General features: G+C 42.5%; 1 protein-coding gene and 1 long non-coding RNA gene across 5 annotated transcripts; one reads left to right on the top strand and one right to left on the bottom strand.

Moving 5' to 3' along the window:
• Positions 1–11,471: 11,471 nt before the first annotated feature.
• On the bottom strand, positions 11,472–33,630 carry KBTBD8 (kelch repeat and BTB domain containing 8). Of its 4 annotated transcripts, none has more exons than XR_014560573.1 (5): positions 33,424–33,624; positions 26,013–26,223; positions 22,628–23,742; positions 14,024–16,128; positions 11,472–13,828 (listed from the first exon to the last, which is right to left on the bottom strand). XR_014560573.1 is itself a non-coding variant. In XM_083724273.1 (5 exons), exons 3-5 carry the CDS (start codon positions 26,159–26,161, stop codon positions 15,665–15,667), a joined length of 1,728 nt encoding a protein of 575 aa, XP_083580399.1. In that variant the 5' UTR covers positions 26,162–26,223; positions 32,165–32,210; positions 33,295–33,539; the 3' UTR covers positions 11,472–15,664. The 4 variants fall into 4 exon arrangements, 3 of the variants coding, with proteins under 3 accessions (XP_083580399.1, XP_083580398.1, XP_083580397.1); XM_083724273.1 differs by adding an exon at positions 32,165–32,210 and having other exon boundaries at positions 11,472–16,128; positions 33,295–33,539; XM_083724272.1 differs by adding an exon at positions 32,165–32,210 and having other exon boundaries at positions 11,472–16,128; positions 33,424–33,534.
• A 75-nt stretch (positions 33,631–33,705) lies between these two features.
• On the top strand, positions 33,706–58,537 carry LOC310838138. Its single transcript, XR_014560717.1, has 5 exons — positions 33,706–33,845; positions 38,516–38,608; positions 47,989–48,091; positions 58,122–58,234; positions 58,427–58,537. It is a non-coding gene; the product is annotated as an uncharacterized lncRNA (long non-coding RNA).
• The last annotated feature ends 13,552 nt before the right edge of the window (positions 58,538–72,089 follow it).

Below are 72,089 nucleotides of genomic sequence, written 5' to 3' on the forward strand. Positions count from 1 at the left end.
GTAGACCTGTTGAAATTTATGAACCCGAGATAGCCATGCCCATTAACTTCAATGGGCCTACTCTAGGGAGAACTAACATGGGCTACAACCCATAGATACGAAGGAGGGAATTTTGGCAGCTATGATTTGTCATGCAGGGGTGAACCGGCTGAAATTTCTTTTTCTGCACTGTGATTCAGAGTAAACAACTCTACCCTCTTCTCATCCAGCCCTCCTCCTTTCTCTCTCTCTGGGTTTTTCACCTTCCCGTTTTTGTCTCATTAATTAACCACTACTAGGGTAGTCTAACCTATGGTCCCTAACCAATAAGAATGCAATTGTTATTAGTGATGGTGGTGGTACTAGCATTCACATTCATATCTCAATATCTTGTGGCACAAGCAGGTGAGGGTTATCCCACTCTACCCTCAAATCAACCTTGGCAGGTTAGGCTTAGACAGAACAACTGGCTGAAGATCACCCAATGATCTCCATGGCTGAGTGATCTCTCAAGACAAAGAACAGTAATCTACTGCCATACTGCACTAGCTTCCTGTACCAATGCCCTAAAACACATGGGGGGGGTGAGAGAGAGAGACTCAGACAAACTCACTACAGAACTTTAAGAATTCTAAACTACTTCCGTGCTACATATTAAAAAGAAATAGTACCTACCTTCTTGCAGCAGCGGCACCCCCCTTTTTTTCAGGCTAGAAAAGAGGGGCTCCTTGGGATTTAATGGCTTGGAGGTTATGGAGCTCAGAGCCCAAGTGATAAGCATATGGAATCGCATCTTGTTGTTCTTACAGGAACTTCACCAACTTTCTCTTACCTTCAAATCCTGTTCCAAACAGTTGTCCTGGTGATGGCTGTTTCTTTGTCCTTAAGAGAGATTAAACCTGACCCCCTTTTTAGGACTAATGCTTCGTCATCGTGCTATTTTCTGAAAGGCTGGTTAAAAACTGAACAAATCTCTGGTTCCCATATGATCCCTGCTTACAAGAATAAGCCCATTGCATAAGCAACAGGTGACTTCTTGTTCAGCGTCTTGATCGCAGAAGTGTGGGCTATTAAAATTTTACGGCAAAGGAAAGTGGAGGATTCCAGAAACAACCAGCTCAAAGCCCCCAAAACGTTTATGAGAAGCTAATTCAAGAGTTCCTCTAAGGTTTGGAAGCAGTCTGTGCATCCTTGTACCAGGTCCTCATATTTGATCCAGAAGCAGCAGGGGCTATTGCATCACTAGCATTCTTACAATTTTCTTGAAACGTTAAAGGCAAGAACACGGGCCAATAAAAAATTACCTTCTTAGGAGCAAGGCCAAGTCCCTCCTCTCTCAAGATGAAAAATCAAATTCATGGCAAAGTCTGTTTCCAAAGGAGGGGGTTGCCGGGAGGAGAGAAGCAAGCTAAGAGTGACTAGCAATTCGCACACTGTAAAAGAACACTGTTTCTCTGCATGACTACACAAAGATACCATGACATGGGCAAAGGATGTTCAAACACCTGTGCAAAACCCTTTAAGCAAGCCCTCACCGCATAGTGGGCAGGGGAAAGATGGTGCAGTGGAGAAGGTAGGGAAGGAACAGGGAAGAGCCAAGATTTTGGCTCATACCTTTGGCTGTGTGCGCATGAAGTTTACCCATGATGGAGTTACAATTCCTAGTTCCCCTAGCAAACTACAGCTGCAATGATTCTTGTGAGAAGTCATGTGCTTTAACTATGTGGTATATACACAGCAGGGACGCAGGTGGCGCTGTGGGTTAAAGCCTCAGCGCCTAGGACTTGCCGATTGAAAGGTCGGCGGTTCGAATCCCTGCGGCGCGGTGCGCTCCCGCTGCTCGGTCCCAGCGCCTGCCAACCTAGCAGTTCGAAAGCACCTCCGGGTGCAAGTAGATAAATAGGGACCGCTTACCAGCGGGAAGGTAAACGGCGTTTCCGTGTGCAGCTCTGGCTTGCCAGATGCAGCTTTGTCACGCTGGCCACGTGACCCGGAAGTGTCTCCGGACAGCGCTGGCCCCTGGCCTCTTAAGTGAGATGGGCGCACAACCCCAGAGTCTGTCAAGACTGGCCCGTACGGGCAGGGGTACCTTTACCTTTACTATATACACAGCATTTGTTGGCCTTTTCACTAGTCCAGTTCTGTGTTTTCAGCAGCAACCTGACACAGGTAAGCTGTTCCCCAGAATAAGGGTGTGCAGAAGGAGGAGTTTTGCTGTTTAATTTATGAACCTGCCTTTGAAAATATTATACCTGGCATATCTAACTACAAAATGTGGTGCTAGGAGAGGTGTTTGTGTGTTTCTGGGATTGATTTCTCCCCACCTTTTGATACACTAGCCCCCACCTCCACCCCACAAGGCAGCTTACAAAAATACAATGACAAGGGGGCTGGTTCTATCCCCTCCAGCACATAGCATTATTTTAGGAAGCTTCCCTTCCAGTGTTAAGGGATGTTTATCTGCTTTCATCTCCTATCTGCTCAGGAGTTCGAGTTTCTTCCTTTATCCATGATCCAACAGCCTTCCCAGTAGTGATGTATGGAAGTGAGAGCTGAACCATAAAGAAGGCTGATCGCCGAAGAATTGATTCTTTTGAATTACGGTGTTGGAGGAGACACCTGAGAGTCCCATGGACTGCAAGAAGATCAAACCTTTCCATTCTTAAGCAAATCAGCCCTGAGTACTCACTGGAAGGACAGATCCTGAAGCTGAGGCTCCAATATTTTGGCCACCTCATGAGAAGAGAAGACTCCCTGGAAAAGACCCTGATGCTGGGAAAGATGGAGGGCACAAGGAGAAGGGGACGACAGAGGACGAGATGGTTGGACAGTGTTCTCGAAGCTACCAGCATGCGTTTGACCGAACTGCGGGAGGCAGTGGAAGACAGGAGTGCCTGGCGTGCTCTGGTCCATGAGGTCATAAAGAGTTGGACACGACTAAACGACTAAACAACAACAACAGCCTTCTGAGATGAGAAATGGCCCCAATTGTGGTTTGTAAATTGTCTTCAAATTCAGACAAAAGAGCAAACCACCAATTGTAGCTTCAGATCCTGGTTTGTCAGGCTCTTAAATACTACAGGTTGTACACAGTCAAGATACTAAAACAAACCATGGTTTTATGGTTTGAGTTGACAATAACAGAAGGGAAAATTTCCGAGGGGAAATTGGGTGGTAGGTTGAGGGATTATTTTGTTGAGAACCAGTGGTGTGCTTAAATAGTTCTGTTTACGAAGTAGTTCCAGCCAATCTCTCTTCCCCACGCATACCCTGAGCCCTTCCCAAATTTGATCCAGAGGGTTGGGGGGAACCAGAATAGATTGGGAGTATGGGGGATACAAGAGAGGCAGGGGAACTTCCATTGCTCAGCCAGGAGGCCTTGCGCTTACAGAACTGCTTCATTGGATACCGCCCAAATTTTTTGGCTCTATTTACTAAACACAAGTGAAGTAAGCATGATAAATTTGACCACTCTTTTGGGGCATCAGAAAACTTTCCGATCTAAACTACATGACACAAATTGTTCAAAATTTCCAGAAAACCCACATTACTGGAGAGAAAGGGAATGATTAAATAGCGGAGAAGAGATATATTCGCAGGAGGAGAGGTGGCATCCAGAATCTGGAAGGTACAGGATGAAGGGAAAATGTTTAGACAAGGATAACAGAGCAGTCAACTCATCAAGTTATAGCTGAAATGTGGAAAGGGAGAATTTAGGCAAGGGGAGAGACTGGCAAGCTTGTGTGAAGTGAGACATTATGGGTGGGTTTGTATTCCATACTGTTGTAGTATATAAACATTTAGGTCCAAGGCCAATTGAACACCACAATGGGTGTAAACTGACTCGTAAGACAGGTCAATATACTAGCATAAAACAATAACTTAAAATGTGTTATAAAAGACTGTAAAGTGTCTCTCTCAGCCGCAAGAGTATATTTATATATGCTTTCTAACACCTAGGAATGCACTATTTACATGAACTTTGGCTTGCTAAGATTAAATCTTTGACGTTGGTAATCAAGAGTTTGCAAAGGAGAATAGTGGAGTAAAGGAGCTCACATAGCAATTCCTTGTATAGCAATCCTTACTTCATTCATCCGCCGCTCATGTGCTGGAAAAGCACAAACTACATTACTCTCAGGAATGAAAGTGAACAGGAATAGTGTGAATCGTTGTTCCTGCATAAAATGGGTTTTAGATCACAGGTCTACTAGAACAAAATTTGTGAAAAGCTGGCTATCCAATAATTCACCATGCCACCTGTCTGTAGCAAAGGAAGAAATAAAAAGAGAGGCCCACTACATAGGCTCTCCTGACCTAACCACTCCATTTGGCTCCTCCTTTCCTTGAATTGTTTCCATGCAACAAGCTTTGTGAGTCCACATCTAGAGTACAGTGGTACCTCGGGTTACATACGCTTCAGGTTACATATGCTTCAGATTACAGACCCCGCTAACCCAGAAATAGTACATTGGGTTAAGAACTTTACCTCAAGATGAGAACAGAAATCGCACAGTGGCAGCGTGGCGGCAGTGGAAGGCCCCATTAGCTAAAGTGGTGCTTCAGGTTAAGAACAGTTTCAGGTTAAGAACGGACCTCCGGAACGAATTAAGTACTTAATCCGAGGTACCACTGTACTGGGTCCAATTTTGGATTTTGCATTGTAAGAATGGCATTGGCAAATTCACTGGAGTGTGTCCGGAGGAGCACATACAAGATGATGAGGGTTCTGGAAACCAAAGTTCTAGGATGAACAATGGCAAATCACACAGATAATTTTAGTTACTGGGCAGTCAAGAAATGAAGCAATAAATAAAGAACCCCTAGAGAACTCTACTGCTGATCAATATTGAGCTAGATGGGCCTAGGGCCCGATTCAGTACAAGGAAAGTTCCTATGTTCCTGATTCATAATCCTAATATGGGACCAGACTTGGCTTAGACCCTGAACCCTAAAAAAAATCCTATTGGAGAGCCATCGTGGTACACTGGTTAGAGCAGAGCTTTCCAAACTGTGTCACAACACGCTAATGTGTTGGCTGCAGTGTGCAGGTGTGTTGCGTGAGAACTCCCAGTGCAGTGCTCCTTCTGAGGCTGGAAAGGGGTTAGTTTAATCTCTGGTTTGATAGTAAAACTGAATTACTGTGTCATGGAAATGATGCATGTCGAAAAAGTGTGTCACCAACATGAAAAGTTGAGAAAGCTCTGAGTTAGAGTTTCACACTAGGGCTAATGAGACCTTGATTTAAATCAACACTCTGTCACAGAAGCATATATTAAACAATTATATAAGAACAGTTAAAACAATAGCATATATAAAAAACATTTCTTTAAAAACAGTATCGGTTTAGAAAAACAGCATAATAGGTAAAATCAAATCCATTGAGTTTGTAGTGCTGCAAAATCTTGGGTTTTGTACTTTTAAGTTACCTTCTATCTTTTTCTGTTAAAAAAAAGGCAAACAAGTGAATAGAAGTTTTCCCACAGTAATTATATTCACACTCTTTCTGTCTGACCCTCTCATAAAAATGCACAGTTACTTTAGACCTAACTGCACTGTTAAACCGAAATTAGATTTTACTGCTGCTAGTTCAGTCACCTAGCAGAATTATACAGCTATAAAACATATGCAAGCCTAACAACCATATCATTGTTTCCCAAACATTCAACCCAACTGATGTTGTAATGCTATCAACTCTTAGTGGGAGTAAGCCCCATTAAACTCAGTGGGTTTACTTCTGAGCAGACATAAATAAAAATGTATTTCTGTGTTTGTATGTTGTTTTAAACATAATGCTGTGTTTTATTTGTTGTAACCCGCCCTGGTACCTTGGAGAGATGAGTGAGTAAATAATAATACAACTAAGTATGTTTCCGGGGCCCACTGACAATATGAGATCCACCAAAGGACCATTTTGCTGGAGTCAGAAGAGGCAAATGCATACTGTTTGGCCATGTAAACAGGGGTAGGGAACCTCAAGCCTGGGGCCAAATGCTATCTGGCCCCCGGGACTCTCCATAGGCGGCTGGCCCCACTCTGCACCTTCCTTGTGTATTTTTGTCTGGCTGGAATGTGTCCTTGGATTCTGATTAAACTTCTTGCTTGCCTTAATGGAGAATAGACAAGACCGTATGAGGATACGTAGAAACTAGCCTATAGAATCATAGAATCATAGAGTTGGAAGAGACCACAAGGGCCATCGAGTCCAACCCCCTGCCAAGCAGGAAACACCATCAGAGCACTCCTGACATATGGTTGTCAAGCCTCTGCTTAAAGACCTCCAAAGAAGGAGACTCCACCGCACTCCTTGGCAGCAAATTCCACTGTCGAACAGCTCTTACTGTCTGGAAGTTCTTCCTAATGTTTAGGTCGAATCTTCTTTCTTGTAGTTTGGATCCATTGCTCCGTGTCCGCTTCTCTGGAGCAGCAGAAAACAACCTTTCTCCCTCCTCTATGTGACATCCTTTTATATATTTGAACATGGCTATCATATCACCCCTTAACCTCCTCTTCTCCAGGCTAAACATGCCCAGCTCCCTTAGCCGTATAGAACAAAGGTAACAGCAGCAGTGATTGCTGTGCCTGCTTTTGCCACAGTGACATTACAGCTCTGAAAAGGTTGCCAAGAAGGGAATGTGGAGGCAAAAGATTCCCCACGCCAGGTATGAACCAAGAAAGCTCAACTCAAAATAAGTGGGCTTGCCATTCTTCATTAAACCCAAACTCTTGTCTCGCTCTCTGGAACATCTGCCTCATCCTCATGCTCAATGGGAGCAGTCAGAAAACACAAATAAGTTGTCCCTTTTTATTTTGAAGCCAGCAAGAAGAGAGGTTTTATCCTGGATTAAATCACAAACCAACGTTGACTATTTTGTGAATAATATTGGGTAATGGATCTGTTTATGTTAAATACACCTTCCCCAAAATTTAGCTTAATAGGTCCATTTCCATACGACGCACATTTGGATTGAAAGCTATCAAGAGGGATTTAAAAGATTTCCCTCCAAGGTTTTCAATGCAGCCTCTGCAGGGGGTACTTATTGTTCTGGAAACAAGTAGCACAGCTGAGTAAATCTACAGGAGCCTGCTTGTGGAGCCTACAGGAGCCAGTGTGATGTAGTGGTTAAGAGCAGTAGTCTTGTAATCTGGTGAACCAGGTTCGCTTCCCCGCTCCTCCACATGCAGCTGCTGGGTGACCTTGGGCTAGTCACACTTCTCTGAAGTCTCTCAGCCTCTGTCAGCCTCTGTGACAGAAGAATTTAAAATTGAGAAAGGGACACGACAAGGCTGCCCAATTTCCCCATTGCTTTTTATTTCGGTCCTGGAGGTTTTACTAAATATGATTAGAAGGGACCAGCTGATTCAGGGAATTCAGGTCGGAGCTAAACAATACAAACTTAAAGCTTTCACAGATGATCTTGTTTTGACATTACAAGAGCCAGTACCTAGTACCAAGAGGGCTCTAGAATTAATCCAGGAGTTTGGTCAAGTGGCAGGCTTTAAGTTAAATAAGTTAAAAACTAAGGTTTTGGAGAAAAATCTAACGCCGATGGAGAGAGAGGGGTTTCAGAAAGAGACAGATCTAACACTAGTAAAGAAGGTAAAATACTTGGGGGTGAATTTGTCTGCTAAGAATGTAAATTTATTTAAAGATAATTATGAGAAATGTTGGTCAGAAGTCAAGAAAGATCTTGAGATTTGGTCAAATTTGAAGCTTTCCTTGCTTGGTCGAATAGCTGTTATTAAGATGAATGTACTGCCGAAAATGTTGTTTTTGTTCCAATCATTGCAAATCATTGACAAGATGGACTGTTTCAAGAGGTGGCAAAGAGATATATCTAGATTTGTCTGGCAGGGCAAAAAGCCCAGAATAAAATTTAAGATACTTACTGATGCTGAAGACAGAAGGGGGTTTGCTCTGCCGGACTTTAAACTATATTATGAATCAGCAGCTTTTTGCTGGTTGAAGGAATGGCTACTTCTTGAGAACACCGACATCTTAGATCTTGAAGGCTATGATAATGTATTCGGGTGGCATGCATATTTGTGGTATGACAAAGTTAAAGCGCATAAAGCATTTAAAAACCATATTGTCAGGAAAGCACTATTTAATGTTTGGATTAGATATAAAGATTTTTTGGAGAATAAAACTCTAAGGTGGTTATCATCTATGGAAGCAAAAGCTATGAAAAAACTCAATATGGAAGCAAAATGGCCAAAATATTGTGAGATTTTGGAACAGGAAAGTGACAAGCTGAAATTGCAGAGTTATGAGAAGCTTAAAGGGAAGGTGCGAGACTGGTTACATTATTTTCAAATAAGAGAGGTTTACAACCAAGATAAAAAAATCGGTTTCCAGGTGGAAAAATCAAAGTTGGAAACAGAATTGTTAGAACCCAACGCTAAGATACTATCAAGAATGTATAACCTGCTGTTGAAATGGAGTACTGAAGAAGAGACGGTAAAATCTGCCATGATTAAATGGGCACAGGATATAGGACACAATATTATGTTTGCTGACTGGGAGCAGTTGTGGACCACCGGGATCAAATTTACGGCATGTAATGCCCTAAGAGAGAATATTATGAAAATGATATATAGGTGGTACATGACCCCAGTCAAGCTTGCAAAAATTTATCATTTGCCCGATAATAAATGTTGGAAATGTAAAGAAATTGAAGGTACATTCTTTCACCTTTGGTGGACGTGCCCGAGGATTAAGGCCTTCTGGGAGATGATTTACAATGAAATGAAAAAGGTACTCAAATATACTTTTGTGAAGAAACCAGAGGCTTTTCTCCTGGGCATAGTCCGCCAATTGGTGCCAAAAAGATAGAACTTTCTTTATGTATGCTACAGCAGCAGCAAGAATACTCATTGCAAAGCATTGGAAAACACAAGATTTACCCACCTTGGAAGAATGGCAGACACAAGTAATCGACTATATGGAAATGGCTGAAATGACTGGCAGAATCCGAGATCAGGGAGAAGAGTTGGTGGAAGAAGATTGGAGGAAATTTAAAATTTATTTACAGAAGCATTGTAAAATGTATGAATGTTGATGACATTAAAATAATATGAAGGGGTTCTGGTGACAAGAGAAATTTGAGTTTATAAAATTGGGAGGTAAAATATTTAAGGGTAAAGTAGCTGGGTTTGAATTTGCTGAATTAATTGTCAAATTGTTTTTTCTTTTTGTGTATTTTCTGTTGGTTTTTTTTTGTTGTATGTGTATCTTTTTTCTTTTTCTTTTGTATGTTGTTATCTTTAAAAAAAACTTAATAAAATATTATATTAAAAAAAAAAGAAGTCTCTCAGCCTCACTCACCTCACAGAGTGTTTATTGTGGGGGAGGAAGGGAAAGGAGATTGTTAGCCACTTTGAGACTCCTTAAGGGGAGTGAAAGGTGGAATATCAAGTCCAAACTCCTCCTCTTCTTCTTCTTATGGTAAGTTGGTATAAGATCAATTGAGGAAAGCTTGAGCAAGCATCTGAAATGTTAAGAAGGGAGGGGGCTTTTTTGCGGATTTTGAAAACTATGGAGTAAAGCACAGGTGTGCACCTCATAAACATGCTGAATACATCATCATTGAGCCTGGTAAATGACAATCAGCAGATGGACGCCACATCCCCAAACCTGCCCAAGGTGAACATAAGATCAGCCTGCTGTTATCAATCAAGCTAATCAGAAGCGGCTGGTGGGGCAGCAGAGATGGGACACTGCTGCTCTCCCAGCTTCCATACACAGTTTGTTGCTGGTACTTACTGCAAGGAGGGGGGCAAGGCATGGAGAACTTGGCATTGTGCACAGAGCCATGCACCCCACAGCTTTCCCCTCTTCCTCCAGTAAGCGCCAATGACACACTGTGTCTGGACGCTTGAGAGCAATGGTGCCCCGCCTCCACCCCACTCCCACCGGCTGCTACCGAGGCCAGTGGCCCGTCTATTCCAGCATCCTGTTCTCAGTGGCCAGCAGTTTGAAAGCACATCAAAGTGCAAGTAGATAAATAGGTACCACTCCGGCGGGAAGGTAAACGGCATTTCTGTGTGATGTTTTGGCTCGCCAGAAGCGGCTTAGTCATGCTGGCCACATGACCCTGAAGCTGTCTGCAGACCAATGTCGGCTCCCTTGGTCAGTAAAGCGAGAAGAGTGCCGCAACCCCAGTCGTCCGCGACTGGACTTAGCGGTCAGGGGTTCCTTTACCTTTACCCTAGTGTTATCTTTAATACTATTCAGAGGCTGGGACATGCAGAGCTCTTTTCAGCAATAACATGCAGATATCAACCCTTATCCTTTCTTCCATCAGTCTAGTGCTAACAATCTCCCGATGCTGCTTAAGCTATTATTATTATTATTATTATTATTATTATTATTATTATTATTATTATACTTATACTTATTAGACCCTGACTTTTCCCAAACTGGGGCTCAGGGTGCTAAGGCTTGTTAAGACATATCATGAGTATATAGAACATTGCTGCTTGAGAATGAGAAGAAAGGATTTGACTTCCTAGAAGCGATGCAGAATGTTCCTATTTGGGCAAATATTTAGAATCAAACTGCATATGATCCAAAGTCAGATGGATATGTTATTTATAAGAAAGAAGCTATGGGAAGCTTTAACGTGGAGCTCAGGGCTGTTTTTTCAGGGGCGAATTCTGTATGGTATATTTTACCTATTGAAGCTGGTATCAGCAGCCTGGAGCAAATACAGCTTTCTGAACCTAGGAGGATGGAGTGGGATGGGGTGGGGTGGGGAAGAGATTACAGAAAACCAAGCAGTTTGACCCTGAAGTACACAGGCTGGTTCACGAGTGATTACTCCTGAGCAGAACTGTGCTGGCATCAAGCAAGTTATCTAAATCTTTCTGCTTAGCGCAGCAGTGGCAATCCTTTATATAACTAATATAACTTAGGGTTGCTGTCATTATTAGGCTTGTGAAGATGATTTCAAACATTAGAATGGAAAGAGGGTGGGGAAGGGCACAATGCAGCTTGCAGGAACCAAACTATGGGATGCCACAAAGCAGTTACATTGGTGCTAGGATACCTGGCTGCAAAATGGAATTAGGTACCTCTCCTTGCCTTCCACCCTTGGCTCCAGAGTGTTGGGGAAACCCCAGAACAAATTTAGGGGGCACAGGGAATCTGTGTTGCACAGTCATTGTGCTAACAGAGGGGTGCCCAAACTTTTTTCAAAGAGGTCCAGATTTGATGAAGTGAACGTGTGTGAGGGCCAACCAAACTGAGCTTTTTTAAGGATTTTACCCCAGGACATATACTGTCACGGGGGCCAGATTAAATCAACCAGTGGGCCAGATTAGGCCCCCCGAAACAGACTTTGGACATACCTGTGCTAACAGAATTTTGTTGAGTACCACCCACATGTGAATGCTCAGTTTTAATACCAGACCACAGCCTTCCAGAAATGTGCTATGAACTTAAGACAATATTCATGCAAAACAATAAAAAAAAACACCGGAACCGGTCCTATTTGAACAGGTTTATTATAAGAAAAATTAACATGACATTAAGTAAAAATGCAAAAATTGTGCAATTATGGCAAAATGTTTAAAAAATCCACACATTTGCCCTCAGAGGACTACAGTACTTCTTACTAACATACCTGAGCACTGAACTTCTGATGTCAATTCTAAACAGGTTTTGGAACACAAGGAGTTTTGATATTATGCAAACTACATGCACTGCACACACAACAAAGCCAGCTGTAGTTGGGTAGAGGGGCAGCCCATCAGGCACACCACCACACAGCACCGCTTTTATTTCTGTGAGGCAAAGCAGTGGAGAATGCACTTGGCGGAGTGTTTCTTCAAATCAAAAAGTTTTGGAATAAAACTTGGATAGTTTTTCCAGCCTGTTTTCCAAAAAAAAAAAAAGCATTTAAAATGGAAAAGTAATGTCTCAAGAAGCTAAGCTAGAAGAACAATAAAAAGGGCAGATAGATCAAACATAGCCCTGCAGAGTTTAGCACAATTACAGTTTTGCCGTCTGTTCTCATGCTGTGCAGGGTTCGTTTTAAAATCAGATTTTTAAAAAGCAAGTTTTATACTGGCAATTTTCACTAGATAATTTAGAAGCATGTAAACAACTAAAATGTCTTGGTTAATATTAACTGCTTAAATTATTCATGCATAAGACTCAGTGTATTTCACCCCCATGGCAAAAAATTCAAGAGTTAGCTTTCAAGCACGCTACGACCAACCCCCCAACCCCCCAGTGTGAATGGTTAGACAAAAAAGATCTTTGTATTTAGTGCAGATAAAAATGAAAATTAAGAACAAACCTACTGTAGAATTAACCACAGCATATTCTATACATCACATGACAGGGTCATTTGCTAACTTAAACTATTTTTTAAAAATTTCAAGTCAGATTGACATTTCTACTAAATAAATACAGGAGATTGTCAAAAAGCAGCAACAAGTCTTGTAAAGATTTTCAACAGAACTTTGTTTTTTTTTGAAAGACACATAACACCTTCTTTGTAAAAAATAAAATACTAACAACTTTTATGGGAGGGTGCTTCAGAAAGTTTGCAGCTAAGAGGCTTACAACAGCGCAAATATAGCCAACTAAGGATTAAGAAAAGTTAAATATGTGAAAGCAACTGGATATGTGTGAACAGTATCCCCACCGTTAACTTATTTCAGAATTTAGTCACAGCAACTATGCTTTAGACATCGAAGCCTTAGCCTTTTAGAGAAGCACTTGAACTCGCATCTAAGGCATTACACTGACTGCACCTTAACATTTGAAGCATTGGGTTCATGTTCAACTATCAAGGGAACATTTCACTGTCCTTCATTCTTTTTCCATCGCTATTTCTTAATAGGATGGGCACACAAGACAGCCTTGTCATGCTGAATGGAAACTGATGAGCCATTCAGACACACTGCAGCACCAATTCACATCTCCAGTTGGCTACACAGAGACTAAGGTGCAGATTAGATGCTGTAGGCATACAGACTATTTTGCATGCAATTCTGCAGCACTGCTACTCCACGGATTAAGCATCATTGTGGCAATGTAGAGTTATGAACTTTTGCGAAGAAAAGTGAAGAAAAGCATTAGTTTTTTAGTTACCCAGCCTATATCGTTTACTAGCCTGACATCTCAATGCTGTTAAGAGAGACAATGAGGGGAAAAAATATAAACACATCATGACAGATGCGCACATTTTGTCTCTTATGTTCAGGTCACCGTACCTCGAGCACGGTACATAAAGAAACCCAAAGACAAAAGGCTTCTTGATGAATCTCTGGAAGATGAGGTATGTAACAGAACGAGGCTTTATTGTCCTTTCAGTTTCACAGTTGTGTTCAATGTATTGTGCAAGATTTAAAACATACAAACTCAAGTGGGATACGTTAGCACAAACGACTTGGGGATTACAAATTGATACTTACTGAATATTCTAAACGTAATCTCTTTAAACCACAGTTTCACTGACATGCGTATCTATAAAGTCAGAAATAGTTATCATCCTTGGGTATAAGGCCGGTCACCATCTTTCAAAGTGGAACTTAAATTGAATCAAGATGAAAGCAGGGCATGTTTCATTCTTGAGCAACCATGCTCCTCAACCTGTTCTCCCTGGCAAGGTATCGCCAGTAAGAGGCCTACTATTAATGCTTAGATCCTAAAGAGATGTTAACAAATCCTTAGTCACTCCAAATGAAAAGCTAGAAAGTCTTCTTAGACCTGGTCTGTACTTGACACTAAGCCAGTAAAAGAAAAATATCAACTATGGTTTAACATAAATGAGCAGCATGCTTGTACATGGAACTAATGCAGTGCTTCTTTTATTCTCCCCCCATTTCCACGGCGCTGCTGGTAAGCAAGCTAGAGTTATTATAGCAACTGAACACAGGCTCCTTGTTTTCTTTCCTCCAAAATAAAGCAGGAGTAGCAAGCCAGTAACAAAACGTTGGCTTCCAATTATTGTTTGTTTAGAGAGAAACCGACCACCAGCCTGGGTTTAGACATCATGACAAACTTGCCTCCCAGTAGCACCGCTGGAGCTCACCAAGTGAAATGGCACAGTGCTCATTCCAATTAAGCCAGAGTTTATTTTTAACCACGGTTTAAAACACCAGGGCTTTGTCCCAATGTACTGGATTCTTACTCTGTTCCAAAAGCTTTTATGTCTGGACTTCCTAAAGTGGCTACCCTTGGAGCACAAAGAAAGCTCAGTAGTGCAAACTTTCACATTATTCCACAAGTAACTGGAGTGCTTAAAATCAGGCAACAGTTAGAAGGATCCAATGGTACTGGCAAAAGCCAGAACTGCTTCTACATTAAGCTGACTGGGGGAAACCATTGTTTCATGAGAATTTGTCAGCTGCTAAGACAAGCACATGCCAAAACGGCAACAGAAGGAAACATAAGGTGATGAGTTAAGATGCCATATTTTTGAAGGATGGCTCAGTATTATTTTCCCAACAACCAGCTCTCACACAATACAATCTTATGCATGTTTACGTGGAATTAAGTTATTCCATGTTCAATGGAGTTTACCTCCCAGGTAAGTGGGAAAATAAGTGCAGCCTAACTCAACTTATTATGGATGACAAGAGATGTCACAAACTACACTGTTAAGTCTTACTGGAGGATGGACAAAAAAGTGCATTCAGCGCTTAACCTTCTAAAAGCTGGAACAACTCTCCCCAAACTAACAGACATTAATACTTTGCCTATCCTTATTCTATGCAAGAACAAATTTCACAAGAAAAAGTCAAAATAAAATAGAGGCTCATATACAAAGCACTAAGATACATGCTTAAGACTAGAGACATTAATACTAATGGAGTGCTGTAAATTAGCAGTCCCATTTGACCCATTTCAAACTTACAAGTATTAAAAATGTGCTAGCACCATTGGGTTTAAGCCCTTTATGGAGTGACCAATGTGTTCAACTGCTTTTGAAGCTATAAATTTAATTGGCAGAAAATGGTTCTTCTGATGCCACTGGAAGTTCAAGAGTAGACAATCACACACACTAAAACTCACAGAAAAGGAGTGATGCAGCCACCTAATGGAGACGTTTTTCAAGGTGGTAGCTCATGTTCTGCTGCAAATTTTGATATTTCTGCAGTAACTACCATAATTTATAAACATAAATATTTCAGTACCTTTATACATATGGAAGAGGTAAAAGGACCAGGAACTTGTCTATTTAGTGTCACTGAATCTAAAACAGCAAACTAGTGATATTGCCTCAGATTTTACCCGTATTTTAAATAAGTCACTTCAAACTTGCTCTCTTCACTTCAGCTATTCATGTTAGATTTTGCTCTCTGCATTACCCCAATCCACCTACTCTTGCTTTTAGTCAAACTGTCACTCTGAAACAACATGATCAAATGACTCTAGCAAAGAAAATGCTGATAATTGCACTTCGTAACCCACACCTTTCACCGCAGGAAAACATCCATTAGGAAACTAAACTACTAATTCCCTTCTCCCCACTGCAACCTTTAAAGAGCACCCATCCCCATGTAAAAAACCAAAAAAACAAACCACCAACCATTTCAGCTCACATTAAATACTGACAGAATTGAATTGGTTTTTTTCTTTAAAAACAGATTTTTCTGCTACCATTAAATACCAAAGTACTAAGGCCTTTTACCAATGAAAGGAGGAGGGGGTTGGGGACAGAAGAAGTTAAATAACTTTCTGAAGACACTGTGGATACAATTTAGCAACAGCACATTCAAAATGACGTCCAAGATCCCAAAGCTTATCTGGGGTTTCATACACCTTCTGCCACTGGTCAGTAACTTCATCGTACTGATAAAGAGAATTCTTCCTGCTGGTTCTGAAGACGTGTTCTTCAACAGTGACTTGAGTAGCTCGGACAAACAAATGAAGTTTATTTTTGAGGACGACGAGTTTAATGTATGGATTGATGGACTGGTCACATGGGAAATCCCTCTTTCGAGTCCACTTGTTCAACTCAATGTCATAGGCCTCTACGGTAAACATACGCTGATGGTTTCCACAGGTTCCAGCAATATAGTAGATGGAGTTGTTGTAGACAGCTGCCAAACCCTGGATCCTAGGCACAGTCATAGGAGTTAGGAAACCCCAGTAATCTTTTCGAGGATCATAGCAGAGAAAAAATTCTCCTAGGGAGAGAAAGGAAGAGAGACCAAAGCATAAGAACTTACAGTTTGCTCTAAGACGACAGTGGGCAAAGTCCAGAATACGAGATTTCCCTTTCTGGCTTTCCAAAGGACACCTCATCACAATGTCACCCTAGCTTAAGAGTCTCAAACTTTTAATGCATTTTTAAAATACAATTATTCTAGGACTTGTGTATGGTTACTCCACAAGATATCCAATATATACCTAATGCAACCCAACAACAGAGGGCCACAACCTTCAACATGCCCAACTATCTGCCATGCTGCCAAGGCCTGTTGAGAGTTTGGAATCTAACCACATTTGGAGGGCTATAGGTTCCACAGTATTGCTTCATACCGTGATAAAAAAAAGCCCATCCAATTTCCTAGATAGGCTTTTCTGACTATCTAGGAAGTTGGATGAAACTGAATTTAAATAGTTAAATTTAAACTAAAATAGTAATTGTTATGCTTTCCTTATATATTAAACATGCTGGTGAAAACTCATTTATCCCAATTTAAGAGGAGAGTTGCATTAACTTAGGTGGCAATCTTAAATGGGCTACCTAAATACCACTGAATTCCATGAACACTGCTGTTCATTAAAACCAGTTATCAGCTTTGTCCACTAGAGAGAGCTGACCATAGCAAACCTATCTGAGTGGTGTGCACTGCCATACTTCACCATGTAGAACTTAATAAGGTAGAAAACAGTTATGATTTCCCACATTAATTCACTTTCAGACATGTGACTCCTGGAACAGCATACATTTTGCTGAAACTCATAGGAATATCACCACCACCATCATCATTTGGGATAGCTTAGTCGGTAGAGCATAAGACTCTTAATCTCAGGGTCATGGGTTCAAGCCCCACGTTGGGCAAAAGATTCCCGCATTGCAGGAGGTTGGACTAGATGACCCTCGTGGTCCCTTCCAACTCTACAGTTCTATGATTCCATGATCATCATAATCATGCCTTTTACCTTAAAGTCCCAGGACAGATTGCAACAAGTACAGTATTGAAAACAGTTTAAAACAATTTCAATCAATAATACCAGTGCAATAACAGTTTGGGTAAAGCTAATACATTTGACAAGATAAACTAAAGCATTTACATCAACCATTTGCACTCACATCAACCTTTTTACTTTTTATTCTATTCTACATCTACTTTTGAACATCAGTGTCGAAATAAGTCTCTTTGTGCTGTTTCACTGCAGATTTAACAGAGACTGATAATAGCTACTTTCCCACTTACCTGGGATAGTTCAAAATACTCCAGGTTAACAGGTGCTAACCCAGAGTCCCTATTTTGGAGCACCTCTCCAGCAAGGTCTAACCTCTTTATATCAAAATCAGGCAAATTAGCTTTCAGTACACATGTAGATTATCTAGCTCAGACATAGGCAAACTCCGGCCGGCCAGATGTTTGGGACTACAATTCCCATCACCCCTAGCTAATAGGACCAGTGGTCAGGGATGATGGGAATTGTAATCCCAAACATCTGGAGTTTGTCTATGCCTGATCTAGCTGTACTTTTTTTGTCAGAAACTTTCCAATTTGTTTTATAAACCACATTTCCAAGTGTTTCCTACCACTGGTAGATATCCTTCGAATGTTTCCCTATTGAAGTGAGCCCTTTATCTCATTTAATTTCTTGACTCCTGGTAACCTGAGGTTCCCCCATTGGCAAAGCCCTGCTACTAATGGGGATAAGTTGTGTGCCATTTAAGTAGAGCACAGGCAGAGAAAAGAGACTGATTAGTATTATTATTTCACTTGTAGGTTTTCAAGAGTCTGATTAGAGGTTTTATTTTCTGCACCTTTTTTGCATAAGTGTGAATATTCAGCAGGAAGGACACTTTTCTTAGGCTCAGAGGCCCTCTAGAGTCTAAACCATTACTTGACATGTTCTCAGGCAGAGCTGCAGCAATAAAACATTTAGTATTTTGAACAGGAAGGACATTTAAATGCAACACCCTCCTATAAAATAGTTCTCATCAAGTTTTAAAATGGTTTAAGTTTAAAAACAGTTTGAGGGTTCTAGCAAAGCTTGTCCTCTGGTATAAACTCTATTGACTCTCTTTTTTGCAGTAGAGAGGGGGAGTTCGAAGTGAAATTTGCTCAATATAGGAAAAATATGCCAAAGTATTATTTCTTTCTGATTATGAAGCCTCTTTACCTTCTGTTATGCACCAACTTGTTATATATGGCAAGATATCTGGATTCACTGTTAACTTCACCAAATCTGAGTTTATGTATATGTACACCCCACCAAACCTACAAATGCACTGGTACAAACAACTGGCCTGCATCTCTGTAATATCTACTTTAAATACCTGGAAGTGAATATACCTAAGAATCTATCAAAACTAGAAAAATTGAACTTTACTGCCTTGATAAAAGAATTCACAATACTCAAAAAATCGTCATAGTTTACATTCTTGTGGCCGGGTAGTTTCTTTAGCAAAAATGGTGCTCTTTACTGCACAATCTTTCTTTATTCAGAGCTTAGCAATTCATTTCTCACATTAATTAATTGGCCCAAAATACGAAATTTTATTCATGCAAACCAGAGACCTCAACGACCTCATAAAACCCTTTATAGTCAAGAAAGGAGGAGGTATAGCAATACCTAACCTAAAAAGGTAAGGACTTTGCTCCCTTACTTACACAATATTCTTTTGATTTTACAAGGCTCAGACCAGGTCCCATGGTTAAAAAAGGAGGATGATGCGTCAAGACTTTATGCATTCACTCCCTTATCAGAAAATGAACAAGAAGACATCAGAAGACATTATTAACCCATTTCTAAAATCAGATTTGACCATGTGGGAGACTGAAACATTTACCTTTTGATTTCCTTTAGTCCCAAGAACTCAACATTCTTCCTTGTGCACAGCAGCCAATTCAGGCTCATTTGAAAAGTGGGAAACAGTGGGATTATATAAACTCAGAATCTTCTACGTTTATCAAAAGCCCTTTACAGCTCCAGAAATAAATTTTATATTGGGAGATATACCAGGTGGCTGGTTGGAGATACACATTATAAATTTTCTAAATCAGCCAAATATAAGGATTCAAGCATTACACGGCTTAAGTAGTTTTGAGCAACTACTCAACTCAACCAACCCTCTGGGAAGGGGAATCAACTCCCAACTATATAAAATCCTCACACAATTGACTACCCTTCTTCTTACTTCATGAAGACTAAAATGGGAAAGAGATTTTTGAGACTTAGAGTAAAAACTCTGGGAACAAATTTGGAATAAGCTACCATTTGGCTCCATCTCAATTAGAACTCGAGAAAAGCACATCACTGGTACATGTGCCCAGACAAATTATATGGATTTAATCTTAACTCCAATACTTTGGCCACCTCATAAGAAGAGAAAACTGCCTGGAAAGGACCCTGATGTTGGGAAAGATTGAGGGCACAAGGAGAAGGGGACAACAGAGGACAAGATGGTTGGATAGTGTTCCTGAAGCTACCAACATGAGTTTGACCAAACTGCGGGAGGCAATGGAAGACAGGCGTGCCTGGCATGCTCTGGTCCATGTGGTCACTAAGAGTCGGACACGATAAACAACTAAACAACAACAAAATCTTAACACATCCAACCTTTGCTGGCAAGAATGCAATTTACCTTGCTCTCCAGTACATGTGGTGGTTTTGCCCCAAAATTATTCCCTTTTGGAAAAAAGTTATTCAAACAATTAATCAAATGCTGAGACAAACACTGCAACCAGACCCAAAATTAGCCCTACTTTCTTATTTTACCCCCTAGATTAAGAACATTAAGAACCAATAAAGACTTCATCCTCCATTTATTAAATGCAGCTAATTACTTTAAATGCAAATCTTTCTGAAGCCTCGATTTCACAAGTATGGGGCATCAGGCTTATGGATAAATTAACCATTTCACAAAAGGAATATTGATCTGGGACTCACACCTTCCACACAACATGGTAGCCTTTTGTTAACTTTGTTAAGACAATTGAACTTGGTTTTCACCCTCCATCTACTCATGGAACCTCATATAGACACTTTCATATTATTGCCTTTCTTGGAACGTCTAAAACTGCAACCATCAGCTGGTATTTTTCTTTCTTTTCTGTACAACCGCTAAGCTCTGTTTTCCTTGTACGGATATGTTTTATTATTTGAAATTAAAAACCAGTTTAAAAAAATGAAAGATGGGAAACCTTCCGCTGGAGGTTGTCTGCACTCTTAACTTTCCCCATGGACAGATATGATGGGAGTGCTAAACCAACATCAAGAGGGCCACTGCTGCCCCACCCCTGACCAAGTATGAAGGCAGCCCTGTTTAGGGAAGTTTTTAATATTTGATGTTTTATTCTGTTTTTAATCTGTTGGGAGCCGAGTGGCTGGGGAAACCCAGCTGGATGGGCAGGGTAGAAATAAATTATTATTAATTATTAATTATTAATACTTATTATTATTATTATTATTATTATTATTATTATTCAGGGCAAGGAAAAATGAGAAGTATTAGTCTAAATGTCTTTTGCCTAGTCATAGGCAGCAGCCCCATTGTAATAGGAAAACACAATTTCCCAGGAATTCTGCTTCTTTTTCAACCCTTTCCACCTCACTACAGGAACCACCTCACTTCAATCACTTTGCATAATGTTAGACTACAGAAGAGGTGGAACTGAACCAGATTTTATCAGTAAAAGGGACTTAAAATGTTATGTGCTACGAATCCTCCAAGACAGAAAGGAAGCTACAATACATCTACCTGACCTTTTTTTGCCTGCCCTGCTACTGTCTCTCTTTGAAGCAGCACAATAAAGCTAGGGAGGAAAGGGGGGGGGGGACTGCTGATGCCAAGTGTGGGTCCATTTATAAAGGAGCATCAAATCCCATAAAAATGTCAGATGCATGTTATCCTACTATTAATTTCAGCCATTTTCACCATCCCATTTCCACACACACTCTCATCTTGTTATATTATAGGTCTCCATGAATCTCCAGAACACTCCTACCAAATCCAGGGATTTCCTGGATTAACTAGGTTTGCTTCAATATCAATCACAAGGCTACTCTAAAAGCCATTTCTATAGAGGCAGCCTACCTAGTGATTTGAAACAGAACAATTCTATTTAAGCCAAGGGTTTGGTGACTTGAGGAAGGCTGCTCTGTTGGTAGGGGCAGCACTGGGGTATAGATGCAAAAGAAGGATCGGATGGATGGAAGATAGGCAAGCAAAGAGGATGACTAGTTTATTCCTTCCCATCCATAACTAATTATTGCTGGCTCCCCTTATTTATGAATGTGCATATGAACTTAGAAAAATGGCACAGATTAGAAAGAATACTTGGGGGGAGTGGGAGCAGAAATCACAGAATCATATTCAGAGTCAAGTGCTGCATAGAAGATCCAGAATTTCCTTATACCCAGTGATGCAAGGTTTTTTTTTGGGGGGGGGAATCTCAATGCAAATTAGGCTAAATTGCATAAGATAATATGCACTGATAATTTTCTAAGGCCCTAGAGAGTGACCTAATTTAGTGTGTTGCATTTAACAAAGGAAGCCAACAACTTTGTACTCCCACACTTGTATAATACAGTTGTACATCAGAAGTCAAACAGAATCTGTTCCGGAAGTCCGTTCAACTTTCAAAGCGCAGCTTCTGATTGGACCTTCAGCTTCCGAAAGAACATTCGAAAACCGGAACACTCACTTATGGCCTTTGATTGGAACGTTCAACTCCCAAGGTGTTCGGGAGCCGAGGTATGACTGTATTTTATTTGCAACTGGCATCCAATCACTGTTACTAATGAACTTATGAAATGGAATATTTTCCAAGGAAAAATTAAGCACTAGAGAGTTCTGACAAATTGTCCGTTTTGACAAATGTTCCACCCCACGTCACTGCTTATACCTAATCTGACTAGTCTTTTCTGAATGACAGTAACTTCCCAGGTCCTCACAGTGACAGGTCTTTGCCAGCCTTGCTACCCAAAGTCCTTTTCACTAGTATTGTTAGGAACTAAATATAGGACTTTCCACATGCAAGCCATGTACTCAGCCCCTGAGCTATGGCCCAGTCAATAATGCTGCTCATGTTTCCTGAAATCATTCACTTTGTGTTGTGGACAGCAATCCCAGTACATTCTACCATGACTTAAGTAGTGGAATATGTTGTAACATCAACTACACACAATACCATATTTCTCCTCCATCAAGTAATAACTACTGGCAGTATGTGTCAAGCCAATGCTAAGCCATGGATACAAACTAGTATTACCTAGTATTACCAAGATAAAAAAGCAGGCAATACATAGGTCACTGAGTAATTAACTTCCCTTTGCCTACAGTTTAGGTGGACATAAGTAGAAGCTTTCCTTTATACAAGCTATAACCCTCAATAAAGTTATTCAGAAGTAAAGGACTGAATGAGAATTTTTCTGTGAAACGTTCCACTTGTAGACGCTCCCACACATATACCACAGGGACACAAAGCATCTTACCCTGTAAAACATAGATATTGTCTTTATATTCCACAGCATTATGAAACTCCATTGCTACAGGCATTGGACAGACAGCTGTCCAGCAGTTCTCTCGGCCATCATAACACTCCACAGATTTCAGGGAGTTGCGCCCATCTCCTTCATACACCCGACCACCTATTGCATACAATTTACCACAGCAATGAACCAGTTTGCAGCCTATTCTGGCACGAAGCAGTGGAGTCTTAGGGAGCCATCTATTGCCTGAATGATCATACATCCAGAAGTCACTTTCTGCCCTGTGGTCTATGGAGACCTCACTGCTGCTTGGTCTGTACCCTCCAGCAATGTAAATGTCATTGTCGGGAGACACAAGAATCCCCACTTCCCGCAAATCATTGGGTGGTTTGCATAGTTTGAACACTCTCCCTGTGACGGAATCTAAACAAGGCACTGTTTGCTTCTTTCCTGAGTGTTTGTGGGCAGCATCAAAGCAGATGATCATTTCTGAAGCAGTCATTCCAAGCCTTTGGGTATAGCCATTGGCACTACTTTCTCCTTTCTGTACACAGTTTTGGGCTATAGCCTGTGCAAACATGGGAGGAATTTTCTCTACGAATGCTTCATCCAACAGGGGCATGCGGATGCATTTGGCAAAAATTTCCGGCAAGTGGACTTCTCTTTTGTTGGGTTCATGCTCAAACCATCTTATAATGCTTTCATAGACATGCTCTTCCTTGTCGACGTTTAAATCATTGCTGTCCAGGATGCTTATGAGTTGGTCCTTCCTCAGTTGGAGAAACTCTTGTTCTTTGGTGACACTCAGGAACTTTTTACGAATGTAATCTTGTGAGCTCACTTTCAGTTCCTGATGCCCATAATGATCAGCAAAGATAAACACTCCAATGGAGTTCTGAGGATCCAAATGACTGATCATGTATTTAGCACACTGGTCCTGGATAGAAGGGATCTGGAAGATACTAGCTGCAGTGAACAAAGCTTGGACATTGGCCTCTGTCAGTGTTACTCTGGAGGTATATGCATAGTTCAGTACTAAATGCATGGACTCTGCTTCAACACCAACAATCCGAACTTCTTTCTGGGTACTCTCAGTAAGGCCACTAGTGAACATTGATCTACAAAACAAAAATATGCAGAGTTATTTATAAGGAACTACTGTTAACATGCCAACAGTAAGCTAATCTTTGTATTAACAATTACCTAATCAGTTTGGTTTTTGTAGAATACCAGTCACATTTCTAATCTTAGATTGCTGTCTCAAACCATTTACTCAGACAACTGAACAGACTTCTGACTTTTATTGAGCCACCATCCACTGATGGTATACAAATATGCATGCTATTGCTCAGGGCAGGGATTGCAACACAAGGCAAGCAAGGTTTCTTTTGCAACCACTGCAGTGAATAGCTATATATTATATACCACCTACGTTGCTGTTCCCAGCAGTTCATGCTAAATAGTCTGACTCCTGTGGTAATGAATTAAACGTTCTGCTATAGTTGCATATTGCAGCAATGCAACTCTGTGAAGCTGCATTAGCAGACCACAACTACATACATGACCAGAGTAACTGCCTATCATAGACAAGCAGCCACATCCACACTGCCAAGCCTAGGTTCAGCACAGTGAATGACCCTACAGAAAAAGAGCCTCCCACCTCTGATTTAAACAATTAAGTTAATAAAGTTCTTAAGCGTACAAGCAGTTTCTACTGTTCCAAGTTGGATTAGTTTTGATGCAGTATAAAATACTCACGGGGCTTGAAAGCAACCAGTTTTGCCATTTTTCTTCCACTGAGGATACCCACAACTTCCTTGAGCTAGGAAGTGTAAGGAGGTAAAAATGGACTGAACTGATTTTCTGTGTAACAAATATTCTTGTAGGAGGAGCTAACAGGAATAATTCAGCTTTGTTGAAATTGCCTAAAGTCATCTTATTTTGAAACTGTTTACTTGAGTCTGTTTCAACATAATGGGCAAAAGGGGGAAGAAACAGAAAAGAGGCTTCCAGCTACATACCTCTTTATTAGGGATCAAAAAGAAGAAGGGGGAAAAGGGAAGCTCTCAGATCAAAATTGGTATAATAAACTTAAGGGTAGACAAACTTTCCCAGGCACAAAGAGCCAATGGTGCAAATACCAAATAGGAACTAGGGTGCAGTGGGAGAGCTCTAAGTTTGTACTTTACTTACATGCTCCCCATTTACTCAGTTGCCTCATTTCATCTCTTTTCCTTCATCAGCAATTTCAGACTGGACAGGAATAATGCATTCCTGTTTGTCTGCAGTTTCACTCAGTAACAAACCCATGAAGGGATAGAGAGAAATGTGGTAGCACTTGTGCAGAACCTGAAACTGGCCAGAGATCTTAGGTCTGTTTTAGTTTTTTTACATGGATATGCCTTCTCCAGACTTTTAGAGTGGTAGAACACCTTGGTGGACAAAGGAGGAGACCCTATTTTCCCCAACGGAAAGCAGCCCTTGGCATATTTTTCTTGGTTTATGTTTGTTGCTGTTCAGCCAGAAGCCTTATTTTTTTCACGTGCTGGGCATGATTTCTGTCAACCAGGCAACTGTCTTTCCATTCCTCAGCATAACACAGTGGCATGCAAAGTTTGCTGGAATGCAAGCAAATATAGTTCCATTCTTCTAAGCATGTGCAATATCTTTTAAAATAGTGTATTTGTTCGCCTTTGGGGAGAAGGGCAAGATATAAAATCAAAATAAATAAATAAAAAGGCTATGTTCACTGTTGCAACCTATCTGAAATCACATTACACCAGCAACCAATTATAATTGCCTGAAAAACTCATTTTTCTTTTCAATGTATTCATTACATAGTCAACACTAAATAACCCAACACAAGTACTGAATACCACCTCTTTTTTGCCAGTTCCATACCTGTCAGATTTAACATTTAAGTTGTGATCACTGTACAGTTCCCTAGTGGCAAAACTAGACCTCCGGATATAGGGCAGCATATAAATTCAATTAATAATAATAATAATAATAACAATAATAATAATAATAATAATAATAATAATAATAGCAGCCTCGCTCTGAGCATAATACAAGGCCGAATGTCCAAGGCTGTAAAGCACTCTTGCAAATTAGCAATACTTCATACATTTATAATACCACAGTCTACCTCATTTATTCAACTGGTTAGCAGAACATCTGCCTGGAGAATAAGTTTGGTGAAAAAGAATACATCACATTTCATATTGATATGGAAACGTGATTAATCAATCCAGAAGTCTGTAATGCACAAACTTCTACTGCCATTATTCCTAAACCTTAAATGAATGTCTGCACATTAATATTGAATGCAACAGCTAAAATATAATGCATGGAACACTTAACACAATGCATTGCTCTCAAAATGTACCTGAAGTAAGGACTGATTGCAGCAAGAACATTCCGATGACAAGAAAAAGTTTTCCCATGATCTACTTCCACCACAATATCTGTCAGCTGTCTTTCATCATACATTGCTTTGAGCTGCTGGAGAATGCTACAAGCATGGGAGGGATCCATCCCAACGCTGGCTGTGCTTGAAACAGGAGTTCCATTCAATATTTGTGAGAATTTGCTCAGTTCTGGTAAAACATTGAAACAAATAAAATTTAGCACAGAGTAAAAAGAGAAGACTCACAATCTTCTTGCATGTTTTCATGGATCAAGAAACGAGTCGTATTTTATACGTTGTGAACACTAGTTCTTACACCCTGAAGGAGACAGGAGCAGATTAAGATGCCTTCCCAAGACTTCACACAAGCTACAACACATACTAGGCCTTACAGATTTCTTTTTTCAGCAGTCACCTTGTGGTACAATTCCATACATCTCTTAGGCAAGAGATTCAGTACACATTAAACCATGGTTTACCATCACATGGATGAGCATGAACAAGCCCAAGCAAAGCATCAGCCTTGCACACTCCCACACACTCACATCCCTGATACAACAAGAACTGCAACTTTTGGAAGAGTTTCATTTTTCAGTAATCCAAGCTTAGTGCCACATTCGAACCACAGATCTTGTTTTAAAGCGAACTCTGGTAAATTTAATAACACACCAGCTTCTTAACTCATCAGCACTTCACTGATTTAGCAGCAACTCAAAGGTTGGCAAATGGTTTCTTCAAAGTACTATTTTGTGAATTTTCTAAAATTAAATTCCTGTACTGAAAGAACTGAAACCATTGTGGACTTTCATTTCTTCTTAAATTTGGGCACCCCTTTCTTATTTTTTTAAAATATTTGCATGGTAGCAGTGCTACTTTTGCAACCCACCTCAGGTCCAGCAGCAACCCAACAGTTGGTCCTGATGAACTTAAAAGGGCTCAATTGTTTTTGTACTTATCCCAGTGTATCTATAACTGAAACACTCACAGACTTCCAATAACCACACCAACTGGAATTGAAAGCTGTTTTATATATTGGACATAGTGACACTTTCTCCACAGAGAAGATTGGGCTGGATGAATTTTCTACAACTTTTTAAAGACATGCCAGTGTTGCCTCACATCAGCATCTAACAATAGAATTAAGAGGGCTAAGCTTCCATTATTACAGAACGACCACAAAACAGGCGTTAAGAACATACTACGCCATGCAAAAAAATTTAATTAAAGGTGCTCTATAATAATGCAATCTCATTTTTGTTTTGAAAGCTACAACTTTAACCATCCACAAAAATTTCAGAGGAACGCTTCAAACATCTTCTTCATCCTATCCCCACAGAACACCAGAGTTCTTAGGGTTCAGATTTAGATTGAATGAAACCAGGGTCCATTCTTCCCATATATTCAGATACTATGAACCCGTAATCTTCAGCTGGTGAACAGGACTATGCAATAAATCAAAATATGCTGAATTGTATTGAAATAACATCGTGGTAAGTGTTTCAACAAGGCAATATACCATTGAACAAAAGCTGAAGAGTTAACAGCTTCTCACGGGGTAGCCCAGCTGAACCATACCTTGCAGATAATTTGCAGGCACTGTCTCCAGCATTTTTTGTTCTCTCCCTCCACCCTCCTAACCAATAAAAAATGACAATAAGCCCTCACACAAACCAGCAAACTCTTTCAGCTTCACCAGTATCTTTCCATTTAGAGCTCAGCTAATCATGCAGAGCCTGCAAACAATTCCACAACTAGACAATCAAAGAGGCAAAGTAACCAAAAAACTGGAAAGCACTTCTTTCTTTCCTCACCAGTGAAAAAAAGAGGAAGAGGTTTTATTTTTATTTTCTGGGGGTGTTTATGTTGTTGGTTCCCCCTATATAGCTTTCCTCCATATTAAGAAGGGTGCTTTTTGGAATGTAAAGGAGACTGTATTTTTGCTTGCTTGCCCTCCCTCCCTCCCTCCCTTTGATTTTTGGTGGGATGGGGGCTTTTGGGGGGCCTTCTGGGGGGGGGGGGAATGGAGGGAAGAAGATTTAGCGGGCTGCCTTATGATGAAATGGGAGGTTGGGTACTGTGTGAGAATGATGAGGAGGGTATTTTTCAGTAAGCAGTGAAAGCAAATGTGTGTCTACTCACAAGCAAGCCTTACTGAATTCAATGGGGCTTACTCCCAGGAAAGTAAAAGTAAGTTTAGTTGAACTCAGTGAGACATGCATGCAGATTCCACTTAGACCTCTGAGTGAGGAAACAGATGCAACTTGACTAGTAAATCACTTAAACTACTCATAAATTAGTTGAAAATATAATATATAGAAGCTTCTTTAATATTTTTATTAAATCTACTACTTCCTTACATTTTAAGGCCATCCACCATCCAGGGAGCCTCGTGAAGGCCCTCTGCTGCGGCAGGGAAGTGCGGCACACCCTCTGCGAGGAGGTACAGTGGGACCCTCTGCTGCCACGGGGAGGCACAGCAAAGCCCACTGCTGCTGCGGGTAAGCAGGGCACACCCTCCGCAGATACAGGGAGGTATGGCGAGACCCTCTGCCACTGCAGGGAGGCGTGAGAAGGCCCTCCACCACTGCATATATCGTGATATAGGTGAAAAGATAAAGGACGCCTGCATAGTTAAGTCCAGTCAAAGGCGACTATGGGGTGCGGCGCTCATCTCACTTTCAGGCAGAGGGAGCTGGCGTTTGTCCACAGACAGCTTTCCGGGTCATGTGGCCAGCATGACTAAACCGCTTCTGGTGCAAGGGGACACCGTGATGGAAACCAGAACGCACGGAAATGCCATTTACCTTCCCACCACAGTGGTTCCTATTTATCTACTTGCACTGGCGTGCTTCCGAACTGTTAGGTTGGCAGGAGGTATCATGAAATTTAACTGGTGATATATTGTGATGTTGAAAACAAGATATCACCCAGCCCTACTGGTGAAACAGGATCCACTAACATTCATCTGACCTAAAGTGGGTGCAAAATTAGAGTTACCAAAGTACAAATTTAATATAGAAAAGGTCCCCAAATGCATGTCTGGGCTAAAGGTGGGTCCCAGGTCTGAAAAGGTTGAGAACTACAGCTCTAAACAATTTTTAAAAATCATTCCATAATTATTAATCACTTTACACAAAGCAGTCAAACAAGAATCTCAACCCCTCTCATGCCTTCAGCTAAAATGAAGCTTGTACAATATATACTTGAAAATGAGAACATTATGAGACTCCACAACAATGTAGATCTACTGGATGTATTCACTTCTCTATGACTGCATTATCTGCCTGTGCCCTACCATTCATTCATTTGCTGTTTACAATGCCCAAGTCATGAATATGTTTTCCTATTTTCATTAAAAAAAAAAAAATTCTTCATAAGCGGAAGAACTTAGAAATTGTAACTAACAAAGTAGATCAGCAGAATTAAACACCTGACTGATAAACACAGGAAGATGCCTTATACAAAGTCAAAACAATGGTCCACCTAGCTTAGTATTGTCTACTGATTGGCAGCAGCTGGAACTCAACTGATGCTTAGGGGCCTTTTCTCGAAAATAATCAATTTTCATGGGGGATGCGGCCAGTTGCTTAATCTCCATAAACCTTGCACTCTGTTGTACTCATACTCTGTCCCTGGACTTCCCAGTAGTATCTGAACAGCCACTGTTAAAAGTAGAACGCTGAAACAAGAACCTTGGCCTTGACTTTTCTTAAACTTAAAAGAACTACTAATTCCTTCATCATGGCAAACTAAGCATTTCTGTCAAAGCCCAAGACACCATGTTCCTAGCTCCTGCACTGCTAATTTTTTTTAAAGGGGGGTTGGGGACAGGGATAAGATGTTAGTACTGAGGCAACTAATACTAGGGCAAGGGGACTGATGTAATGGTATCAGTTTGCAATCTCCAAAATCAGGAATTTGTATTAGGTGCAGCAGAAGTAATACATTTTTTAAACCCCAACAGGCCATAATAAGGCCTCCCCAGGCATTATGTTTGCTTGTCTTCCTCATATTTATTGAAAACAGATAGCCTGATTATAAGGTTGGAAGCAAGAGTTGAGTTTTCTTACCTTACTCCTCTTTCATCTTTAGCTCCAAGTCTTTAGCTCTCTGTGTATTGGTAGAGTTTCCAAATGCTTAGATACAAGTATCCAACCCATTAAGAGTACAGTGGTACCTCGGGTTAGGTACTACATTCCGGAGGTCCGTTCTTAACCTGAAACTGTTCTTAACCTGAAGCACCACTTTAGCTAATGGGGCCTTCTGCTGCCGCCGGAGCACAATTTCTGTTCTCATCCTGAAGCAAAGCTCTTAACCCGAGGTAATATTTCTGGGTTAGCGGAGTCTGTAACCTGAAGCGTATGTATTACAGCGGTACCTCAGGTTACAAACACCTTGGGTTACAAACTCTGCTAACCCGGAAGTAGTACCTCGGGTTACAAACTTTGCCCCAGGATGAGAATGAAAATCATGCGACGGCAGTAGCGGGAGGCCCCATTAGCGAAAACACACCTCAGTTTAAGAACGGTTTCGGGTTAAGAATGGACCCCCGGAACGAATTAAGTTCGTAACCTGAGGTACCGCTGTAATAAGTGATTTGCAGTTTTGGTTCATAATTAAAGCTTTAATCATATGCTACTTCTGTACTATGAGAAACAATTCTGTACTGGGGAAGTAAACCTGCTTATGATTTATCACCACTCAATGCTGGCTAGAGCAAAACTTCATATGGATTGGAAATAGGCTAATGTTTGTAACCAACTGACAAAAATAAAATAAAAGCCCTGAAAGACCTATTATGCATTTTACCTCTGTGATAAGATCTTAAAAAAACTGACATAAATTGCATTTAATCTAATTATCTTTAAAATCTATGCCACAACCATTAGTAAAGGTAAAGGTAAAGGTACCCCTGCCCGTACGGGCCAGTCTTGACAGACTCTGGGGTTGTGCGCCCATCTCACTCAAGAGGCCAGGGGCCAGCGCTGTCCGGAGACACTTCCGGGTCACGTGGCCAGCGTGACATCGCTGCTCTGGCGAGCCAGAGCCGCACACGGAAACGCCGTTTACCTTCCCGCTGGTAAGCGGTCCCTATTTATCTACTTGCACCCGGAGGTGCTTTCGAACTGCTAGGTTGGCAGGCGCTGGGACCGAGCAGCGGGAGCGCACCCCGCCGCAGGGATTCGAACCGCCGACCTTTCAATCGGCAAGTCCTAGGCGCTGAGGCTTTAACCCACAGCGCCACCTGCGTCCCGCCACAACCATTAGTACATAATGAAAAAAGACGACAAAGCATAAAAATCTTGCAAGGAGTGCCAAGAAAAGTAACAATTAAGCAACCTTTTGTTAACGCAACAAAGCAAGCAGAATTCCCAGAGGGGAAGATTGGGTATTTAAACGTATTACAAATCCCATTCTACTATCAAAACACTCTTAATCTGGATACTTCTGCTTCCACTATCAAGTCTGAGAATTCTTACATGTTACTTCACCTATCTCTTGCACAGTAACTGACTTATCCTGCCCAAGTTTTATGTCTGCTGAGACAACCACTGTCACAAACTTTCAGTCTTTGAAGTTTTGCCCTATCCACCCCTACAAGGCACCTCTGAAGAGTTTATTCCTTATCTCTTCCAGCATTTGTGGGTCAGGGCTGGTTTTTGGGAAGATCTCTCTGCCTTGCAGATTTTTCATTCAATATTTTAAGGAGATGGCTGGTGTCAATTTGTATGCTATATTGTATTGCTTGAATACCACATGTGGCTGAGGAAATTCAGCCAGATAGGCGTGGTACAAGTAATAACGTTGTTGTTGTTGACCTTTTGGGAGCCTTTTTCTTGAAAAAGTGGGACAGAACTTTAACATGAGTCCACAATTGCCTGTTCTTGGAAAGCTATCCTACAATGGAGACAGTTTGGAAGGTGTTCTACGTGCCCACAAAGTGCAGCTTGAAATCACAGCCAATCTTCATGATATAGTTGGGGGTTGGGGTTGATAATGCTTGCCAAGCAACTATGGCAACTGCATTTTGTAGTTTCTTGACAATAACTGAACAATTTTGCATTTGATAGTGAATTCATCTACTGCCTCAGATAAGTGTCTAGTCATTTAATGATATCTAGTGCACTCACCAATTGCCTTATCCAGGTCCTCCCTGTTTCCACATACCCCAGGACCCTACCGAGGAAACATATTTTCAAGCCACTTAATTTACATGTACAGTGGTACCTCGGGTTAAGTACTTAATTCGTTCCAGAGGTCCGTTCTTAACCTGAAACTGTTCTTAACCTAAGGTACCACTTTAGCTAATGGGGCCTCCCGCTGCCGCCATGCCGCCAGAGCACAATTTCTGTTCTCATCCTGAAGCAAAGTTCTTAACCTGAAGCACTATTTCTGGGTTAGTGGAGTTTGTAACCTGAAGCATATGTAACCCAAGGTACCACTGTACATTCATCACACAGAAATGCTGCATATTGACAAAGTCCTATGCATTTCAGCTATACAACCTCCAAATCCAGACGCTGTTGCTGACAGACATTGGCATGTGCGTGCCAGAGATAAGAGATGTTTGGAGAGGCTCCTTCTAATTATTATCCTTTTACCTCACCCCAGCACCCCAGCCCTCCTTCCTACACAACAGGAAGCTATCCCTCTTCCAAGATGGCACATGTGGCGAGTCAGACCCCACCCACGCCCACCCCAAAACCCAAGGGCCACTTATCTGATTCAAAACTGCCGCCGTCCTACCCACACAAATGCTTAAATGAATTAAAAACCTGCCTAACTAACTGGGGCTGCTAACCTACACACACACACAAACACTTACCTGCCAGAAAGCCCTAGTGAGAACAGTGGGGCCTATTTCTGAGTAGGGGGGACGTGTGTAAGGCTTCTTGACTGACACCTCCCACACTTGTCTATACCCAGCTCAGAACACATACACAGCACAAGGAAGTGCCATGGGCGCTGATGCGTCTTGATTAAGTTGACAACCCTTCCCAGCACATTTGGACTTCGCAAATAGCAATAATAATAGTAATAATAATATCCAACACCAATCTCACAAAGACGCCCCCGCCATATAATCAGCAACGCCCCCCCCCCACTTTGGTGCATCCACCCCCCACCACCCTCAATACCCTTGCAATGGAACTGCCCCTCCCAGCAGCCAGGCCTCGAAAGCCCCTCGCGGACTACCTCGCGCGCCCACCTGCCCCGCCCCACGCCAACCGCCTTCAGGCCCCGGCCCAGCTGCGCCCACCTCCCACGGCAGCCATACTGCGGGGCGGGCGAGGGGAAGGGTGAGTGGGTGGGCCCACCACGAGGCTGGGGGGGGGGGAGGAGGAAGAAGAAGGGGGGGCTCCGAAGCTTCTCTCTCACACACACACACCCTTTAATGCCTTCCTCGGCTACCCTCCCGTCGAGAGCGGATCACGCCGCCGCCAGCGCGGCCTCCAGTCGGCTCCGCCAAAGGACGGGCTCCCCCGCCCGCCCTACTTCACAGACGCGCCGCACGCTCGCGAGCGCGGATTGGCCGGCGAGTGCTCGGTCGCCGCTGGGAGTTGTAGTTTTAATATGTGTGCGCGCGCGTGCGTGTCGTCTGTGTTCTGCGGGATTGGGTGTGTCCCAGTCGCAGCAGCGGGACTCCCGCGCAGTGCACCTCGGGAATCGTAGTTTTGAAGTGAACGCGCGTCTCTTCGTCAAGCGGGTGGCTCGCTGCTCTGAGGAGATCATCCGCAGAGGTCGCGGTGGATGACTTGAGTGTGGACCGGTATATGTGCTTCGGCCAGGGCTGGTGCTTTAGGTCAAAGGGTGCGGTGGTTTATTATTGCTGCCGTTCGTATTAATTTTATTTTATTGGTTAAATTTGTATACACCGCCCTTCGTCCCAAGATCTCAGGGCAGTTCACAGCATTATTAATTTATGTATACATATATATGACATATATTATATGTATGTGTGTGTGTGTGTGTGTGAAAATATATATATATATATATACACACACACACGAGATATATTTGTCATGTCCACAAGTTTACATAGTTTTAATAAGATAATACATTTTTCTGCGTGTGGAAACGTAAGTAAAATGTAAGTCGGAGGCTTTCGCTATTCCTAATGAAGGTTTTCTCCACCCCCATCGTTCAGCCCAGACGCTGAGGTCCAGCTCCGAGGGCCTTTTGGCAGTTCCCTCACTGCAAGAAGCAAAGTTACAGGGAACCAGGCAGAGGGCCTTCTCGGTAGTGGCGCCCGCCCTGTGGAACGCCCTCCCATCAGATGTCAAAGAAATAAACAACTATCTGACGTTCAGAAGACATCTGAAGGCAGCCCTGTTTAGGGAAGTTTTTAATGTGTGGTGTTTTATTCTGTTTTTAATATTTTGTTGGAAGCCGCCCAGAGTGGCTGGGGAAACCCAGCCAGATGGGTGGGATATAATTAATTAATTAATTAATTAATAATTTCTGCTAGTGAGTTGAGTGCAGCAAGAGTCCTAGAAGAAAATAGGGATGGTTTTCAATGCAGCGTTCTTTTTCCTTTAGCATAATAGTAGTGATTGCTGTCACAACGTTTTACATAACTGCTAGCAGGTGCTGCATCCTACTCGTCCTGAGGATTTGGTTCTGTTTGACATCAGGCAGCCACCTTCACTGCATGCTTTCCATCACCTCAGTCAGTTAGAGCAGTGTTTTTCAACCTTTTTTGAGCTAAGGCACACTTGTTTCATGAAAAAAAAACCACGAGGCACACCACCATTAGAAATTGTTAAAAAATTTAACTCTGTGCCTATATTGACTATATATAAAGTAATTCTCTTGAATAGGAATCAAATAAACACAAAGAAAGTATTTTGTAATTACTTTATTATGAAATAGTAAGTAAACAGAAATATGAAAAATTATAAAATACTTTATTTTATTTTATTTTATATAATATATTTATTAGCAATTTTTTCATTTAGTTACAGTTCCAATAAACAATACTATATAACATATCTTTTAGCATAATCTTCTCAACTTCTTTGGACTCCCTCACATCTCCCGCTCCTGCGTTCCTAGCCAAAAAAAATTTTCCAGCAAATTTATCCCCTTATTTCGATTCTCATTATCTAATCTTCCAATATTATATCTCTGATTTTTAATATCCTTTATTCAAATCTTAAAAGATTAACTATAACTTAAAAGTTTTTCCAAAAATTTATCTTTTCTTAAATTTAACTTAACTTCATATATCACTTCCTCTATCTCAATGGTGCCCAATTGTTTATATTCTAGCATCCTCCTTAGCATTCATATAGTTTACAATATTTTTGTAGATAAATCTTAAATTTCTTCCAGTCTTCTTCCACCGTCTCTTCTCCCAGGTCTCGGATTCTGCCAGTCATTTCTGCTAATTCCATGTAGTCTGTCAGTTGCATCTGCCATTCTTCCAGCGTGGGTAGATCTTGGGTTTTCCAATACTTAGCGACGAGTATCCTTGCTGCTGTTGTTGCGTACATAAAAAAAGTTCGGTCCTTCTTTGGCACCTTCTGGCCGACAATACCCAAAAGGAAGGCCTCTGGTTTCTTAGGGAAGGTATACTTAAATACCTTTTTCAGCTCATTATATATCATTTCCCAGAAAGCCTTCACTCTTGGGCAGGTCCACCAGAGGTGAAAGAATGTTCCTTCACTTTCCTTACACTTCCAACATTTGTTGTCAGCCAAGTGGTATATTTTTGCAAGTTTGACTGGGGTAAAATACTTTATTTTTAAATCTTTCGAATTTTTCAATTTTTCCCACGGCACACCAGGCAACATCTCGCGGCACACTAGTGTGCTGCGGAACAGTGGTTGAAAAACACTGAGTTAGAGCGTAGTTCTGGTAATGCCAAGGTTGCAGGTTCAATCCCCCATGGGACAGTGGCACATTCCTGCATTGCAGCGGGTTGGACTGGATGATCCTCAGAGTACCTTCCAACTCTACAATTCTGTGATCCTAAAAACACGTTGGTTTAGGCAAGCCAATCCAGACATATGTGATGTTGACCTGTGTTTTAGACTGGTTTTTAGTGTATCCGTTGATTTTAATTAATTTTGTGTGTGTTTAAATATCTGTTTTTAACTGTTTTTTTTTTAAAAAAGATGTTCTATTCTTTTTGTAAACTGCTTTGAGGCTTTCTTAAAAAACAACAACAAACCAGTCAAGTTAAATATACATTTTGTAAAATAAATACATACAAATAAAACTGGGTCCAAAAGGCTCCCATTTCTAGATCTCTGCTCACGCACGAAAATTATTAGGACTGACCTGCATGCTTACCTGGGAACAAGCCCTATTCAACACAACACAGTAGAATTTTCTTCCAGATAAACATGCATAGGTTTCAGCTGCATGTGGTCTTGAGATAGCCACTGTATTTCAGTTTCACAAGATCAGGGATGCTTTGAGGATCGACTGTGCTTTGAAACTTTCAGATATAAATAAAATATAATTTTATTTCAATAAAAAACAGTGTGTCTCAGGGCCCCTTCATGCATCCTTTTTACTGTGCTTCCATGATGATTTGTGCTCATGAGGGTATGAGGGTAGTTATTTGTGATCCTGCTTTTAATACTGTTTTGGTCTGCAATAGCTTCGGGATCATTTCATTTCCAATTGGTGCATGTCCTGTAACTTCCTGCTGAAATCCTATAGCTTTTCATACCACAAATGTCCGAGGTCTTCTTTTTTTTTCTTTTCATCCTGCTTTTGTTGTGTATAGCAGCTGTCAATAAGTTTAGTTATTTTAAAGCATTTATAAACTGCTTAACGTTTCCAAAATCTCTAAGTGGAGTACAGTCTAAAAAACAAACAATATATCATCACAGTATTAAAAGAACAAAAACACAACCAAAACCCATTAAAATAGCCATATAAAAAGGTAAAGGGACCCCTGACCATTAGCTCCAGTCGCGGACGACTCTGGGGTTGCGGCGCTCATCTCGCTTTATTGGCCAAGGGAGCTGGCGTACAGCTTCCGGGTCATGTGGCCAGCATGATTAAGCTGCTCCTGGCGAACCAGAGCAGTGCACGGAAACGCTGTTTACCTTCCCGCTGGAGTGGTACCTATTTACTTGCACTTTGACGTGCTTTCGAACTGCTAGGTGGACAGGAGCAGGGACCAAGCAACAGGAGCTCACCCCGTCGCGGGGATTTGAACCGCCGACCTTCTGATCGGCAAGCCCTAGGCTCTGTGGTTTAACCCACAGCAAATAAATACAAATAAAACACAGAATCAGAAGATTTAAACACATAAAGCAGAGTACAGTCTTATGGGTTAGGGAAAGTCTGGGCAAAAAGGTCACAAGACATCTGAAGTGATTGGTGTTTGCTACTTCACATATGGCAGAGGTAGGTACAGAAACAACAGTAGAAAATGCCTCTTTTTGAGCCAGCATCCTACTGTGTTAACATTGGGTCGACATCTTAGGATAGGGATCAGCAGACTTTTTCAGCAGGGGGCCGGTCCACTGTCCCTTAAACCTTGTGGGGGGCCAGACTATATTTTGAAGAAAAAGTTGAACAAATTCCTATGCCCCACAAATAACCCAGAGATGCGTTTTAAATAAAAGCACACATTCTACTCATGTAAAAACACTAGAATAACTCATCTGGTATTCTGTACTTTGACTGGGGCAGGTGGGGGGAGATTTGCTGACCCCGCAAGGAGGATTGGTTGCTAGCCGGCAACATGGGGGTGAGAGAGATGTCTGGCGCATTCATGCTCTTGATGATGGGCTTCCCAGAAGCATTTGGTGAGAAAGCAGCATGCTTTCTATGCTCATTTAGCTATATTTTTGTTTCTCTTTTGTTCTATTTATTCAAAACTATTTTTTAAAAACTTGCTGTTAATTGTACATTGCCTTCAGTTCATGTCCAATAGAAATATCACTAACACATTTTAAAAATAAATGCTTAAATCTAGCACATGAAAGAATGCCAAAGATGAGACGCCCTTCCACATCTGTAGAGTGCCTTGCCCTAGTTCTTGGGTAACTCCATTATTAGCACACCTCCATTTTTAGCAGGAGAGGCTTCCAGGTGCATGCCAGTATCAGACAGGCTCCTGATGGGAGAACCTTAAGCACTGACCCTTCCAATGTATTATTGACAACCTAAAGAAACATTCAGAACCAGCACCTTTGGGGAGTGTGGCAATGTGGTCCCATTTTTACTTTAAGAGGAAAGCTTCAGCCTCTCTTAGCAATTATCAGCAATGCCCAGGCTTCTTTTCGATAATAATACCACATAACACGGGAATGATAGCAACTCTGATGAGAGAGCTGTAAAAGAAAATAGAACCTCACTTCTGCAAATCGATTCTGCTGGTTTCCAATTTCCCCATTCAGCATTGCTATGGGCTGTGAAATTGACCAGCGCTGTATAAAAATGAAAGTGGAGGAAGAATACCTACAACTCCTACCTTGTAGCAAATGACATTTTTGGATATTTGTCCTTCTCAGCCGGCGGGTCCTGCTTCCCTGAAGCCCTCACTGTTTCCTATCTCCTGCTGCAGAGGCTGGCTGGATTAGTGTGCAAAATGAAGCAATGAAATGGTGAGTGTTGTCTAATACAGATATGGATAATTTAATCTTGTCTTTCAGAAAGGAAACTTTTCTTCTCACGGTAGATTTCCTTTGTAATGCTTCTGACTTGGATGCAAGGGGATGGGGCGGGGAATTATAACCACCAACTAGATTTTTTATCTCCACCTCACTCTGTAGGGCCATCTATCATCAATGGCTAGGGTGGCCTCTTTACACGGCTGCAAAATAAAAGTGGACAAAGAAGGGCAGAGACTTGCATTGAAAATGCATGTGCTAATTTAGAGGAAGGATGCAAATTAAGAAATAAATACTATAAACATAAATAAAATCCAGCTTATCATAGTGGAGAAGACTGGCCAGATGACCTGTGTGCTTGTTGAGGCTGCTGTCCTGATGCAAATTTTTGATAAGCAGCTTCAAAGGCATGACACTCCTTTCTTAACTTCCTTATCCTTAAACCACCATGCTGTACCAAGCATCCTATGACATCATGCCCCCCCCCCAATGAATTGGCATTTTACCAATACTTTGTATAAATCAACAAGATCAGTATATATTTTAGGACCGACCTTATTCTCTTAATTGTAATCTGTTTTTAATATTGTGTTTTAAAATTACTGTAACCTGCCCTGGTACCTCATGATGCAGGGCGGGTAAGGAATCTAGTAATAAACAAACATGTACAAAATAAATAATATTGGCAGGATGGCAGCTAGCTTATAAGTCTGGGAGGCGCTCCACCCTAATATTGCCTACATGATTTAAATAATGGCATCCGTTTGGTTCACTTTGCAATTAACAGTTCCCTTAGACTATGGTTACCAGACGTCCCCGTTTCCCAGGGAAAGTCCCCGGATTTACAAATCTGTCCCTGGAATGTCCCTGGATTTATATTTTAAGTGTTGTAGATTTATTAGTAGGGAATGAGAGCAGGCCGGGGCCCAGAGGAAGGCCACACGACAGAGGAGATCACAGAAGAGATTATTTCTTATTTTTTTTAAAAAATAACTTTTTTAAATAACTTTTTTTTGTCTCTCTTTAAAAAAGTGTCCCTAGATTTTTTGAAAAACATCTGGTAACCTTACCTTAGACAAGTGTCTCTTTATTTCATCTCTATCCTAGGAGGAGGTGGGATCTTTTTTAGATTGTCAAACAAAACTAACCTTGGCACTGCTTTGATACCCAAGACTTACTGTTACGGTCTCAAGCCAACAATCATGATGATATGGTCAAATGCTTTGTTTGTTGGTTTGCTGAGCTTGGGATATCTTTACTGCTGGCAGAAGCAGAGAACTATTTCTGCCAAGGAGGTTCTTTCAGGGGTCCTCAGCTGCTGCCTCAGGAAACATAGCCATGATGTGCTAGATGCTAATATTTACTAGCACCTTACCTTTCTGGCACTGTAAGGATCCAGGACAAGCTAAAATTGAATTGGAATCTTTCCAAGATCATGCCCTGAGGCCAGTCAAGGGAAGTCAGCACAAAGCACATAATTCACTCCCGCATTCATTGAGCCTCTCAGATATCAACAGGTGGAAGAACTTGGTTTCAAGAAGTTTATTTCATTATTATTATTCCTGTTGTTATTTAGGCTTGTTAGTTGCTTGTTCCATATAGGTCTCCAAGTGACTTGCAGCATATTTAAAAACATAAGCATAAATAAAATACATTGTAAGTGACAGTATACATTTGACAGAGAACGGCTCCAATCCTGCTCTAGCGCACAGAATGGTGGCCTTAACAGAAGTGTACATCAAATATTATTTATTTGCAAGATCCACATTTATTTGTGGATCTTTAAGGCAGACTGTCGTAACTGGCTCACCAGCTCTGCAGGGTCTAATCATCACAGTGACAGCTGCTTTCACCAGGAGGTGTTCTATGACATGGGAGTCCTCACAACATCACCTCCACACAGAACACCATCATCCCAGCCAGTATAGGACACCACATCACTGCTCATTCTAATAGTGAATGTGGCTGAACTGCAACCTCAATAGCAATATTTGACAGATCTCAGCCAGCCCCAAAGCCTGATATGCCTCACCCTTTACGCTGTCGAGAAGAAGAACAGCAGAAAGAAGCCTTGAATAATTTGCCATTGTTCAATCTTTCAAAAGCAGATGAAGTGTGTCATTTACTGCAGCAACGCTATCTTTAGGAGATGTGTCCATTAAGTAGCACTACAGTAATTAAATACACTGATACATAGATTTAATTAGCTAGCTTCATATTTAAGGACTCGCTCTGTACAACACTTTGGTGAGGGTGTTTTATGTGTGTGTGTTTCTTGAAGAATCCTTGAGTTGATGCTGTTCATTATTGGCTGTTAACTTGATCAGGGAAAAGCAAAGAAGAGAGATCACTGGGGGGCAGTTGCCCTTGAAAGCAAATTAATCTTTTCACACTGAGCGCAAAGCATGTCACATCAGAATCGACCAAAGAATGGCAGGGGGGGTAATTAATGGGGCAGATAGCCAGGTTGCCATTTCTGATTACCACATGCTGCCCACTGGATTTGATCTCGCTGAGGCAAGCTGTTGGAAACAAGAACCCCTGATGGGCAACAGTGCTGCTAATGTCAAGGAAAAGAAGCCCCATCCTTAACAGGAGGGGCATTTTTTATTGGAACCATTTGTTGTTTTGGGAAGACAGCCCACCCCCAACCACATGTTCCAACTCACACTCGCACACATGTGCGTGACCTCAAGATGTGTAAATTTTGTTCTCTAAGACCACACCACCACATCCTCATAACTAATACCATTTGCGGTCAAGAGAGCTGGGTATGTCTAGCCTGGAAAAGAGTCAAACTGAGAGGAGATATGATAGCCATTTTCAAATATCCAAAGGGCTGTCACGTGGAAGATGGAACAAGCTTGTTTCCTCCTGCTCCGGAGGATAGGATTCAAACCAATGGCTTCAGTCACAAGAAAGGAGGTTCTGACTAAACATCAGGAAGAACTTTCAGACAGTGGAGAGCTGTTCAGCAGTGGAATGGACTCCCTTGGGAGGTAGTAGACTCTCCATTGGAGGTTTTATCAGAGTTTCCATGGCCATCTGTCATGGATGCTTTTGATTCCTGCATTGCAGGAGTTGGACTAGATGACCCTCGGGGTCCCTCCCAACTCTGCAATTCTATGATTCTACTGTGAAAGAATAATTTGGTGATTATTTGAAAATATTCCTGCAGAGCAGGGTTGTTTTCCAACCCTTCAGCGCCATTCCACCCCCACCAAAATAAAAATAAAAAGCAGCATTTTGTGACCCTAGACACATCATGTTTCAAATACTATGCCTTTATCCAGGGCCGCAGTCCTCCACATAGATGGTAATTAGCAATTTGAAAAATCACCTCACTTCGTATGATTCCCCTCTTATCAAAATCCTGGCACATCCCTTTACCTTAAACCCTGTGAGTAGTTCTTTATACCAAGGCTCTTGAACTCCTCTTTGGGCAGAATTCTTTCAAATCCTTTTGGGTGGAATCCTTTCATATCCTCTAAGCTCAGGCGTTTTATGGAAATGAGCAGTGGGATTTAGCTTTTGTTCCTAGTCAAATAAAGTTTTCCAAATCTAAAATGGCAGGATAAAATGGCCATAAGCCAGTGACATCTGGGTCATATTTTGCATGTCCTTTTTAAATATTAAGAGGCCAGTGTCGTGCTTTTTGAAAAGAAAAGAAAAACATGATCCAAATTTTATATACATACTCCAGTTTTCAGCACAGTTGCAGGGGGAAAAAATTCAGAAAATACCATCAAATAGAAGGACAAGCTTCTTAATGATAATAAACCTTGGTGGCCTTGATCTTTGTTGCTGGAATCTCCTGCTTTGGCAAGTTCACATTCTCACTGAATTCCAAACAGGTTAAAATATGCCATTTGGCATTCCGTTATATCCTCCTTTCAGACTTCCCACGAGCATCCATAAGAACAGGGTGCAGAAATCCTTGGAGCCTTTGGTCTGATGCAGCAGGAATCCTCTTATGTTTTTATAATCTGATTCCAGACTCATGGTTGGATCCTTGTATTGAATTAGGTGAGACATACTCTTTTGCGGGGCCCCAATTAGTGCCATTGCCTTCCGTTAAGAGTTTGGGTGTAATCCTTGACGCCTCCCTTTCCATGGAGGCGCAAGTTACAGCAACAGCCAAGGCGACATTTTTCCACCTTCGCTGCATCAAGCAGTTGGTCCCTTACCTTTCTCGCCCCAACCTGGCCACAGTGATTCATGCAACGGTCATCTCCAGGCTTGACTACTGTAATTCGCTCTACGCGGGGCTGCCCTTGAAGCTGTCCCAGAAACTCCAGCGGGTACAGAATGCTGCTGCAAGGCTCCTCACGGGGTCTCTGCCATGGGAGCATATTCACCCAGTGCTTTTCAAGCTGCACTGGCTCCCGGTGGAGTACAGGGTCAGATTTAAGGTGCTGCTTTTGACCTTTAAAGCCCTTCACGGCCTAGGACCCTCGTACCTACGGGACCGCCTCTCCTGGTATGCCCCACGGAGAGCCTCAAGGTCCATAAATAACACCCTAGTGGTCCCAGGCCCTAAGGAAGTTAGATTGGCTTCAACCAGAGCCAGGGCCTTTTCAACTCTGGCTCCGGCCTGGTGGAACGCTCTGCCTCATGAGACCAGGGCCCTGCAGGATCTGATTTCTTTCCGCAGGGCCTGTAAGACAGAGTTGTTCTGCCTGGCCTTTGGCTTGGAGCCAATTTGATTCCCTCCCTCCCTCTCTCTCTCTTTCTTTTTTCTTTTCCTTCTCCTCCTGTGATGAGGCTACATTTTAATATTTTGATGTTCCATTATTTTAATGTTGTATTTTATTTTTGTGTTTAAGTTGTAATCATTCATCTTGTTTTTATTATTGCTTGTAAGCCGCTCTGAGCTGGGGAGGGCGGGGTATAAATAAAAAATTATTATTATTATTATTATAAGGGATGGGCCATACCCACACCATACATTTAAGGCAGTAGACAGTCCCAAAGGATCCTGAGAAGTATAGTTTCTTAGGGGTGCTGAGAGTTGTTTAGAGTCCCCTATTCTTCCCACGGAGCTACAGTTCCCAGAGTTCCTTAGGAAGAGAGCGTGATTGTTAAACCTCATGGGTGGGCTAGCCCTATGTAGTTCTGTGCTGGGAATAGGGATCACCTAACAAATCTCAGCATCCTTAACACACTACAGCTCCCAGATTGCTTTGGAGGGAGCCGTGGCTGTTTAAAGTGGTATAATACTGCTGACATGGACGTGGCCGTGGTTTGCTTTTTTTACAGCTCTCCTCATTTCCCATAGAAGCAGCCTGACTTGGAAATATATTTGGATTTGGCTGTGTATATGACAAATTTTCTGTCCCCCTGTCTTCAAAGCTGCTTGCAGTCATAAAAAGTAACTTAATAAAAGCCGTAAGTGCATCAAATAGATGGACTTTTTAAACATGATGTAACATTCGTAATAAGCTGGCTACATCTAAGAACCATCAACCAGCCCACACAGAGAATCAATTAAACATCAAACGCTTGTTTAAAAAGAACAGTTTCCAAAAGGTTAGCCATGTTAGTCTGTTGCAGCAAAAACAAATATTCATGTGGCACCCTCAAGACAAGCAGATTTATTATGGCATAAGCTTTCATGAACCACAGTCCATTTCATCCGGCACATGAAGTAATCCTGAATGTGCAAGAAGACACACATATGGTGTTCTGGTGGGTGGGAACACAGAGGAGCAAGTTCAGAAGGAAATGAAGTGCAAAAAAAAACAAGGCAACGATGCTAAATAATTACAGTGATCAGTTAGCAAGGGCCACAGCATTGGTGATGACAAATCCTGGCACTAATTAACATATGCTATTTTTTATTTTTATTTTGTTAAAACTGTAATCTCGATTCAACCTGCAAGTAACTTTACTTAATTGCCCCATAAATGGTAATTCGTTCACTTCCTGCTGGAGTTTCTCCTTGAATTTCAATTTATCGGACAATTGTGGCTTAAATAAAATTTTCACTTTTAATCGTATTCTCTTACATGTGTCATCTTGCCAATGCCAGGATGCTTGTGCTACCTGCCACCAACCCTGCCTTGTTTAATTGATCACTCTTAACTATTTTGGTTTCCAGTGATCATCATTGTCTGGTTGACATTGATTGAAAGGCAAGGAAGGAATCACAGAGGGAAGGGGATAAGACTGTGCTGCACAGATCCATCCATCCCGTCAAGAACTGCCCACTAGTGGATGGGAAGCAGTGGAATAGATTTCGGAAGTATAGAATGAAAAGTGCTTTTACATGGACAAAAGCGCACACAGAAAAAAATGGAATCTGTGGGACCCACATGCGCATTAATGCTGCATTACGGACACATCCTAGCTAGGTATGACTGATAAGAAAGTGAAGGGCACAACAGCACTCCTGCCTTGCTAGCTTCACATGACAAGGTCTGCCCAAGAGATCAGAGACTTACCATTTCCACTGATATTAATTTTTTAAAAAGAGGGCAAATGGACAAGTCTGACATATAAGCTCACAGCCAATGACCCAGCAAGGTGGATCTGACAAGTGTGAAGAAGTGCAAATCTCATGTTTGGCAATCTTCCTTTAAAGAAGGATCTCCAAGGAGTGCATTGATGAATTTTTAAAGTGGCACGTTGGTGCTAAGAGGTCAGATGCTGAATCAAGGAATTTCATTTCCATTTGCTGGTGCACTTTGCTGTCAGAGTGGGTGGTGGCTGATCAAGCATGGTTAGAAATTCTCAGTAGTTGCGTTGTGCTGGAATCAAAAATTCATTTCTTATTTGGCAGATATCCTTCCCACCCCACGCCTCTAACAAGACGACCCTACATTCCACTACCACAACCCCTCATCACCCATCATAGGCTGCTATAGTAATTGTAGCCTTTAGTTGAGTGGCCTGGCCTGCTCCCATCTCTGCCGTTTCCCCCCCCCCCCTTTCCCTTGGATCAAAGGAGAAGATAAGCAGCTTTCGTTGTATCACCACCTCTTTCTGATGCTTCACACAACTGAGCGCCTTCACAAATCTGCCACTTGAGACTTAAATGCAAAATGAAGTCACTGATTCCAAAGTAGAAGCTTTTGAGACACATGAGTGGAAGACCATTCAGAAGACAGAGGAAAGGAAGAACATGAACAGTGCATACTTAACATTGAACAACAGTGGGCCTTACTTCCAAGTGAATGTGCCCAGGATTGCATTGTAATTCTCACTGATTTATCTGCAGGAGTTGTTAGAATTCAGCAAAATTGTTTTTGCCATCATTTTCTCACACACATTTGTTTTTGTTTTTTGGTGTGTGTTTTTTTGCAGACCTGTGAAAATGACGAAAACCAACCCATGCCAACATATCCTAGGGAAAATTGAAGCATCTGGAAATAAGCTAGCTTTACAGAGAGATGTTTCTAGGTTTTGTTGAATTGCATCAGAGGTGTATATTCTCTGACGCAGATCTGTGGTCCACACTGAACCTGTGAAAAAATGACTTTCCAATTCTAGAAAATTAGGTGTGTTTCCAGGCTGTCACTATTTTCAGGAGGATATTCAAGGGCATGCTGGAAATTTAGCATTGCACAATTAAAGTGGATTAAAGTGCCCTGTCATCCTAGAACAAATCCACTTTTTAAAAGAACTTTTCGCAGTTAGGAAAGGCACTGAAGAGTGTGGGATGAATGAATATTTTATGGGAAGATGCATAAACACCCTGCAAACAGATCAAGATCAATGCTCATGGCTATATAACTCCCACAAGCAAATTAGAATGAACGCTCAATAAAAGACTGGATATCATCTAACATCCGTGTAAGCTTTGTGCAAGCATATCAGGATGAATGCTCAATAAACAGGTCATTTGGACAAGCCCTAGGATCCAGTGACATGCTGGGGCAAGCTGATCTGAAAGAGCCAATTTTACACACCAGTCACTACTAGCCATAAGTCAAGCCAAGCAACATTTTCTAAAAATAGCAGCACCATAGACTGCAGTACAGACCGGCAAGATATTTGCTCTGCATTTGCAGTGGGGAATCCACAGAGGGGGGAAATGAGTGCCTTGGTTGTGGCTTAAATACAGATCTCCTGAGCTGGAAAGCCAAAGCAATTAAATTACTTTATTTCCTCATTCCATTTTATTCCAGTGCCTCTAGCCAAATCCATGTCTGGCTCAACTCCTAGGGTTTCCCACAGGGGTTGAATTTGGATCAGTAGGGCATCAAAAAGCCAGCTGATGAAGTTATTGAAATAGCTTTTGCCAAGACATTTTATGTGATTATTGATTATGTCATAGGGATTGCATTCAGCAGGCAATTTTTTAACACGGTGCCCGTATCCTTCAGATGATGCTGTGGTGATGAAGAAGAGGCATTGTTTATTTTATAGGATCTACATTTCCTTTATGTGCACTTTCATTGGTTTTATGCATTTCCACCACTAGTTTAAAGAAGGAGCCACCCAAATGAGCAAATGCGACCTCTGAAACCGTGCTATTTTAGCGCTAAGAATAAAACCCAGGTTTTGTACAATCTGGAAAGGATTATCTTCAAAATGGATTTCAGACTTGATTAGAAAGGAGACTAAATATGGGTGTGCTTTCTTCTGTAGAAAGCCTCCTTGACTTGTGCGTGTGGTCAGACTGGTTCTGCTGCTTCAAAGGCACTGCAGATTGTACAATGAGAAAACAATTGTATATTTATCTTTAATTAGGGGGAATGGGCAGGGATGCTACAAGCGCAGGTTCTCTAAAAGCTGCATATATTTTAAGGTTTAAAGTATTTTTTTTTCTCCCACTGAAGCTATGGGGAATAGAAACTCAGGGCATTATCAAAATAATGCATCCTGTCAGTGCAAGGATTTATGCTTGTATTATGGAACTTTCCACGGGTTACTCCTGGACAGGGAAAAAGTAGCACAGCTCTCAGGTGTCCTCCAAAGACACCAGAACCTTGATGTTAGAAGAACTTTAGCTTGGCGAATTCCAGCTGATCTGATCCGCACCTGCCAGATTAATGTCTAATTTTCCATGACTGTCACACTTCCCAGATGTTCAAGTGGATTTTTCAGCCTCTCACAAAAAAATACAATGTGTAAAATAATAATAATAATAATGAGAGAGTGAAAACACTTAGAAAAGCATGTTTTAAATTTCTATTAAATATGGACTATTGTGTGCAATTTTCATGCAGATTAATGGGGAAACAGGAAAAAAAGGATTTACGGGTAAGGCAGATGAAAGAGATATGGATTGGGAATAGATGGGAGGGATCCCTGGACATCGCTGTAAGGCATCTTCCTGTTCTCCTGATGTGACCTGCTTTGGGCAGAGTTCGCTGTGCAAAAGTGGCATATAAATAAACTGACCTTAACACTTTTATATACATGTGCAGATTCATCCTCCACAACAAGCATACTCTCTTCAAGGTGTGAGGAAGGCAACATGTGAGCTGGAGTGAGAGGGAGGTGCTTCCATTGCCTTCCAACTTAGGGCAGGTGAGTGGGTGAAGCAGGCAATATTTCTTAGCAGGGTTCCAAACCACACGGGGAGCCCCTAACAAACAGAAATATCCCTGCCCAGTCACTGAAGTCTTCAAGGCAGTCATGGTGGTTGGGATTGATGGTTTGGATCCACCAGGAGCCATGTGTTTAGATTTGGGGGCTCAATTTAAGGGATCTCCCTTCTAGCTGGAGGGAAGCAGGTGGCGCTGTGGGTAAAAGCCTCAGCGCCTAGGGCTTGCCGATCGAAAGGTCGGCGGTTCGAATCCCTGCGGTGGGGTGCGCTCCCGTCGTTCGGTCCCAGCGCCTGCCAACCTAGCAGTTCGAAAGCACCCCTGGGTGCAAGTAGATAAATAGGGACCGCTTACTAGCGGGAAGGTAAACGGCGTTTCCATGTGCGGCTCTGGCTCGCCAGAGCAGCGATGTCACGCTGGCCACTTGACCCGGAAGTGTCTCCGGACAGCGCTGGCCCCTGGCCTCTTGAGTGAGATGGGCACACCAACCCCAGAGTCTGGCAAGACTGGCCCGTACGGGCAGGGGTACCTTTACCTTTACCTTTACCCCTTCTAGCTGAGCTCAGACAGGCCCCCTTCTGGTTGCACTTCTGGTGCCTACTAAAGACATAAAATTATTATTCCAGGGAGTTCGATTTAAAGTTTTAACTTATTTTTATTTTTTGTATCATATCTTAATAGACTGCTCAGAGGCTATTGTAGTTTGGCTGCATATAAATAATTTCAGTAACTAATAATAAAAAGGCATGAGGTAGAGTTACCACAGTCACCCTTGCTGCTGCCCCCCACATGTGTTTCTTTCCCTGTATTGATAATGCCTGGAGAAGGTTTCCATCTCCTCATCTTTTAGGCAATTCTGTTGTATTATTAAATCAGCAGGGAGTCCACAGCTCTGCCTGGGCATTTGCAGAAACCATAAAATATTGTGATTTTATATATATATATATGTAGTGTGGTGTACCAGTTTGGACCTATCACGCCAAAAGCCAGGCAATGTCAAACCAAAGTCATGTTTTGGTCCACCATATTGATTCAAAATGGCGCCCGGCATCCAAACGTCAAGATCTGCTGCTGCGACCTTGGGAGGTGTTTTGCCAAGCTAGATGACAATATCTCAAGAGGTGGACAAGCCAATGGAGAACAGACTGACAGACAGACAAACCTATTTCCAAAATATATAGTAGCTACAGAGGGAAAGGTTCCTAACATTTAGAAAGGGCACCAAACTGAACATAGGACCGTTGTGGCACAGTCCTGATCACCATCACCTACCCTGTTAGCTGAGCTGCTTGCAGATAGGCAAAGTGTGTGTGGTTAGAACTCTGTTTCGCCTTTGCTTTGCAAAGCCTTGAACATTCACCTGATACTGGGCTTATTTCCCTTTGTTCTGTATCTGAAGCCGAATTGCTGGATTAGTTCCACTCTGTAAGTTCAATGCATAACTAAGCATACCTAGCATGGCTTGAGGATATCCACTCAGTGGGGAAGTTTGAAACCTAATAGTGGAACGGGAATAAAAAAAAGGAACTCCCCTGTGACTACGGTGCACCCGTGTGTGAAATCCTGAGCTGTCATTTCAGCAGCCTGTCAGTGTGTGAGCAGCAGATTGTCATTGGGCGAGCTGGGAAGGCAGAATGAGCTGCAGTTCTAACAGAAGAGTTTTGAACAATGCTGTCGCTGGCTGGAATTGCCAGTCAGTAATTCCCCCACCCTGCTGGGTAAGCTGCCTTATGTTCAGTGGGGGCTGGTGCCTATTGAGACTGGTAGGGCAGAAGGCAAGGAGGCCAGCAGTAGGTGGAGAGTCAAAGGTAGGCAGAGCTTCTTGCTGATGGGTTGTAAGAAGGCAGGCGGATGGGGGCTGGCTAAGGGCAGACAGAGGGTGGCGGGGCAGCACCCACTGCGCCCTCAAGAACCAGCCTCCACTGGCCCATCTAGTCTGCCCTGACTGGCAGCAGCTGTCCAGCATTTCAAGCAAGAGTCTTTCCCAGCACTACCTATGGAGTTGGACCAGGCATCTTCTGTGTGCTCCTGCACTGAGCTACGGTCCTTCCAATGTTGTTGGCATCTGTCTGTCTCAAGAGACAATGAAGTCAGCCTCTGGCAGTGAAGTCAAATTGCTGCCTTAGCAGCACCGAAGTGCAAGCCTGGGCAGTGTGTGTGGAGGTCCTGGGCTTCCCAGACAGCCTCGGTGATGTGGTCCAAAGGACAGCAGAACAATATGTTTGGCATCAGCTTGGTTGCAGGGGTTGGCACCATCCAACTCTCTTTGAGACTCCACTCTGGATTTGTGTGAGATTTACTCTTTAGCCTATTCTTCTCCCGAAGATATCATGCAAGGCAGCAGAGTTTTGGACCAGAGTTTTCCTTCTCCTAGATGGGCTACCTTCCCAGGCTGACAACCCCCCATCTGCCCCTCACTTCCCTCTACAGCACATGCAGAAACCACCTTCTTGACCATTGGACCCACTGTTGGTCTCATCTGCTCAGTCTGCCAGGGCCTGTCTTCTCATGCAGGAGAAATCCCTAATGCAACAAGGTTGGGTTGGGTCCTTCCTAATGAGGTCAGTAGAATTTGCCCTTGTTGAGTTAATGGAAGATCACAGGCTAGTCATCCTTGATAAGAATGCTTGTTTCAGCAAGGACAACTACTCACAGCTGGATTTTCATCTTTTGGAGGAAGAGAATCATAGAATCATAGAATCATAGAATCATAGAGTTGGAAGAGACCACAAGGGCCATCGAGTCCAACCCCCTGCCAAGCAGGAAACACCATCAGAGCACTCCTGACATATGGTTGTCAAGCCTCTGCTTAAAGACCTCCAAAGAAGGAGACTCCACCACACTCCTTGGCAGCAAATTCCACTGTCAAACAGCTCTTACTGTCAGGAAGTTCTTCCTAATGTTTAGGAAGAGCCAAAGGGGAAGGTTTTACCACAGCCTTAGCAGAGAGATGGAGCAGGACAGAGGACTACACAGACTGCTCGGCACACAACCCTTTCCGTCTGATCTTTATTTTATAGCCTAAAGAGATAAAGAGATAATAGCTGAGTTGTATGTGACACAGAGGTGGGGGACAAATTCAGCTCAGTTTGCATCTAAAGACAAACCTACCTAATTTGCAATTTCTGAAACAGTGCATTCTGGGTAATTCTCTGAATGTTGCAATGCAGCTCTCCAGTCAAGTAATGTGTACAAAAATGCATATGCTAGGGCAGTGTGTGCATATATTCATGAGAAGCATGTTTAAAAATGCATTGCCTTACGGGAAATTGCTTTGCAAAAATGTGTGTATTGGGAGAAATTCATGCAAAAATGCTGATGAACTTTCATGGGGACTTTAAAAATAAATAAAGCATAAAATGGGATGTGGAAAACTGAATTTCAGATTATGAAAATGCAAAACTGAGAGAAACTGAAATCAATATAGCAACATAAAGGTAAAGGGACCCCTGACCATTAGGTCCAGTCATGGCCGACTCTGGGGTTGCGGCGCTCATCTCGCTTTATTGGCCGAGGGAGCCGGCGTACAGCTTCTGGGTCATGTGGCCAGCATGTACCTATTTATCTACTTGCACGTTGACATGCTTTCGAACTGCTAGGTTGGCAGGAGCAGGGACCGAGCAATGGGAGCTCACCCCGTTGCAGGGATTTGAACTGCCGACCTTCTGATCGGCAAGTCCTAGCCTCTGTGGTTTAACCCACAGCGCCACCTGCATCCCATAGCAACGTAGGAAGCTACTTTATACTGAGTCAGACCTCCGGTCCATCTAGCTCAGTATTGTCTACTCTGATTGGCAGCAGCTCTGCAGGATTTCAGGCAGGAGTTTCTCCCAACCCTACTGGAGATGCTGGGGATTGAACCTGGGAACCTGGGACCTCCTGCTTGCAAGGCAGATGCTCTACTGCTGAGCTATGGCCTTCCCCCTCCCTAATGACAGATTCCCCCATCCTTAATGTGATGCTGTCATGTTGTTCATGGCACTGGTGTTGGTACCCTCTTATCGTCAACAACCCTTGCTTGCTATATAGGATTATACTGACAGGCATGCTGTACTTTCATTTTCAATCAAATCCTCTTTCTGTGGGAAGAGAACAAAGCAGGTCCATTACATCTGGCCTTTTCGTCATTCTTGAAATTACTGAAAAGGGCCCTCTGTGTAGGTCGTGATCTTTTGTGGTAAATAGTGTTTCAGGGCAGTGTTAAGGCAATCATGCTAGCCACTGAGAGTAGATATCAGGGGTGAGGAACCTGTAGCCCGTCCATCATTCCCAACCCAGACGGCCAGTGATCAGGAATAATGGAAGTTCTCTAGCAACATGTGGAGAGCTCCAGGCTCTGTAGCCCTGGAAGAAACGGCTTGAGTTTGATTGTGAGGCCTGGCAAAATATAATTTCTTTTCAAATAATTTTTACTGCTTTTCAAATGAGTCGGCAGAGAATTTAAAAGAAGAACAGAAAACTCCCGAAACAGAATGTAGAAAAGCAAGAAGGGAGGATTAAAGCATGTTAAATGTATTTTTCAGTGTCGTCATAAAGGCACATAGTTGTAGAATGAATCATTGGCATTACGTAGAAGGGATGTTCCCAGTAATCCTAAAACAACTGTAATTGGAGAGGGGGGGAGGATTTGTTGTGCCAGAGCAACTGAGTATATTAATTCATTTTAATCATATGCAACTGAATCCCTCCCACTAAATGTTGACAGCCAACAGGCTGTGTTTTCTGTGTTTTCCTTTTTTAGAAAGGAGAACCAAAAATCTTGAACACCTTAAAAAAAATGTGGTTTTCGTTAAGGATCTCTTACCTTGTAATTTTTCAGCTATTAAGATTTTAAGGCTGAGAAGCATGCTTCTCACAAAGTAAACCCCGGTTGAAAACAGTGGGACTTGCTTCAAAGTTTCTAGTATAGGGTTGTAATGTAAAAAAATTATTCTGTCTGTAATCTCCCGGCTCAGTCATCATGGCCTTCGTGCAGCAGTGGCTCAGACTTGGTTGACCAAACACCTGCAGATTCAGCTCACTGTCCACCACATGCCCCAGAAGACGAAACCTATGTTTGGATCATGCCCTGAGCTAGAAAGCTCTTTGGCTGTGTCTGATGTTTTGGCCTAAAGAAACTATTGGACTGGGGAAAAAACATTATTCTGACATTTCGTATAGTGTTTGCTATGAGATACGATGAGCAGCAATATAGTCACTGAAAGTGCACTTTTTCAGTGCCTGAGGGTGCATTCAGACATGGGGAATATTGCATTCATTTCCCTGATGATAACGCTTGGGCTTCTGTCCTGTTGTCTAACATTCCTTTCACGCTGCAGTACCTATTGCACCATGTGGCTTTTTGACTGATGATACCAGCACATCAGGCTAAATTTCATTCACAGTGGCGGGCATGGTGTGACACAATAGCAAATGTCAACAACAAACATCATTGGAGAATGGTGCTTCTATTCCCCCATGATTCTACCATGAAAATGGCAGGAAATAACTGTGTGCTGGTATACCACCCCAAATTTGGTCAGTTTGCTCTTACGATTTTCTGGGTTAGCAAGGTCACAAACAGATTTTTTTCTGGAAGCAATTGGCACCGAAATGAGTGCTAGATGTATATACCCACACATGGTATGAAGATAATGGATTAAGAAAAGTGCCCTCCACCTGCATCTAATAACACTAAAACTTAGGGCCATCCAATGAAGCTGAACAATGAAGATTCAGGACAAAGTACCGTACTTCTTCAAACAGTGCATAGTTAAACTATGGCATTCGCTCCCAGAAGGGACATTGATGCCCACCAACTTGGGCTGGATCCACATTGATTTTTAAACGTTATTAGTTCTTAGATAACATTATTAGCAGGTGGCACTGTGGTCTAAACTACTGAGCCTCTTGGGCTTGCCGATCAGAAGGTTGGCGGTTCGAATCCTTGTGACGGGGTGAGCTCCCATTGCTCTGCCCCAGCTCCTGCCAACCTAGCAGTTCGAAAGCACACCAGGGCAAGTAGATAAATAGGTAGCACTGTGGTGGGAAGGTAAACAGCGTTTCTGTCTGGTTTCCATCATGGTGTTCTGTTGTGCCAGAAGCGGTTTAGTCATGCTGGCCACATGACCCGGGAACCTGTCTGTGGACAAATGCCGGCTCTCTCGGCCTGAAAGCAAGATGAGCGCCACAAATCCATAGTCGCCTTTGACTGGACTTAACCATCCAGGGGTCCTTTACCTTTTACTTAGATATAATGTTCTATAACGTTTACTGCAGTTTCCCTTTGCCAGTGGCTCGCTGCTCTGCAGTGCCCTCTAATGTCACATTTTAACTACATTTTTAACGTTCTAAACCATGAGTGTAGATCTGCCTTTGGATGGGCTTGAAAGAGGATCAGACTTATTGACGGAGGATAAGGCTATCTATGGCTGCTAGCCATGATGGCTGTTCTCTGCTGCCACAGTTGGAGGCAGCAATGCTTCTGGATAGCAGTTGCTGGAACACACAGGAGGCAGGGAGGCTCTCTTCTGCTCAGATCCTGTTTGTGCACTTCCCATAGGCATCAGTGAGAAGCGGATGCTGTCCTAGATGGACCACTGGCCAGATCCAGTAACCACTTCTTATGTTCTACTCAGAGGTAGGCCCTGCTGAGTTCACTGAAACATACGCCGAAATAAGTGTGCCTTGGATTGCAGCCTAAATCCTATAACGGAAACTCAATCACATAGTTTAAAAGGACTCTTTACAAATTGGGGAATATCTTCCTTGGTGGGTGTTTTTTTGTGTGTGTGTGTGTGTGTGTTTAAGCACTCACCATTTAGCAGAAAGCTCTTGAACTTTGTGGGCTTCAGTACAAGCGATGAGGCTTTTTCCAAAGGCCAAATCAAACCACAAAGGGGGAGAAAAAAAGAGACAAAAACCAAACCCAGAGTCAAAATAGTGGAAATACATCTTAGAAGCACTGGGAATTGTTTTAAAAAACACCCTTTGATTAGGAAAGCAACAAAAATGCTAATCTGCGATTTAAGAGGGAAGCTTTTAAAGTGTCTCACAAATAGCATGAATTATTCAAGGGCAGGTTATTGTTTCTTTTCGGTTATTTTGCATATGATTGAAGCTTCAAACCTGGTGCAAATACACAGATTCCAGTTAGAGCTGAAGTGGGAAGAGAGACATGCAAGGGTCCCCCCACATGGATTTTCAATTCTCTTTACTCCTGAAAACCTAGGATCACTTGGCCTCCTACAAGCAGCTCCAATCCTGCTCTAATTGGCACTTGCTTTGATTTGTACAGTTGTAGCACAAGTTCAGCACTGAAGATGCTCTTTGTGTTTCAGATGAAGAAAGCGAGGAGCGGTAAAAGTTGATAATGGGGGATAGAACCGAATGCCAACTTCAAGACTCACTATCCCCACCACGCTCAGTTATAGGGTTGCATAAGGCACCAAGGAGCAGAGCCTCCCAGCCTGGTCCTTAGCACAGAGGTGCCTAACCTGTGGCCTTCCAGATGTTGTGGGACTCCAACTCGCATCAGCACCAGCCAGCATGGCCACTGGTCAGGGATGATGGGAGCTTCAGCAACATATTCCATTCCATACCATTCTTCTGCCATGAATGCAGTCAGTTGACCTCACAGGCCAACCAGGACACACCAAGCCTTATAAAAGCCCTGACAGCTAAATCAGCTTCTTGGTCTGAGCAGGACAAAATCTCCATTTCTGCAATTAAAGCAGGTGGTTTTCATACACAGAAAAGCGGTTATCAGAATATGATTGTCTCGTGACAAGCACCCCAGCAGGGCACAAAGTTCTGCTCATTGTATGGCTCTTTAAACAACCTGTGCTGCCCTTCCGCATTTGGCCTGTCAATTCTGAGATGATATTTGGGCACTGAAAACCCTCCGCTGTCGCTCTAGATTATGATCTGCTGGAAACCACTAAGTGAGTTTAGCCTTTGGACTGTCCACATCTTACTTCCCTGTCTTTAAATTGGAAGGAAAGCCAGCTTATCGGCAGGACAGCAAGTGAGGATTTGCTTCTTTTGAAGGGGGCTCGTTCTTGAAAAAGGGAATGTGCGTGTGTGTGTGTGTGGTGATAAGGGGGAGCTCTATGGCAAAGGATCCCTTGGTAAAGCTTCTGATTAAACACACAACAGTCAAGCCAAAATTATAGGTGACAATTACTGTAACTCGATTAGGAGCAACAGCAACTGCACTTTCCCTAAATCACTTTTCCGAGTCTCCTAGGAGGCCCCAAAGATGTAGCATATGAGGTTCATTTAATCTCTAATGTCGTAATTATCGCTACCGACTAAAGAAAACTGTGACAAAGCAAGGAAATAAATTTAACACTTGAGATTTTAATGAAAATTTTATAGATAACCCAGTCAGCTAAAACATGTTTAATCAGTCTCATTGGTTTTTTGAGTGGCTTTGCTGGGCTGTTTGCTCCATGTGACTCGGTGGCAAAGTGCCATCCCACCGCCACCACTGGGAACTGTGGCAAATGCCACAATTTTGTGAGTCATGCACGGAGGCACATGTGCTTTGCAACACGTGTGTCTAGGCTTGTATCATTTCTCTCAGCAGTTGGGATTGGCTTCCAGGCACTTGTAGCATGTGTCCATCTGTACATTACTGATAACATGTTAAACTCTGTTGGTTCAATCCATCAACGTCTAATGGGTGATTTAAAAGGATTGGGTCGTGCATCACATTTGCTGCACGTGTGTCCTAGTATCCATACTCAGCAGAGTTACATCTCAGCGCAGCTCCTTCCTTGGAAGCTTCTTCGGGGTTGAAGGTACACACAACCCCGTGTGTAAGGCAAGAAACACTCATGGATGTTGTAAAGATTCAGTCAAGTGTAGAGGTTTACTTGACAGGCATAAAAGCATATGGGTAGCAAATATGTACAGACATTCACCACTGCCATGGTCAAGGCATGCTTAGAGTCCAACAAGAGTCCAAGACTCTCTCTCTACTTCTCTCACTGCATGGCTCAAGCAAGAGACTCACAACAACTTACACAGAACTGTTGTTATCAGCACTTCCTGTCATACTGCACATGTCCAAAGAACAGTTCCCACAGAAAATGTCCTTGCGTAGACAAAACAATCTCAGCCTTCTGCTGCTTCTTGAAACTTCTTTGTTTCTGGAACAAATGATTCTCACACGCCCAGAGAATATCCAGCAAACTCATGTAAGCATTGGTATCATCAACAGAATTGTCATGTGAGAAGCAGACCTGTGTTAGTGCATAAGCGACAGGGCAGTTTTGCTGGCCAGTGAGATCAAATAGAGAGAGATGGTAGCTAATGTCCTCAAGTGAATTTCCTATGTGGATATTGCTTCCATGTAGGAGATGGTGTGTACAGTTTCACATATGGGAAGAGCACTCATTTTTATGTTCAAATGGCTTGAAACTCCAGTATTTTATTTGTACTTTCTAATGCTGTACTCTGATTTTTCTCTGCTCACAGAGGCCATATAGCAAGAAATTTGCACTGCAAATTTGCAAAATTTCTTTTGTCTTTCTTTTGTTTTTATTAAATAATTAACAAAACTTAATTTAAAAAAAATATTTTATAACTACAAAAAACACCCTTCTTGTTTTTAAAACATAACAAGTACATGGTTTGCCCATTCTACAAAAAAAGTATGATACATGTGTTAGTTGTGGTTTGCGCGCTATGGCCTATCAAACATACCAAGGTAGAACATGACTAAAATTCACTTTGAATAGTCAGTGACCCTTTTCTGTGGCACTTCATACCATTTTTATACCTTATTTTGAAAGAGACCAAAATTAGCTTTATTTTGATACCAAAATAAGCCCAATTAGTTGAAGAATAAGCAGAACAGGAGGTTTTCTCTAAACAGACGTAGAAATTGCATTAGCCTAAATTGTGCAAAAATAGAAATTTTAAAAAAATTCTCCTGCACCCAATTTTGGACCAAAAAAAATCTTTAAAATTTAATTTGAGGTTATCTCATAAGTATCTACACATATTTTTATTTTTATTTTTTGAAGAAAATCTGAGACATGAGAGCATGGTTGAGTATTAAACCAGATGATTAGGCGTGGAATGACCCCCATAGGAAATGTGTGGCATGTGGACTAGCCCTAGATGTGCACCAGAATGGGTATGTCCACTCAGCTCTTCACAAGTCACGCAGACTACCTGTGCAACACAATAGTGCCTCTGCTGGTACATACAATAGAGACAGGTCATCAGAACCTGTGCCCTGGATATGTGGCCAGCAGAGAAAGGAAAGTTGATGGTTCCCAGCAAGCACACACGCAGATTATATCATGCCATTCTTCATTTTCCATAGGTTGTGAAATCAGGGGCCTTTCTATTATGAACCCTGCTATGTATAGAAAGGACCTGCTGGGTCTGCTCCCAGCTTCATTGTCCTGTCTTCCAATGCCTCTGCACGGAGCGTGTAAGCATTTCTTCTTCTCCTCCTCCTCCTCCTCCTCCTTCTTCTTCTTCTTCTGTAAATTTGTATACCACCCTTCATCCAGAGTTCACAGGGTGGTTCACCCAAAAAAACCCCAAATGAGTACCCAGAATACAAGAACGAAAACAAACCAATAAACCACCTTTGCTTCCACGCAAGGTGCGGTCCCCATCACACAGGCTTCCAGCTCCTGCAGGGGCCTACACACACACACACACACACACACCTATTTATTTAAAGTGCAGAATTACCCATTTGGTGCTCTTTGTAATCAACTGCATTTTTAAGTGTTAGGGTTAGGCTGTCTTTGCAATCTACCATGAGAATCTTTATTGCATTTTGCTCATGCCTCCAATGCTAATGGTTTTTGAACTGGCCCAGTAAGTAATAGGTAAAATTGACTGACTCCTATAATCAGTGCGAAAGCTAATAAATATTTAGGGAGTGTCATAAACGCAATGAAAAGCCGAATCAAAATGGTAATAGAAGCCAGTCAATGAATTGCTGACAAGAGACTGAAGGTAAGTTTCTCCTGCTGATTTGGTTTGAAAGGAATACAATGGAGCAATATTTTATCCACCAGCACATCCACCAGCCTGCCAATCTTTCATAACATTGCCAGCCAAATTAAATATCCTTTATGGGAATTCCCTGGATTGGATGTTATCTTTAAATTGCTCCCCCTTGAGACCATCCTTGCTGGAACAGTAAGACAATAGATTTTACCACCGCCATTATTGTTTCCCCTCCCCCCCCCCAATAGCATTGTTTGCTACTAACAGTATGTAAGGTGTCAGACAGGCCAGAAACATATAAGGTGATAGCCAACTTTGGTCATATTCAGAGTAGACCTATTGAAATGAATGGGTAAGTCACTGAAGTTCATTAACATCAGTGGATCTCTTCTGAGTATGACAAACATTGGCAAGATCACCTCTAGTCTTAGAGGTGACCAGCCTTAAAATAGGATTGGGGTGACTGACACAGAAAATATGGTCCAAACCTTGGGAGGGCAGGATGTAACATTTTGCAAGGTCCAAAGCCTTGCTACTTGACTATAAATTTAAATATGTGTTGTGGGAAAGCATATTTTAAGAGCATATGTTTATTGTGATCATTTTTCTTCTTCTTACACCTTACTGTAACTACAGCAACGTTATCAGCACAGGAAGACAAGCACAGGAAAGCAAAGGAATGTCCGTTCACCTGGGCCAATTTACCTGTCAATGTCCATAGCTGTTCAGGCCCATTTCATACGTTACACAGCAGCAAACCTGAACATAGAGCTTGGTCAGTTTGGGATGCCTGACAAGCTCAGCATCCCTGTAGAATCTGTATGTTCTCACGAGTTTTTCACATTTACATGTTAAGATTTCTAGCTGCGTGCATAAAACGTGTACACCTAAAAAAAAAGTTATATGAGAAGTGGCCCTCTGCCTGTAGAACCAATGATCTAACTAGTGATAGATGTGCTCCTGATGAAATAACTATGGTCTGAAATGCAGGGGAGGGGTCCCCTTCCTCCCTCAGAACGACACCCATGCTTGAAAGAAGATAGAGAGCCATAGAAGGCAATTGTAAAACACACTGTCTCTTCCATAGAAACATAGGAAGTTGCCTTATACTGAGATGGACTATTGGTCCATCTAGTTCAGTGTTATCTACACTATTAACTACATCGCGTGAGGATCCTTTGGCCTTCCAGATGTTCCTGAACTGCAACTCCCTTCATCCCTTGCCATTGCCATGCTTGTTGGGGCTGATGGGAGTTGTTGTTCAGCAACACCTGGAGTTCTAATGGATCCCCACCCCTGATGCCCAGGACAACTGCTTTGCAAATTTCAGAGATGTGTGAATATCAAAGGATGGCTGCATTTCAGCTCTCTCATTTTTTTGGAAAGGGCAAATTAGGAAGGTGTTCCTTTAAATGCAAACTGAATTGGCTATCTTCCCTCATCTCTAGGTCAGTTCTACAGTGAGAGATCTTGACTCCTCAGCCAAGAAGCTCAAGTTTCTGGACTTGAAATAAATTAGGCAAATCAATTAAAAATGACGAAAGTTTGTTTATTTTGTTTAAATCTCTCTTTTTTAAAAAAATATTTATTAAAATTTTTAAACACAAATGCAAAAATAATAAACAATATAAATGTATCATAACATAGTTTCATAGCTTCTTTGGACTCCCTCACGTCTCCCGCTCCCACTTACATCATTGTAGATTTTTACCAGCAATTTATCATCTTGTTTGCGTTCTTATGTCCCGCTCTTTTAAATATAATATAATAATTCTCCAAAAGGTTTATATTTCCCTCAATCTCACTTATCATCCTAATTCCATCTAATTTAGTGGTGCTCAATTATTTATGATCTAGCATCCTTCTTAACATTCAACCAAATTACAATATTTTTGTAAATAAATCTTAAATTTCTTCCAGTCTTCTTCAACCTTCTCCTCTCCCAGGTCTCGGATTCTGCCGGTCATCTCAGCCAGTTCCATATAGTCTCAGTAATAGGCATAATTCGAGATTTAAGGTTTGTTTCTTTCACATTTGTTTGTTTCTTTTGTTGTATTTATATTTTATTTCTCTGGGCAGTTTGCAAAAGAAAAAGTATCAGTGTTTTTTTTTAAATGCCACAATGACTTTGCGTAATTATATTTTTAAAGTGAGAAATCAGAGATGTGTTGGAAGTTGTTTGGGGAAACCTTGATGGTTTTAGAAGGAAAACATTCCAGCATTTGTAATATCCTATTCCGTACGCATCAAGGTGAGTTTGAATGAAAAGTGCTCTGCTGCCATCTTCTGGGAGCTTGTGTTCAAAAGAGCCCAAAGTGTTGGCAGTTGGATGAGAAAGTGTTTCTCCAGCTTCTCCTCCAGCTTCAAAACAGAGGCATTCTCAGGCACAAAATGAATGAAAACCGGCATGCATCACTTACTGTTTTTTCCTGACCAGATGAAAGCATGTTCCTGATGTGTTTTCCCCACAGGGTAGCTTTAGAACTGCCATGTGTTGGCTACTGCAAGCTGTTATTTCCTTCCAATCTTTTTTTAAATGTAAATCTTAACAAATGCTACAATCCCACCTGCCTACATGTGAATTTAATCCCAGCTGATCGATAGATGAGCAAAATCACAAAGCATGCAGGCTCTCAGCTGCTGCAGGAACAAATATTCTTCTATCCTTTTCTTCCCAGACGTGCTTTTCTGTCACATTGGAAGGTCAGTTTTGTTGAAATCATCCATGAAGCTGATCACAGGCCACTGAGGCTTCCCTTCATTTTCAACACAAATGTCCTGTGACTTTATATACACAGGACCTCATTGTACTTGTGTTGCTTCTTCCCTCTGGCAATAACCTGAATAGGGCTAGTATGTATCACTCACAATGAAAAGTGTCCTCTCAGGTTGCCAGACCTAACACCCCACAATTTGATGTTAGAGTGGGAGGTCTTGGGCTCTCCAGAGGTGGTGGTGGTTATTTTTAATTGAATTTATATACCGTCCTATACCTGGAGGTACAACTCCCATCGTCCCCAGCAGGGGCCAAAAGCCCTCCATCCCTGCTTTAATGTTTCATCTCTCCTCTTTGTGCAAGAGGAAGTTTCCATTGTGCAAGAAAAAACCCCTGGCATTGACAGAACCTTCACTTAGCAGCGCATTGTATTCCAACCTTCCCCCTGCACGCCCCCATCCCGTTTTACTGAATATCCTGTCTCTCTGGCCCTTTCACATCCCACAAGCTGCCTGAGAGTTAAGAATGAAATGAAGCCACAAATAAAATAATGATAATTATTTTATCAGTTCCCAGGGTATCGTCTCGTAGTAAACCGAGCTTCAGTTAATAAGCAGGCAATCTTCAGAAGCACTGAGCTGCTGCACTTTCAAAGCTAATTTAACTACTCCATTAAAAATGAAAACACATTCAATTTAAAACACCCATAAGATATGAAAAGAGGCAGGGAGATGGGAGAAGATGAGTAGAAACACACACACACACACACACACACACACACACACACACACACACCCCTTCCTGGAGAAGACATGAAGCACATCAGTAATTCTCCATCAAAATGCAGTTCCTCTAACTGACCATGGCACTTAAAAAATGAAATAAGAAATGTCAGTATCAAATAGAAACACAAAAGAGAGGATGACCTTTGATCAGGTGTCTGCCTGAACCTTTGACAGGAAGATTTGCATCCAGAGATTTGCAGTTTATGCTGGACAATGACAAGGAAAGTTAAAGGAAGGATGAGGTTGGCTCTTTTTAAATAGCCTGGCAGATGAAAGCCATGTTCCTGAGGCTCATTTTCAAGCTGTTGAGATTTCTTTGGGGAAGGGCTTTTCTCATGCCCTGGAACTGTTTTTCAGTCACCTGTTTTGCCCAAGTATCTCCAAGCCAAAGCTTCCATAGAAGAGGTGGGGGGAGTGGGGTTGGAATTGGAATTGATTGCCAGTGCACCAAATTATCTGGTCTGCAATCTGCAGAAAACCACCACAGGGCCCTTTTCAAAACATATTGAGATACTGTTGATACTCGGGCACAAATAGATGAGTACAAAATCCATGCCCCTAAAGCCAGTTGTGAAGGGGGCAGACCTGCTTAGGTTGCTGGTTTCCTTGCCAAAATGCAAGAAAGTTATGAAATGGAGCCTTGTCAGACCCAAGAAGGGCACATACACACATTCCATGATGTCAGAGCGGCTCAACCAATAGCTTGAGGGGACAATCTTGGTAAGAGGAAAAGTTTGCTGTTAAGCTATGTAACTGAAATTGTGACTGCAGCGTACAAGCCAACTCAATCAGACGTACTCAAGGACAAAGCTGAAACACATTGCGTTGCTACAGTCCCTGACCAATGAACGCTTCACACACAAGTATCTTAATCCCCAGAAGCCTAGCAACTCAGGTTTTAAGGCTTGTGTACTAGAGGCTGTACACAAACCAGTCATTCACTATTGTTTGCTAAGTCCTGTGACCATAAGAATTTGGCCCTTTTTTAAAATAATAAAAAAAGCTAAAATACCAGGAGCAGGAAATTGGGTGGGATAAAAACTGCTTGGATTTATTCCAGCTTCCTTTCAAACAATGATATGCAGGCTAACAAAACGAAGTGATTCGGAACGTGACATCAAGCAAAATGTAGGGCAAACAGCAAGCGTTTTGTCTCTGCAGATAAATGGAGTTCTAGGGAGCAGGTTTCAGCCTGGCGTGCGTTAGAGGACACCATCTGCAGCCTTCAATGTCAGAAGCATTAGGGGTTAGTGGCAATTGTGTCAAGCATAAACATTTTACCAAAGCTCCAGAACCGAATATATTATGCAGGTGTTAATAGTAGAATAGACTGCCTGCCAATCTCATAAATATCCAGATGTTCACATAACTCGGCCACATGTGCAGTAGCTTAAGCCCAAGGCACTGGAAATTCAAGCATGATCTAATGCAAAATCCACGTCAGTGATATTTGGTTCAAAACGGGAAGCAATATTCCTTAAACAATGCTCGTGTTTGGATTTTCGATGATAGAAAGATAGTGAAGGTGAGAGGGTGCCCTCTTGTGCTCCAAATATGGCAGAAAAGCTGATCGGGGAGGGGGGGGAATGTCTATTCCAGAGAAGAACAATGCAGGAAATGGTGTTGGGTCGTCTCATACTCGGAGGAAAAGCTCTAAGGTGAACAGTGATTGCAGGATCCAGCCAAGACAGACATCTTTATGTCCTGATAATACTGCAGTGCCCTCATGCAGATCTATAGTGCAGCCATAATTGGAGTACTGTGTATATTTCTGGTGGATGCCTCTCAAAAAGGATATTGTAGAACTAGAAACTATGGAGAGAAAAGCAAATAAAATGATCAAGGCGCTGGAGCAACTCCTATATGAGGAAAAGATTTAGATTTAGACTGCACTCCATAGCATTTCTGTGTGGCTGTACAGTGGTACCTCGGGTTAAGTACTTAATTCTTTCTGGAGGTCTGTTCTAAACCTGAAACTGTTCTTAACCTGAAGCACCACTTTAGCTAATGGGGTCTCCTGCTGCCGCCGTGCCACCGGAGTACGATTTCCGTTCTCATCCTGAAGCAAAGTTCTTAACCCGAGGTACTATTTCTGGGTTAGCGGAGTCTGTAACCTGAAGCGTATGTAACCTGAAGCGTGTGTAACCCGAGGTACCACTGTATGAGTAAACTATTGTAAGGACAGCTGTATAAGTTAAGTAAAAAAAAAAATGTGGCTAGCAGATACCTAGATCATGTGATTTACCAGACCTAATCCCACAATGTCCAACAGATCCTTCTGGAAAGCCAGTCTGGTATAGTGAACAGTGAATCAAAGAGGGATCAAATCCCTGCTCTGCATTAAGCTCACTAGCTGACCTGGAGCCAGGCCCCACCTCTCAACTTTAAGCTACAAGGCAGGATAGTCATGAAAATGGAATGGAGCAATCCTATGTACGCCATCCCGAGATCCTCACAGGAATGATGAAATACTAATTTTGTATGTAATTATTATTGTTGCTGTTCCTTCCAACAGGGATGGAAAGTGGACGGGTGTAGTAAATTGAAATTATGTCAGAAGTAGTCAGGGACAGATCTAACTGTGTCCCCTAGAAAACAAGAGTGGCTTCTCTATTAAATAAATCACATATGGTTAATCCTCTTGCGGCCACTCTTTAATCACAGGCTATGCTGCTTTTTGACAGCGATGTTGCATCGCACTTCTACCAATCAAGCCAACCCGTCCTCGCCAGTCAATAGATGTGTTGGCTTGCTCTTTTCTCGTGCTAATTCCTTGGAGCGAAAGCAGCCTCCAATATTACCCTTCCTGAGATAGGTCATTGCGGAGGGGGCATTGCGATGGTGATGCAGAGCCTCATCATCAGAAAAAGATGCTTAATTTCATCTGGCATCTTATACCCCAAGCCAGCTTGGCTGGAAATTAGAAACCTGGCGCAGCAGCTGTCAGTACCAATGTTTATTGCAGAAAGACCCTACACCTGGCGAATGCCGAGCTGCAGTCTCAAACAAGAAGGAATTATCGCTTTGACAAAAGGGGGGAGGATGAAGTGCGACAACAGGAAGCCCATGTGACTTTTCCGCTGACAAATGGCTCGCGTCAAGCTCCTGGGAGATGGCAAATGTATTTATAGCACATTGAGTAGGCTTCTCTCTGGCACGGGTCTCTCTTAAAGCTGTTGGGCTGCTCTGTTCCAGCTGCTCACATTGACCAGATCTGGAGGGGTCACACCAGTGTCTCCGTGATCCTGTCCAATCCTGTATTTTGTCAGCGAAAGTGGCCTGTGCCAGATGCTAGTTTAGAGAAAGTATGGGGGTAATTACGGCACTGTCTGCTCTGAACGTATGCCGGGGAGGGCTCCTGTGACATCCTGACAAACGACAACGCCGGCACTTACCATCTTGCGAATGCTGAAGGGGTAGCCATGTTGGTCTGTCACAGGAAAAAGCAACAAGGATCCTGCGGCAGCTTTAAACATTTAAACGCTCAGGGCTGTGTCAGTGTTTCCAATGAACATGTTGATCTGCCAGAGGACTGGGGGAAATTAAGAGTCAACCACATGTTTAGAAAGGCGTTCTTTGTATGTTTGTTAGCGAAGAGCTGTCTGTACTAGTTTCACTGTGCAAAACGGGTTGGGGTGCTTGAAGTGGGTGATCTTCACATGAACCCCTGCCAGCCAGATTATTTGGGAAACATTTGCTACAATGAAAACAGCAAATAATTCTGTCAGACAGCTCGCCTTTGAGGATTTAAATTGATCAAGCATCTTTCATAAATCCATGGCTATTACGTTTTGTTGCTGACTTCCCACACTGACTGGGTTTAAATAAATTTGGCCCGAAAAGTCACACTGCCATTTAATCACTACGGCATGTTTTGGATCTACTCAAAAGACAACTATTGTGGCTTCTCATTTTTGATGCGATTCATATTTCTTGGAGCATCATCATAAAATACATTCCCACCCACACCCACTTTCTTATTGGGTGTGTGCATATCAACCTTTAGAAAGTACAAAATAATGTTCCTGGCATCGTCCCCTCCTGTGTTCCAAACGCAGCATTACGACTCGAGGCCTGCCTTCCATCTGTAGAAACTCAGACCTGGCAAAGAACATTCAACTACTGGCTTCGTCTTAATCTAAATCCACCTGGTCTACTGCCTCTAGTAATGCAAGACCCCCACAAAAGCAAGTGGTTCAAAACTGTGCATCAAAAACTTCTTACATGCGGTCTGCATTCACAGTCCCTACTATCAATGGGCCTCATTAAAGCAAAGAGTCTAATAGGCCAGCGCCTGAAAGACATTGAACGGCAAAACAACCTGACTATCTTAAAGAAACTGTGCCCATGGTATACCTACTTTCCCCCTTCTCATTTTGACTCTCCAGCTTCATATTTGTTTAAATTAACCATCCCAAAATACAGACGTGCCTTTACATTGGCTAGATGGGATGTTCTCCCTTCTGCCGTACTCGAAGGTCGCTACCAAAAGACTCCATTTGAAAAACGACTCTGCCCATGTGGAGATGGTAACACGGAAACAGTGTCCCACGTCTTCCTATCCTGCCCCCTTTACAAAGACCTAAGGAATGAGATTATTACTCCACTCATTCTCTCCAACCCCGGCCGTTCACCAGACATCACACTGTATTTCCTCTTATCTGATACGGATAGTCAGACAACAGAGAAGGTCGCGAGGTACATCGAAAGAGCTATGAAATTGAGGGCCACCATCTGAGTGACAGACTTGTTCATCTGACGGACCTCCTTTTGCTTGTTCTTTTCTCCCTTTTATCCTTATTTCTATTTTTAATTTTTGTATAGCTGTGGCCTGTTGGCTTTGCTAATAAAGTTTTGATTTACTGATTTCCTGGCATCAGTTGAGAATGGTGCCCTTGTGTTCACAGGTTTCCATTAGAGAAATGCACAAAAGTGGGGAATTGAGCAGTAATCACTGCTTGTTCTCTCTGTGGGTTCTTCACGACACATTCATGGCCCATTGGAAATGGATGAAATGTAAAGGGAAGATTGTCTCTAAGGTGCCACTTACTTACTTACTTACCTGCTTGCTTGCTTGCTTGCTTTCTTTATTTGATACCTTGCCCTTCTAAAGGAGGGCAGAGCAGCCAAAAAAGTGATGAAGCAATAAAAACATCTTTAAAACATCTAAATGACATCTGAACAACAATTCCAGTACTGATGCAGATTGGGAAAGATGGTAACTTTAAAGTCTTGTTGAAAAAGGAAGGTTTTTGGTACTTGCCAAAGACAATGAAGGTGGCACCTGTCTAAATATTAAAGGGAAAGAAATTCCAAAGGGCAGGTGCCGCAATACAAAAGGCCCAATTCTTATGTTGTGTGGAAAGGACATTCTGATAAGATGGCTTCCACAGGAGCCCTCACCACAGAGCACAGTGGTCGAATAGGTATATTATGGGGGATAGGAAATTTCACGTATCCTAATACCAAGCACAGGGCCTTTATACACCAAAGCTAGCACCTTGAACTTAGTCTGGCAGCTGCTTGGCAGACATATATGAAATCTCACATTTGCTGTAGCAACAGCACGACTCCTAATATCCGAGGTAGCTACTTATGTCACAATTCGTAACTACTTAAGTGTTACCCAATTGTATAGTCAGTCTTTTATCTTCTTCAGCCAGTACAAAAGAGTTGAGCATTGAGAGTTGCGCTCATATTGGAATCCTATTCATGGGACCACATGCCTTCTCACATGTTTTCCACATAGCAATTCCAAAGCACATATTCAGTAATCTGTAATATGCCCACCTGTTTGTTTAATGAGGTAAACAGTAATCCAGGACTACCATGACTGAGCCAAATGGACAGAGCCGATCCATCAGAACTACTCAGTCAACCTTGCCTTCCCTTGTTTTCCAGATCTCATTAGATGTCCAGAAAAATTGCACATGCCTCTTATGTACCAGTCTGTCTATCTGTCTGTCTGTCTCTCTGTCTGTTGATCTATCTATCTAGGCACAGTGGATACTAGTGTCTAAGAAATATGGTTTATTTTACACATATTTACACCTGGAAGGCTTCAGTGGAGGGGGATGCAGAACATTACATCCCAAGAGCATTGTTGCTTCTCTCACAGCTTTCGCCAGCTCATGTCCAAAGCAGAAGCCCGTTATGGCCCCTGGCGTATTGGTGCAGCCTCCTCTAGCAGGTGCCGCATAGAGTTCTTCCCACTTCCTGTCTTCTTCTCAAGAACCCAAGCCACTCTTCCCCATCTGTCTCCTCGCCCCCACTTATCCCCCACTATCCCAAGCCTCACTTTTAAAAGAACGCTTTCCTGTTGCTGAATCATGCCTCCTGTAATTTTCCTCCTCCTAGCTCTGCTATTTAACCAGAGCTGGGGCAGAGGGTCAATGGCTGGTCACTGCCCCATAATTACACCTTGATGGCCCTCTCCCCCCACAGGCGATTTTCTGGTTTAGCCTGCATTTTAAATCTAACATCTGGCATCGAGGAATTTTAGGGGATCCTTCCCTCCCACAAACCCATTCTAAAGCAGCAATGCTGCAGCAAGCAAAGGCTCTAGCAGCTCAGTCTGCTGCTTGTGGCTGGAAAGCCAAACAGGAAGTATGTGACTGTTGCCATGAAAACGAAGGGGCAGTCCATTCTCCTTATTGAGCACAGGATGTGAGCTCAGTGTGTGTCATATGACCTGTACAGGATGTACATGGGTGGAGTTTGGTGTTTCTCTCTGTTTGTTGAAGAGAGCAGACATCTTTTACTGTATGACTGCTAAAGACAGGAATAAAAGCATGTAGTTACATTTCTGTCTGTGTCTGTTTCCCCTCCCTGGGGATATGCAGGGAGCAGGGAGGAGGAGAAGCAGTTGGTGTGTTTTTCTCACAGCCTGAGGAAAATCGCCGGAACGGACCTCGTATGTTTTTCCTGCCGGGAGTCGCCGGAGGGAGGTCAAAGGAATTCAGCCGGTGCCTGGACTGATAGGCACATACCTCTGACCGGGCTAGAATTCCAACAGTGGTAGCAGAGGATGGTTTCTACGATCCATGGAAGTCTGCAGAAAAGTGGCAGAGCTGCTGTATTCATTTCTCCATGGAGGCCTGAGGTGAGAAAGCTGATTCTCTGCAGCCAGAAGCTGACCAGAGGAAGCTGAAAGCCAAGCTACGGAGCCCAGGTATGAGATTTTCGGGCTTGGAAGTGTGAATGCAGGTTGATTCATTCTCTGCTTCAAGGGAGCAAGGTTTGGGAAAAACAGCTCCGAGAGAGAAGAGCTCTGCATTCCAAACATTCCTGTGGTTAATCCTGTCCAAGGGAAGGAATGATGTTGCTTAGCAACGAAGGCCAGTTTCACGAGAGGGCTGGAAGTCAGGCTTTGCCTCAGAGAGGCAAAAACAGCCTATGTTTTGACTTAGGCCCAAAGGAACTGTTGGAAAGGGACTTTCCAAAGCGGCCAGTGTTATAGCTGCCAGGTGCACAGAGTGTAAACAAGCCAGCTTTTGGATTTTAGAGGCTTGTGTTTGAGAGTCAATGCAAGGACTCAAAATGGATGCCAAGAAGGGGGGAGGCCTGCCTTCTCCAAGCCTCCTGACCAGTGACAATTATGCATCTTGGTCTATTAAGATGAAGGCCTTGCTGCAGAATCAGAGACTGTTTGGGGTGATTGAGAACCCCATCCCTGCAGCACCAACGCGTGCTTGGGAGTCACAGGATGTGAAGGCCAGAACAGCTATAATTCTGTGCGTGTCAGACTCTCAGCTTATCCATATACAAGATTTACAGCACGCGAAAGATGTTTGGGACACGCTGAGAAGGACACATCAGAGAGATGCAGGTTCTTCAGCGTTGCTGTATTTTGAGAAGCTGACCAACCTGAGGCTTGCGCCTGATGGAGATGTTCAAGCGCACCTGACGGAAATGAAATTTCTGCGTCAACAGATGGTGGAACGCAATTTCCGTCTGGAGGAAGAAGTGTTTTGCTTCATGGTGATAAACAGCCTGAATCGGACTTACAAAACAGTTGCCAGTCAGCTGGGGTCTCTCCCAGCAGCTGATCTAACGTCGGACAGGGTCTTTGCCGTCGTTCTGAATGAACATGACAGACTTGCCGCCCTGGAAGTCAAGGACAGGGGGAGACAAGAACGGAGTTCTGACACCCCCACTGCTGAAGCTACTGGAGAAAACGCTGTAGCTTTGAACGTTGTCCGATGCTACAATTGTGGGCAAACTGGGCATCTTCAGCGGTACTGTAAGAAGCCACGTCAGCACAAAGGAGCCAAGGGAAGCTCCACAAAGTCTGAGGCGTCAGACAAAGGTCACACCAAGCCAAAGGCAAAGACTGCAAAGGCTTTGATGTCCCTAAAAGCCACACCAGAAGTGGGGAATTCTTTCGTTTTGGACACGGGAGCGACAGTTCACATGACAAGACACAGAGGACTATTTTCGTCGTTTAAGAAGCAAAGCTTCGCGGTACAACAGGCCAACGGTCAAGAGCTGGAAGCCACCGGAATTGGGACTGTGTATCTTGAAAGTCTGAACTTGACTATAAACAATGTACCGTATTTTTCGCTCTATAACACGCACCTGACCATAACACGCACATTGTTTTTAGAGGAGGAAAACAAGGGAAAAAACATTCTGAATGAAACAGTGGATGTATCATTTTTGGGCTTCATGCTGTGGCCACAGACATGTGATCTGATGGTGAATTTGGGGTGACCCAATGCCAAAATCCTGAGAATTTCTGTGGATCCATGCTTTGTAACCACGTTTTTGCACCATTGCAGCCCCAGGCAACAGTGGGTGCGTTATTTTTTTGGTGCAGGCTGTAGCCATGGACATGCTATGTGATCTGATGGTGAATTTGGGGTGACCCAATGCAAGGATCCTGAGAATCCCTGTGGATCCATGCTTTTTAACCACATTTTTGCACCATTGCAGCCCCAGGCAACAGTGGGTGCCTGATTTTTTTGGTGCAGGCTGTAGCCATGGACATGCTATGTGATCTGATGGTGAATTTGGGGTGACCCAATGCAAGGATCCTGAGAATCCCTGTGGATCCATGCTTTTTAACCACATTTTTGCACCATATGACCTGTGTCATATGACCTGTACAGGATGTACATGGGTGGAGTTTGGTGTTTCTCTCTGTTTGTTGAAGAGAGCAGACATCTTTTACTGTATGACTGCTAAAGACAGGAATAAAAGCATGTAGTTACATTTCTGTCTGTGTCTGTTTCCCCTCCCTGGGGATATGCAGGGAGCAGGGAGGAGGAGAAGCAGTTGGTGTGTTTTTCTCACAGCCTGAGGAAAATCGCCGGAACGGACCTCGTATGTTTTTCCTGCCGGGAGTCGCCGGAGGGAGGTCAAGGGATTCAGCCGGTGCCTGGACTGATAGGCACATACCTCTGACCGGACTAGAATTCTGACAGAAAATATATATAATCAGCCTGCACTTGATCCAAAATTGTTACCTAATTTTACCAATTGAGAGCACATGCCCAAAACTAAAAAACATACACATT

Source organism: Podarcis gaigeae (genome assembly GCF_964106915.1).
Source record: "Podarcis gaigeae genome assembly, chromosome: 2".
NCBI lineage: Eukaryota > Metazoa > Chordata > Lepidosauria > Squamata > Lacertidae > Podarcis > Podarcis gaigeae.

Bases quoted from the DNA above. Each gene is read 5' to 3' on its own strand.
- KBTBD8 (XM_083724271.1), bottom strand. From the start codon at position 26,161: ATGGATCCCTCCCATGCTTGTAGCATTCTCCAGCAGCTCAAAGCAATG. The intron at 23,743-26,012 runs GTACATTTTGAG...TTTGTTTTGTAG, and splicing joins GCAATCAGTCCTTACTTCAG to ATCAATGTTCACTAGTGGCC. The intron at 16,129-22,627 runs GTAAGATGCTTT...TTCTCTCCCTAG, and splicing joins CAATATCTATGTTTTACAGG to GAGAATTTTTTCTCTGCTAT.